Source organism: Prosopis cineraria, unplaced genomic scaffold (assembly GCF_029017545.1).
Source record: "Prosopis cineraria cultivar Desert tree isolate PC_DT_omini unplaced genomic scaffold, ASM2901754v1 PC14, whole genome shotgun sequence".
NCBI classification, from domain to species: Eukaryota; Viridiplantae; Streptophyta; class Magnoliopsida; order Fabales; family Fabaceae; genus Prosopis; species Prosopis cineraria.
Genome location: NW_026555345.1, coordinates 29748487 through 29820575, shown reverse-complemented (window position 1 = coordinate 29820575; position 72089 = coordinate 29748487). Strand labels below are relative to the sequence as shown.

General features: G+C 31.1%; 6 protein-coding genes across 7 annotated transcripts in view; 4 read left to right on the top strand and 2 right to left on the bottom strand.

Moving 5' to 3' along the window:
- Positions 1-1191, top strand: part of LOC129293011 (trihelix transcription factor DF1) — a 3424-nt gene extending 2233 nt beyond the window's left edge. The window contains exon 2 of the mRNA XM_054930795.1: positions 1-1191. This exon is cut by the window's left edge and continues 904 nt beyond it. Within this exon, the coding sequence (XP_054786770.1) occupies positions 1-705 (705 nt within the window). The 3' untranslated portion in view covers positions 706-1191.
- Positions 1192-18004: 16813 nt separating this feature from the next.
- LOC129293735 (trihelix transcription factor DF1-like) lies at positions 18005-20791 on the bottom strand. 2 transcript variants are annotated; one of them, XM_054931827.1, is made up of 3 exons: positions 20329-20791; positions 18880-19638; positions 18005-18735 (listed from the first exon to the last, which is right to left on the bottom strand). In XM_054931827.1, exons 1-3 carry the CDS (start codon positions 20649-20651, stop codon positions 18147-18149), a joined length of 1671 nt encoding a protein of 556 aa, XP_054787802.1. In that variant the 5' UTR covers positions 20652-20791; the 3' UTR covers positions 18005-18146. The 2 variants fall into 2 exon arrangements, with proteins under 2 accessions (XP_054787802.1, XP_054787801.1); XM_054931826.1 differs by having other exon boundaries at positions 18005-19638; positions 20329-20789.
- A 15970-nt stretch (positions 20792-36761) lies between these two features.
- On the top strand, positions 36762-40015 carry LOC129292473 (WAT1-related protein At1g43650-like). Its single transcript, XM_054930025.1, has 7 exons — positions 36762-36952; positions 37058-37120; positions 37412-37528; positions 37626-37878; positions 38073-38231; positions 39254-39405; positions 39871-40015. The coding sequence occupies exons 1-7, from the start codon at positions 36762-36764 to the stop codon at positions 40013-40015; spliced, it is 1080 nt and encodes a 359-aa protein (XP_054786000.1).
- Positions 40016-40769: 754 nt separating this feature from the next.
- Positions 40770-49291, top strand: LOC129292472 (WAT1-related protein At1g43650-like). The gene is made up of 10 exons (XM_054930024.1): positions 40770-41192; positions 44211-44458; positions 44584-44646; positions 44909-45025; positions 45108-45357; positions 45443-45601; positions 45728-45879; positions 46800-46984; positions 48906-48925; positions 49124-49291. The coding sequence occupies exons 1-10, from the start codon at positions 40770-40772 to the stop codon at positions 49289-49291; spliced, it is 1785 nt and encodes a 594-aa protein (XP_054785999.1).
- Positions 49292-52980: 3689 nt separating this feature from the next.
- On the top strand, positions 52981-55403 carry LOC129292134 (WAT1-related protein At1g43650-like). Its single transcript, XM_054929658.1, has 7 exons — positions 52981-53312; positions 53423-53485; positions 53575-53691; positions 53778-54033; positions 54164-54322; positions 54441-54592; positions 55079-55403. Exons 1-7 carry the CDS (start codon positions 53119-53121, stop codon positions 55230-55232), a joined length of 1095 nt encoding a protein of 364 aa, XP_054785633.1. The 5' UTR covers positions 52981-53118; the 3' UTR covers positions 55233-55403.
- A 9778-nt stretch (positions 55404-65181) lies between these two features.
- Positions 65182-67391, bottom strand: LOC129292471 (serine decarboxylase-like). Its single transcript, XM_054930023.1, has 4 exons — positions 67138-67391; positions 66380-66573; positions 65981-66117; positions 65182-65676 (listed from the first exon to the last, which is right to left on the bottom strand). The coding sequence occupies exons 1-4, from the start codon at positions 67389-67391 to the stop codon at positions 65182-65184; spliced, it is 1080 nt and encodes a 359-aa protein (XP_054785998.1).
- Positions 67392-72089: the final 4698 nt, after the last annotated feature.

Genomic DNA, 72089 nt, shown 5'->3' with positions numbered 1-72089 from the left:
GTGACGGTGCAACAATCAACCCCACTTCTTTCTACTCCACCGCCTCCGCCATCCACCCAACAGGGAATAATAAGCATGGAAATTGTAAAGAAAAATGACAATGGGGAGAACAGTAATTTGACGATGCCATCCTCGGCCTCATCATCGAGGTGGCCGAAGACGGAAGTGGATACTCTGATAAAACTACGGACAAACCTGGACGCGAAGTACCAGGAGAATGGGCCGAAGGGGCCGTTGTGGGAGGAAATCTCCGCTGCAATGAGGAGACTGGGATACAACCGTAGCTCGAAGAGGTGCAAAGAGAAGTGGGAGAACATCAACAAGTACTTCAAGAAGGTGAAGGAGAGCAACAAGAAAAGACCAGAAGATTCCAAGACGTGCCCGTACTTCCACCAGCTGGATGCTTTATACAGGGAGAAGAATTTCAAGATGCAGACAGCAATGCCGCCGCCGGAGAACATGATGTCTACGCCGCTCATGGTGCGCCCAGAGCAGCAGTGGCCGCCGCAGCCTCAGCAGCAAGATGCGCGGTCGTCGGGGCCCCAGGTGATGATAGGAAGCGCGGGAAATGATGCAATGGAAGTAGACGAAGAGGAGGATGACAAGGATAGGGAAGAGCAAGAAGACGAGGACGATGATGGAGGAAGTGGTACCTTCGAGATAGTGGCAAGCAAGCCAGCTACTTCAGTGGGTGCTTCTGAGTGAGGGGGGGAGAGAGAGAGAGAGAAAAGAAGAAAGGGCTAAAAAAATAGGTGAACCAATCAGGGGGTGAGGTGGGTCAGAGGGTTGTCCGACGTGAGAGGATTTGCGGCGGCGGATATGGCGGACGGGGCGGTGGTGGTGGGTTTGCAGCTGAAGTCGGATGCACGTAAGTACGGGAGAATGACACATGAGCATGGAGGTGGGGAAGAGTTATTGGTACTTTGGTGGTCGAAGCTCATAGTCAATGATGATCGACATGTTTTGTTTTTACAAATTTATTTATTTATTTTTGGGGCGAAATAAATAATTTGAGGGAAGAGCGAAAATTTTAAGATTTTCAGTTTTCACAATAACGAATAAAAGGGAAGGAGAATAGTTTTTTATTTTGTATTTTTTTTTCAACCTTACATGGTCATGTTGGTGTAAATGGGGTAAACGGTTATTTGGGGTCCTTTTTCTATTTTTTCCCTGAAACTTTTCTTATGCTTAGTGATCTTTTCTAAAAAAAAATTTTTCTAACTATTTAGATTATCAATGTTTATTTGAATACATTTTATTTTTTGAATGACATTTAAATATGCGGATGAAAAGAACCAACAATATGAGCCAATTTAACATCGCTTAACAAGGGAATGTATATTTACGACAGGTTTGATCTCATCAACATAATTTTGTGAAACTTATTCATTTTCAATTACTTTTAGAAATTGTCATATTATTTAATAAAATTAAAGTTGCTTAAAAAAAGGGGGAAAACACCTTAAAAATTGGTAGACACAAAGGCCTGTAAACTTTTTTAATTTAATTGTTTTCACTGTAAAAATATTTTTTTGGTGATGATATTGTGTATGGAAATGTACTTTAATTTTAATTTAATATGTGAAGGAAAATGCATAAAATTTATGATTTTGAAATTTTGTTGTGCAAACGAAACGACCCCAATGATCATGTGGTAGGCCAGGCTTACTCAAGTCCCTGTACACAAAAGGGATGCATTTTGTAACTGGCAGAAAAGGCTGGAAAAAAACATTATTACAATTATTAATGTGAAGATTTATTTCTTTAAAAAAACAATGATGTGTGACGGAAAATATAGTTAAGAAAGTAGTAAGAAATAATAATTTCAGTCGGTATTTTTAAAACAACGAAAAGAGAGGACAGGGAAGAGGAAAATGGCAACAGCCCACGTGGAGGGTGGGGCCCAGAGATAGGAATCTTGCGAGTTGGGCGTACCCTCAGTGAAAAGAACCTAACTAGCATGCACTTCTTGTCCCCCCCCCCCCTCTCTCTCGGTACTTACTGAACCTTCTTCCTCATCATCACTTGATTCTCTCTCTCAATCCACCATCTCATTTTCAACATTCCCAGCTTCTTTCCTTTTTTTTTAAATTTTTATTTTCATGTATTCATCTCACATTCTTATACTTTTTATGAATATATTCTAACAACAATCTCCATCAATCTCTCGCTATCAACATTTCACACCCTTGCTTGGATTTGGATTCTTTATCATGAGTCTCTTAAATCTTCTTACCAAGTGAGTGTTTACACTTCTGTAAGATTTCATTAACATTTGAAAATTCATATTTGATTAGAAATAAATAAAACAACAAGTTAAAAAACTGTTTTATGAGAATGCAGTTCAATAATTTCTCTACAGTCATATATATTATTCATATAATTAAATCGTAAGGTTAAAATATATTGTACGAAAATTAAAAGTAGACCAGCAATTCAGTGTTTTCTTTATACTAACATCTCCTGCGTGGAACACTTATTGGGTGAAAGAATTTGAAACATGTCAGTTGAGAGAATTTAAGATATTCACTGAATCCAAATCTTGTTACCTCCACAATAATTACATATATGCCATGCAAGCGCTTCAATGCCATCCTTTTTTATGGAATTAGTTGCTCATTTAACAGGCATGTTATTTGTTGTTAATTACTCTCTCTGCTAAAAAATGTTAGGTATTTTTTGAGAAGTTAAATGTTAAAAAATGTAAGGCATTTTTAATTTTTTGAGATGTAATCATTGTTTTTTTTTCAAAAATATCCCTATTGATAGTGATTTTATATTTATTATAAGGTGTTTAATAGGGGTAAATATGAAAAGATAAGGTTAATTTGAAAGTAGGTAATCACTTTATTAGGAGGTGAGATTCAATTAAAAATATCTTATATTTTTGAATGGAAGGAGTATTTTTTATTCCCTATAATCTTAAGGATGTTGACAAGTTTGGTTTTGAAGAAAAACTAAACCGGACCAAACCAACAAAACTAAACAAAACCAACTGATTCACTAAAATTTGGGATCAATTTATTTTTATTTTCTAATCAGCTTGGTTCAGCTTTTGAGCAATTTGGTTCAATTCAATTTAGATTTGGATTAGTTTTAAGATTTTTTATAAAATATTATTTATAATCATCAATATATATCCATATTTGTTGATTGTCTTTAACAATTAATTAGCATACTTAACAATTTAAAATTAATGTTATCTTTAAAACACTTGACAATAAAATTTGAAAATTTCATAAATAATTATAGATAACATTTAGCTAATTGTAATATATTTTTCCTAATACAAAAATTAGGAAAATTTATTAAAATATATATAGTAAATATAATAAGGTCTAGTTTAGTTTGGTTCAAGTTTCCATAAGTAAGAGTTTGAACCAAATCAAACCAATCATTTTTGCAAAAAAAAAAAAAAAAAAAACCAAATCTCATCTTATAATTAATTTTGATAGGTTTTTGTCACTTTGGTTCGTTATAATTGGTTTGGATTAGTTTTGGACACTCCTACCTTATATTTCAACTCTATGATTTTTAATATTGGATTTTACAGTTTGAAATTTCAGATTTTAAGATTAATGGTTTGACACTTAGGATTTACAAGTCACAATCAATTAACAATATATACGTGCTCGAATTTATGTGTGAAAATTAAAGAACACTTTTTTAAACTATGTAATTTTGAATTTATGGGTCATCGAGGCGCGTCAATATTCATGGATGGGTATTACATTCTCAACTTGGGGTTGGTAAAGATTCACCTCCACCACTTTACATGCCTCTTTTTAGCTTCCATTTTTAAAACTAAACAAATAAAAAATGTACTTTCAATAAATTAATAATGCAATCTGATCTGATCAGCGACGGAGGGTTTATTTTCTCATATTCATATTATGTCCAAATTAAAATTCTCTTAAAAGTCTTCGATGCTTAAATAATGAGAGTGTGATTCTTAATACCATTAATATTTTTGTAACCGATATTGACAAAATCAGGTTGGCTCCTATATGTATCACAGGGAGTTACAAAATATGATATTATTCACCATATATTTTATTATTATGTAAATAAATTTCCATCAGCATTAACACTGATTTTCTCCATCAGGCTGTCTGGACCAGAAGAAAAAGTAGTTTTATTCTTATTCTAGTCATAGTGTTGAATTTAGTTGAAAAAAAATAAATCCACGTGTTTGGTGGTCGATAATTTAAACATGTAGTGATTCCTTATTCCTTTTAATCTTCCAAAACTACCGATCTCCCACATGGTGTGGCTTCAATTTAAAAGAAATTGTCATATTATTTATTGGTCAGATCAATCAACTAATGTAACATTTTTTTTTAAATATTAATTTACATTCGTCATATTCATGTGATGTATATCGAGTGATCCTTATTCGTAGAGAAAAAATGTCAATTTCCAAAAGAAAAAGATATTTATTATTGTTATTAATTAGTAATTATCTCTGTATTGTTAAGTAGTATTGTCTTGCAATCACATTATCTTTCAATTTTTCATTCCTTTTTTCTGCCACTACGTAAAAATCATGGCAAACATTAATAGAACGTGAACATTAAAATACCAAACTTGAGAATAATGTGCTAAGAAACATAAATGTGAGAAATTAAAATAGGACCCATATTCAATGATTTTGAATGCCACAAAATATTAATTGCCTTTTAGTTAAATAACTAGTCTCATTTCAAGTCGTAGATACCCTAGTTGTCCTACTTCTTGCTTTCAACATTAATTGTTGATCTTTTCAGTTAGCTAATTTAGCTCTCCTTGTCACTTTTTTTTCTTATCTGTTTTTTTTTAATTATCACAAGTGTCTTTCTATCAAATACAATCCTGTTTGATACATAGTCAGATATTAAAGGTGAACAATTCTCTTTTAGCAGGGTTATTCAAACCTTAATTTACTGTGTTATGAGAAACTAATCATTTTTTATAGACTCAAATCTTGTTAGTTGTTTTCTTATTTTTTATTAAAGATTTTAGTGAACGGATTAAAAAAAAGGGATCAAAGTCATTAAATTTTCTTTTGAATTTTTTAACGGGCTCTTAATTCATTTATTAATTTTCTCTATAGCCATCTCGCATGCTCCATAAAAGTATAATTGAAAAAAATATAATAATTACTGCTGTCTTGAACTCTTAAAATAATAAATAAAAACAATTTTTTTCAATCAAAAGTGATAATAGAAAAACAAATTGAGCACTAGTGGGAATGCTCTTATTCTTTATCGCATTTTTGCTCTTGGTTTTTGTGGTAACTTCCCCCTCCTTCTCTCTCTCATGATGAGAAATTGTATATATTTTCATGACGATGACCCTAACCTAAGGTCAAACTCAATCTATTATCTATGTATAATTTTTTTCAAATAATTAACACCTACATTTAGGTATTGGCACAGACATTTTCTTTCCTCAAGAACTTTGTCAAAAGGAAAATTTGAATGGTTCCTAGAAAATGGGTTAAAATCACTTTAGAAGAAAGTCAAAGTTAACACGTGGCATTTTGCCCACTCCAGATTCTTGAGAGATTTTTGTGGTCGTTTTGGGAAAGGGATATTTGCTATTTGATTTCGAACCAATTTAGATTAACTTATTTTTTGTAATTACTATAATTATTCTCTCATTCATTTAAAGTTTAACTATCAATTTTTTGAATGAGTGTTGATCATCTGATATATGCTAGCATATGAAGCTGTTGACGAAATTTAATAAATATGCACATGTTCGTGTCTGCTTTGAGTTTGACAAAAATACATTTAATAAAAACAAATTGAACAAGATTAAGGATAGCAGCATCATTACCAAAACAGATGCTCTTTTTAAGCCATATAATGCTTAAAGATCTCTTTCAAGTATCGTTATTATAAATATCACAACAGTAAGGTTGATGATGAATTTTCCTCAATTTTTAAATTTGTATCAATAACCCTTTTTTGTTAATGATTAATGCATATTATTTCATGAGTGACGTGTCACAATAAAATTTATTTTTCGCTATACAATTCTCTTTAATTTATGAATTATAAAAAATAATATAATTATTATCTCCTCGAACTTTAAATTACATGCAAATAATTATTAGAAGCATACGAATATGTTATCTGCAATATAAGTTAACTTGTTGATTTCACCGAATCAGATCGTAAATATAAATTTGTTATATTTTAATCAAAAAGTCTTTTGAAGTGGTCCAATTGAGCTATGGTGAACAGCTAGGGACCATATGCATATTTTGAAGGCTGCTGTTTAGCTTCTGCAGGGCAAAATGAATATGATATTCACACAACAATACTGAAGAAAAAGGCAGTGACGTCCTTGTCACCAGCTTTAGCAATTATGTTTAATTAGTCACTAAGTAATCTCTTAAAAGGTCACAGCAAGATCATGGTTTTGTCCACTAATGGCGTGTGTTTTTCAAAGCTTTGATCAAAGGAATGTGATGACTTCGAAGGAATAGGGCAACAAAATTGGTCAAGGCTCTGTGACCCCTGAAATGGGTTATTATAATTAGACGAAATAAATAAGGATTATGTTAATTAAAGTACGATGTCTTAGTTGAAAATGACGCGTGTGCTAATATTTTGTTTTAAGATTTTAAAATGATGAGATTCGATGGTAAAGCAATAGGTTAGTGACTCAATCCAACTTTGTGCAATCATTAATATAATTGGATTTAGTTGCAACATCTAGGTTGATTGGCGCGGGATTAATACTATTTGGCATATCTAACACGGAAACAGTCTCTCTGCGCTATGCAACTCCTTTTATACGCAGCAAAGGAAGAAGTATTGAAAGTAATTAAACAAGTAGGAAAATTTCCCATCTCAAAAAGAAGTTTAGAAAAAGGGAGAAGAAGGAGAAATAAAGAAGATTTCATCAAACACTGCCGGTCCTTTTTAAAAAGAAGGTTTACCATATTTATAAATGGGCCTTCAAAAGGGTTGTGTTGAGTCAGTCCATTTTTTCATTCATCAAATACTTAACCCATCTTCATTTGTCTGAGTGAACATTTGCAAATGAAATACTGATATTTTAAATTATTTGATGTACCCATGTTGATATCATATTTGATACTGATACATTTTGATATATCTGTGAAGTATTGAAATATAATCTTTTAATTAAAAAAATTGGTACCTTATGTTCTTAAAAATAAAAACTTTATATATTTTACTATTTACTTTTAAGTATTTCCATTTTAGGTTGCAAATTAATTTGTGTATGTTTTTTATTTTATTTCTAAGTCTTCTATGATATGAAAAATTAATATCTAAAACAACATGATTAGATTTAATACACACACAGTGTGTTTTATGATATTTTTATAAATATGTGACGGGTATCATAAATGTACCGTATCGTTTTTTTTCAAAAATAAAAGTATATAAATCCAAGGTCTCATTTAATACATTTTTTCTCATAATTAAAGCGAGTCCATACGTTTACATGAAATTTAAAATAAATGATACTGTTAATAACAGATGAAAATATAGCATGATTTTTTGCTAAGTATTGATGGTGGTTTTTTAGTGGATAAACTCACTCTAGTTTATACACATTCCTGATTTAAAAGTGATTCATATCATTACATAATTAATTGATTGATTATGTCGAGTGCTTTAGTCATATTTTTGGTTGAATTTCAAATGCTCTTTCCTACTATGAGATTGCTGAATATTACCATAGAATTGGCTAAAAAAGACAATCCATATTTAATGATTATTTAAAAAAAATGAAAAAAAAGCATTAAATACTTGTTAAATTTTTTTAAAACAACCGTCAAGCATTTAAATATATACTTAATGATTATTTGAAAAGAATCATCAAATATATATTTTATTTGAATTTTTGTTGGATATATATATATATATATATTTAATGCTTGTGTTGAAACAACTGTCAAATATATAAAGTCTATATTTGACAGTTATTAAGAAACAAGTAAATAAGTAATAATAATATAATTATTTTAAAATATAAGCATTTGACGTTTGTTTTGAAAGAATTGTCAACTATATATTTTATATATTTGAAGGTTATCATGAAACAGATGTTGAATATATAATACTTGATGGTTATTATGAAATAATCGTTAAGTATTATGTTTTAAATATGAAATCCAACAATCATTTCTATATGATTCAAAACATCTCTTGCATTTTTACTCTGCGATAGCCTTCAAAATCCCATTTTCACTTTTAAGTCATTATTTCACACAAAAAACAACAAAGATTTAGTGGGTTTTGCTCATGGCCATATGTGTAATCAAGCTCAAAGAGTTTGTTTTCTTCTTTATTGGTCTTTATTTGTAGGTTCTCATCCTCCTCCTCCCCATAGTGAGCATCTTTATGATGTGTACCATGGAGAAGGTGCCATCTGCCTTGGCGTACTACACAAAAATAACATCATTTTGCTGTCAAACATACAGCACTGAAACTAAACTTCCGACACACCTCAAGCTTCTAACGTTTTATGAGGATGATCTAAGTATTTATAGAAAGCTTCGATAGAAAGCTAGCTAATAGTACTGGTTTTATATCAAAATTATATCACTTGAAAAAGTTAGACAATCAAAACTAAACTCACTCCTTGTTCACACTTAAGCACCTTTAAAGTGTCCGAACCCTCAACCAAGTGCTAAAAGCTTAGAACAACTAGCTAAACAAATCCTTAAGACTAAAGACAACTTGTACAATGCATCTCATTATAGATATTCAAATTGCAACACCTTTTCACTCCTTAACCCCGATTTCAACAAAAAACCACGAGGAAGGTGAAAATAATACAACTCATAATTTAATTGTCCTATATCAATGAAAACAAACCATATGTAATTATAAACCTCCGTGCACTATTATTTAGGCCCTGATTAACATTAATAGCACACATAACCATGATTAAGTACTAAATACAACCAACAATCATAAATAACATGTGATTGTGTAAGTAATCAAAAATAATTATCTTAGTTGACAATGTATCATCATTAATTACATATATATAACAAAAGAAAGAGGCATACTACAAGAATCATAGATTCTTATGCCTTAGGTGCCTTCTCCTTAACCTTCCTAAAGATAGATCCTGTAATATAAAAGATAAGGGTAAGTATAACTTTTCAGTAACCAAGGCAAACTCTAATTCATGTCAAATCAATTAAGGAATGCAAGGTGGCATTTGGAAACCAAACAATATTACATAAAATATAAACATAATACACAACCCATGATATTTCAAAATGCATGCTTAACAATACCTTATTTCCTCTATACGCTATTGACTGAATTTATAGATTGACAAATTTAATAGGACTAAGCTCAAGTGATTGGACTAGTCCAAACTCACCATTTATGAGGAGTTATCCAGCTAAAGATGCCTCACTTAATCTCGAATTACGAATTCCCCTAATACTCTAGTTCATAGGGTGTCGCACCGTATACCCACTCCAGGGTAAGATTAAGGATGGGCTTTGCATTATCTCCCTTACTAAGCACAATTAAAATCATAATTCAAAGATAATCAAAGGATTAACTTATAAAGAGATTACCAAGTTTATAATTTCAATTAACGGGATCTTAAGTTTTCATAATTTAAAATAAGTCAAAAACCATACATTTGACCTTTAATCAGAGTAAAATAGTATTATAGAAGCATAGGATATCTTAAAAGAGTGAAAGGAGTTGAAAACAATTGAAAAATCTCAAAATGTTGAAAATAAAGTCGTGCACCGTGGCTTGTGAACCATGCGCTACTCTTTAAGTGACATGCTGCGATGCAGGTGCCATACGCCGAAGCGTGTTGCATGCCTATGCAATAATTCTGCTATTATTTGATAGCAAAATCTGGACAGCTTTTGACTCGTCCCATTTTTTTATTCAATGTTCAAATGAGATGATCTATATGTTTACAAAAAGCTATTTACGTAAATTAACTAATGGCATGAGTTTTACTTTCAAATCAAATCACACCAAAAAGTTGAACACCTAAACACATTTTCATAACTTTTCTTAACTTTCACAAAAAAAGGTGTCCAAAACACTACACAAGTGCTAAAAACCATTCGTAACACCCAAACCATATTTATTGGACCTAAAACTACTTGCACAACACACCACATATACAAATACACAGCTATATCAAAAATTCACTCCTTAACACTTTTAATACCAAAAATAAAAGGGGAAAGTTTTAGCATTGCATTCAAAATAATATTCATCATTGCAATCAAATGACCATTCTTGCACTTGTACTAATATTTTAGGCCTGTCAACTTTTATAGTTTATCGTAAATAATATCTCGAGGCCTAAAAAACAAATCAAATATTACAAACAACTATATAGTACAAATGTAGATGAAATGCATTTTAATTGGCAATATTAAGTCTATTATACTAAATAAATAAAACTTAGAGGTATTATACTAGGAATATCTAAATTCCTAAGCCTCCGGAGCTTTTTTCCTCTCTACACTAGAGCTAGAGCCTGTAAAATGTTAAAAAAGAGGGATAAATCTAACCATTCAGTAACTAAGATAAACCTACTTTATGAAGTTGTATATTAATTGTAGAAACAGATGAGTTTGAAATTGATTTTTCTTAAAACACGTATTAACACATGAATCACGTGTTACTATTTCTCAATTACTCATTTTTATTTTAATCACAAGGTGCATTACAATAAGACGCGTAGACATATGACAATGACCCAAAATATTAACACAACTTGTGATAAATTTAATCATGTAACATGTCATATAATTACATATGCATGATCATACTATTCTTATACTCTTCTTATTTCCTTTGACTAAAATCGTAGGTTATAACACATAATAAGACTTTAGTCGTGTGACTAGACTACTCAAGCTCACAAACTGTGAGGTGTGACTCAGTTAAAGATTACATGACTTACTCTTGAACCATGGTTTGCTTAGTTCTTGAATCTCTAGGGTGTCATGTACCCTAAACTAATCTCATCGATAAATTAATGGAAATAACTAGGTTCTAGTTCCTCAACACATTATGAGACAAGACTATACTCTTGTACACCAAAAAGCAACCAAAATACCATATGGGTTTTTAACTACTCCTCTCCCTAAGCAAACTTCAGCCAACTGATCATGCCATGCACGATGCCCACTCATTTCACATAATTCATTTCCAAAATGAACACATTGAGCTTACAACCATGTGCTATCCAAGTGAGCATCAAATCTCATTTTCACATATATCACAATTATCTATCATTTTTAATCTCAACACAATTAACTTCATCTCATTATACTAAGTCATAAGTCGATTTTATCACAACAATAATCAACTACTCATTTCCATACCATATTATAATTTGTAATTCATTTCAAAATTACTTTTACATCTTTATTTCAAATCAAGCAAATATACTATTACAAGTTTCATAACATGTGTACCCATACACAAATCACAATTATACATGCCAAAACACACGTTTCACATTACAATGGAATTAATAAACAACCATCTAAGATAGGGTTCTCTCAATTATCTCAAACTTTTGAGAGGTCAATGGTTTACCTCTTAATATTTAGCTTCCAAGCTTGATTTCCTAAGCTAAAATAGTGCCCACATGCTCAATCTACAATTAATCAATTCTAAATCATCAACAATGTTAAACACACATTTTCAACTCTCATTTTTCACTTTTAGAATATCTAACAGCCACATTTCTCACATTTAGGCTTACTCATTAGGTTTATTAACTATCTTTAGCTCCCAATATTATTAATGAGCTATTGAACTTCTATTAATGGCATTACAACTCTTCCAACAACCCTTATTAATGCCATTTTCAGATATCTATGGCATTTACCAACTAACAACCTTTAAAATCATTAATACTTAATTTAAATACTTTAAACAACTCTATTAATTCCATTTGAGTCAATGGGTTCAGATTGATAACCTATATAGATCAAAAATTATCATTCTAACTCAAATCTTAACTCTAATCCCTATTAAAATGAAAGAGAGAGAGGGAGGAAATGGAGTATAAGATACTTACCTTATGTGATTATTAGCTCCAAAATGCTCTATATACCTTCCAAATGTGAACCTTAACAAAGCTTCTTGCTTGCTCTTCATTTTCTCCCTTTTTTCTTATCTGATATTTAGCCTGTTCATGATCAGTTTATTAAAGATTTTAGCCGTGTATCACCAAACATGGCATAGAGAGGCCCTTCCTTCTTTGTTTCCATCTGTATGTTGCAGTGGACGTGCTACATGCTGCGGTATGTGGTACCAAGATGCTTCCTTCACGTTTTCTCTTCCTTTAGATGTCCAAGTGGGCTGACTTCACTTCTGACCTAAAATTAAGGCTGAAAACACAACTAAATACATTATTAGACCTCCCTAACTACATACCATATAAATAACACAATTACCACAATTAAACTTGATTAATTCCTTAGTAATCCAAAGATTAAAATTTAGGATGTTATAGGGTTTAGGCAACCTATGCTTACACCTATTCTTAGGTGAGATGTAGGAAGGCCCAACCTCCAGGGCGTCCCATGGTGATGGTTATAAAATTTCACATGGAAAGTGACACTACTCCTCATAAGGCATTCTCTTGCCTAATATATGATCATGCAACTATGTACAAGGCATTACCATGCATTCTTCACAGCACAAAGTATAATGACATTAACCAAGTACGCTGATAACCACTTAGCATCTCAGAATCAATCAAAACAATATATTTTCTTGCTTTTAATCATTATAAAAAATATATCAACAATAAATTTATTCCATTTAAAACAAAAGCTGTACTTGGACAAATCTTTCTAAAATTATGAAACATCAAATTTAAGCTTGAAAAGCATAATTCACAAATTCAAAATTAACCATAACTAATCTAACAAGCAATTGCACATGTTAGATATCCCCTGATTGCCTCAAACTTTTGAGAATTCAAAGGTCACCCCATACAACTTGCTTTTCAAGCTTACCATGAGCTCAACAACTATGTAACAAGGTCAAACTACAATCAAAAGCAATCTACAATCACTAAATATCTTCTTAAAAGCCACTTATAATTCCTAAACTCACACTTCCATTACTTCAACTTCTCAATCACTAATTTAAATTCATAACCAAGGAGTTATTTAACTCTCGTTAATTGCATGTAGCTCCCAATAACTCAAATTTCTTCTTAAAGTGGCTTCCAAAACCCTAGCCCCAATATCATAACTAATAAATAGCAATTTTATATATTTTTATCCTTTTAATTTAGACTTTTAAATATTTATTTGAGGCTAATTAAGTTTAATTAGATATTATTTGATTTTATTAGCCAACATTTAGTTTTGGGATTTTTACTAACTAAATCTTTGATTTTAAAATATAAATATTATCTTTAATATTTTTGCACAGGTGCTATTTAATTCTATTTGATTTTTGCAGATCTTTTAAATTTAATTTGGAAGATATTGATAGAGAATATATTAGATAAGAAGAATATGGGTAGGTTTGGAGATCAAATCAAGAATTAAATCTTTAAAATTTTGTTTTAATTTATTTTGGGTTATTTAGTGTAGTTTTTAATTAGGGTTATTTAGAATAGTTTTATTATTTTATTAAATTATTAGAAATTTTTCTTTAAAAGCATGCATAGGACGCCTCATCCCTTTTTATCTATAAAAGCATGCACGACTTTCACGAAAAAAAGGAGGAGACGTTGGTGGCGTGAGCAGAAGAGACACAGAAGCGATTGCTATTCTTTTTTTTTTTCAATACAAGCGATGGCCTCTTCTATTTTTATCTCATATTATTTGATTTTTAATTTTATGGAGAGTTAATTTTTTTGGTGTGATTAATCACAAACCATGATTCTAAATTTTAATCAGAGTCTTTGATATTCAGAGAATTTTATTCTAGCTTTATTTCAATTTTTTCTTCTTCTTCCTACCTCTAAATGTTATGCTTTAAATGTTATTGCTGATTAGAGTAGCTTTACTACATAATTTTTGGGTTATAAATTTTATCTGAGGTTTTACTTATTATAATCGATTGATATAGTAACTTAAGAGTAATTTGGCCTAACTTGGGTGATTATCCATGCTTTGTTTCTGATATAGCTAACATAGAACAGTTGTTAGGTTGTGGGTTAAGGGAGATTTTAATTAATCTATAACTTAATTTCTTGTTTAATTCTTGAATGATAATTTGAGAAATATATAAAAAACTAGAATAATAAAGTTGAATAAAATTAATTTATTTTGTGGATGAGGAAGATTAATTTAGGTGATTAAGTTGTGATTGATTGCGCTGCTTGTTCTTGATAATTTTCATAGTTGAATTTCTTCTATTTATTTATTTCTAATTTAGTTTTTAATTTCATCATAAAACCCTCCCATTTTTTTAGCTTTTCATAATCATAATTCAAACAGTTACTCTATTGACTCTTAGGGAGACAACCTAGGTTGCGCTTTACTGCAAAATCTAGTTTTTATTAATTTTGGTGCTATTTGACAGTAGTGTCAATAACCCTATAAAAATATCAAAACTAGATTTAGAAGTGTTAAATAACTCTTATCAATCCAATTAGATCAATGGATTTGGATCTATAGCCCTGAAGGTTCGAAGTCATATCCCCCAACCATAAAACTCATTTCTAGAATGTGTAAAGGGAAGGAATGGGAGTGGGGAAGACTTACCAAGAAGAACTCAAGCTTAAATATCCTTTAAAATGTCAAACGACTCGTGCCTTAACAGGCCTAAAGTGCCCTCCTATTGCCCCTTCTTTGCTTCACTCTCCCTTTATTTTCTTTCTTTAGTTTGAGAATCATAAACTGATGATTTAAAATTTTCAGGCATCCACCATGATGAATGGTGCCTTCCCTTGTGGCGGATGGCACGAAATGGGATTGTCCAATTTTCTTTTCAAATTTGAGCCCAAGTAGCCCAAATCATTTTCAAGCCCAATCTAAAGGCTGTATCCAAAACCAATAGATTCATTAGCCATCACTAATGGTAATTAAATTAATTAACACTTAATTTTACTTAATATCCTTGATTAATTAACTTAATCCTTGAATTAAAAATTCAAGATATTACACAAAGAACTTGGAGTCTTGGGTGATTCTTAAAATCCCAGCCGAGTCAAGCAAATAATCTACTAGATGGCCATGTTTGAGCTCCTCACCTATGTTTTCTTAGCTACTAAGTCTCCCTCTCCTTTTGTCTCTTCAATTCTCAACACTTCCATTCCTTCTTCGTCTTCATCCTTGAAGTTTCCTAGATTAAGAATTCAAAATCCAACCTTAAATCGAGCTTTCAAAATTGAACCCCAACATGAGGAATCGAGCAACGAGAGAATCAAACCCCAATCCCTACATCAACCTTCGCTTGAATTTTCATGCAATAACTGGGGCTTGTATTTTGGGGAAATTTTTGGGTAGAGAACGTAGGAGAAAGATGAAGAATTTCCATTCACTAGTGCTTTGCTTTGAATACAAAAACCAATTTCGAGTAAAAATAGAGAGAGAAAGCAAGAGAAAGATTGAGAAGGAAGATGAAGAATTTTTAAGGTAAACAAATATTTGACCTTGCAGAAAAAAAATGGTAGAGCCAAGCAAACTGTCATTTAACCAGAGTTGATCAACTAATGATCAAATGTTAGGGTATGTCAATGTAGGTAAAATTATATTGTTTTAAAAAGGTCATGCAATATGGCATCTTTAAATACTTTAAAATATCAATTATGTTTCTGGAAAAATTCAGGGGCAGATCTATATTTTAACTTTATGAAGAAATAGGAGTGAAATTGGAGAAGAGAGAGCTGAAGAAGATGGGCCAATGTTGGTGTACAAGACAAGAAGTACTTCCACTTCACCTCTGCTGCGCTGCCCCATGTGACTCTTTCCTTTCTCTTTCTCTCTTATTCCCCTTCCCGCCCGCCGCAGCATGACCCCCTTCCCCTCTTTTCCACTTCTTTTTTATTTTTAAGTTTTTAATTACCCAGCCTTTTCTTTTCCACGCCGTATAATTATTTTTAATTGTATAATGCTCTAATAAATTGAGTAATTGAGTATAAAGTAAAAATAAAAAAATTAAATATTTATTAACCAGCTCAAGTTAAGCTAAGTAGGAGTTCACGTCATTATGTAATAATTTAGTTAAAAAGAGCCTACTCTTTACTTTCAGAGATTACGTGCATGTTTAATATAAAAAAATATTTTTTAAAAAAATGAAAATGAGGATAGAGCTAGGAAGAAAATATGATATTTTTACCTACAAAATAAATATTGCATACATTTTGTCATCGGAGGAGTATACTTATGGTACTTCATCAAAAACAAGGAAAAGAAAAATTTAATACTCCTCTGAATTTATTTATAAGATATAAATAATATTTTTTTGGTATTATTTAAGCAGAATATTTTAATAATTATTGTATTTATTTTTATTTTTATCCCTATTAAATAATGAAAATGTTATAAAATGTTAACTTATTTTATTTTTAAAATATGTATATTTAAATATTGATAAAGCTAGAAATTTGTTTAACTTTTGGATAGAATTAATGAAAAAAATTTAAGGTTTTTTAATTTGAAGAAAATACTGATTTAAGATTTTTTTAATTCAATAAAATATTTACAATAGCTAATAAATAGGATTAAATGGGTACTTTTCTTCATCACATTGAAATTGTTTGAATTTTGATCATCATCATCAACCCTTCGTCTTACCTCTTAGCAAAGAAATTCAAACACGTACCCACTTTCAACCTTATGTCATTCTTTCTCCTCGCTAATTCCAAGAGATAAATTCAGCTGTAAAAGGGGCTAGAATGGATCTAAATTTCCCCCTCCCTCCTTCTCTCTCTCTCTCTCTCACTATATCATGGCTGTATATAATGTGCCGCCACCAGAGGCCCTCGCTTTTCAGATGGGTCATCTTCGTAATAATTACAGTGTTTTTCCTGGTTTTTTTTTTCTTTTGGTTTCGCCTTTAACTAGATGCAGGTGTGTGTTTGATAAATACTTTATTTTTTGTATATTGATAAATACTTTGTGTCTGTCCGTGTGCTGTGACCATGCTTGAGGATGACACTTCCCGATCCCCAAAAACGGGGGGAAACACAAGAAGAAGAAGCACAAAGGATTAGAGGAAATCAAACTTTCATTTATTGTACTGTTCTGAGATTTGAAAGAAATATTACTGAAAAAATAACAATAAAATTTTTCCATAACATATAAATAATAATTTAATTTTTTAAAATATCATAATTTTAATGTCAATAACTTTTTAATAAAAAGATTATTTTATTCTTATTAAAAATAGTAAGCTCCAATCACAATTTTTATTTAAAAAATCATAACTTTTTATATAAATTGTAAAAGCTGAATAAAAAATTACAACTTGTTAAATGTAATTTCTGTTATTCAAAAACAAGTATCAATCAATAATTTTACTTAAAAAATAATAATTTTATTTTAAAGTATAATTTCTATTATTAAAAAATAAATTCTTAAAATAACAAGCCCCATGTACAACTTTTATTTAAAGAATCATAATTTTTTTAAATAAATCACAATAATTCAATAGAAAATCATAACTTATCAATAAAGGTAAAATAATTTTTCAATTTAAAATTATTAAGAAAAAAATCTTTAAATACTTCAGAATAATTATGACATTTTAAAGAATTAGATTATCATTGATATTATTTGGAAGGATTTATTATCATTTTTTCAATATTATATTATTTTATTACGGAGAATAATTTTTTCACGAAATAATCCAATAGATAAAGACCTCAGAACTTATCCAGACCCGAGTCTCATCAAACCAAGCCAATAAGAACAATTATTTTCTTGAACGATTTGTTGGAAATGTTTAGTTTTAATCTTTCTGTATTTACAAATGACTTCTTGAAATCCTGCTCGCAGTTTGCACGCTACTACCAATCTATGATGATATTTATTTTCTACCTTTTAAACATCAAGTGGTGCTTAATTTCACTCATTTTGAAAGATGAAAAATTAAATAAATCTCACAATTAAATTGAAGACTAGATTGTTAGTTTAATAAAAATAATTAAAATCAAAAGGCTTTTCCTCCAATCAGAATCTGCCCTATCATGTCCGCTCATTCAACAGTATCCACGGAAAGAACTTTATTGCTTGTCGCTGCAACCTCATAACGTCGTTCTTGATCATCCTCCATCCTATCTTCATCTTCCAAAACTTCATCATCTTCATCCATCTCATCCTCCTCTTCCTCCTCTTCCTCTCTCTCTCTCGCTTCGTACTGAACCACATTCTTTGCATTTTCCCTCCCGGCACCGCCCTCTTCCTCCGCGTGCTGCGGAGGCGGCCTCCATTGCTGCTCCGGCTGCACCATCAACGGCTCCATCATCATATTGGGATTTCCGGCGCCAAATAAGATACTGTTGTTGGTTTTGCTCTTCTCTCTGTAAAGAGCATCGAGCTCACGAAAGTAAGGACATGTCTTGCTGTCCTCGCGCCTTTGCTTGTTACTCTCCTTCACTTTCTTGAAGTACTTGTTGATGTTCTCCCACTTCTCCTTGCATCTCTTGGAGCTCCTATTGTAACCTAGCCTCTGCATTCCAGCTGATATGTCCTCCCATAGTGGTCCTTTTGGTCCATTCTCTTGATACTTTGGGTCCATGCTCGTCCTCAGCCTTATCAATGCATGAACTTCTGCCTTTGGCCACCTTGAAGAAGAAAAAGAAGGAGGACAATTAGAAACACAAACTGCATTATCATGTCCGTTGTCTACATTATTCACTTTCTTTTGCATTTCAAACGTGTTCTCAACAGGCAGCAATTGCAGTTGTTCACGAGGTTCTGCTACTTGCATTACAGGTTGCGGCGGGGCCGGTGGATGCGGTGGTGCCGGATTTTGCTGGCCACCGGATAACTTCTGGAGGAAAGTGATGGTGGCGGCATCCTTGGCGGCCGCTGTAGATCTTTCTTGGATTAGAAGGTCATGCTCTCTATTGATCCTCGCCATTTCCTGAGCCATCCAAGCTTCTAACTGTGTTTCTCTTTCGCGCTCTCTTTTCTCTATGGCTTCTAGAAACCTCTTCTGCATCTCCTCCTGCTTGGCCAGCACCTGCCTCGTCAGCCTCCGGAAGTAGTCCTTCATCTTTCTCTTCTTCCTGTACTTATCTTCCATGTCCTCGTCGGAGGCGGTGGACGACGAGGTCGAGGTGGTCGTGATAGATGAGAAGAGGCTCTTGTTGGACAAATTCCTAGGGTTGGTGCTGGTGGTAGAGCCAATATTCGCCAGTGGCGGCGGCGGCGGGGAAATGAGAGTAGGGTTTATAGTGGATGGAATAGTAGTGACGTCGTAAGAGATGGTTGCGGTAGAATCATTATTAATATTGCTGGGCCATGTTTGGAAAGAAGGTTGTGGTGGAGGAGGAGGTGGTTTTGGAGTGTGAGAGACAGTGAATCTATTTTCAAGGGCTTGTAATTGATCGAAGAATTTGTAGGTCTTGCCTTCTGGCTTACCACTTCTGCTTTCTTTGGTCCTCTTGTGGTACTTGTACACGTTCTCGAACTTCTCTTTGCACTTCTTCGCGCTTCGACTATATCCAAGTTCCGCCATTTTCCTATATGCAAACAAAATTATATATAAAAAAAATAAAGAAAACGCTTTCCATTGTTAGAAAAAATTACTGGTTTCGCGTAAATGAGGAAAAACTAAATCAAAAGCGAGCATTTATATGCTGGTTTATTTCTCTCGGGATGTTGTTGACAATTATATATTAACAATAGGGCAGTTCATACCTAAAAGAGTACTCATTTGTGAATAAGAGGTTAGAATCCAAGAAGGGAGAGAGCAAATAAGCTCTGACGAACTTCTCAGATACATAATGATTCATTAATTTCTATGCGTATACTTGTCTTTTGTATCCTGAAATCGATATTCTTCCGAGCTTAATAAAAAGGCAGATGATATGAGCCTGTTTGATTCCTACTAATCTCAAGCTGGAATGACGTATGAAGCAATATAAATCAGAAAGCCACACGGTGAAGGTTGAGAAACAAGATCCAGTAGTACTGAGCACCGACGGAGATTATATATAGTTTTTCAGATAGCACGATTGGAAATGAGTTAGAAACAGTTAGATTGGGAAATCCTAATCAGGAGAGAGACAGATCACGCAAGAACTTAAATGAGTAGTAACAGTTTCATTTCCGAAACTACTTCCATGTTCAAAAATAAAAGAGAGGAGAAGAAGAAATAAATCAGCGATAGAATAAATATTAAAAATGAATTCAATTATTTATATATATACCTTGAAACTTGTTCCCAAAGTGGACCTTTAAGACTGGAATCCCGAAACGAAGCGTCCATATCTGACCTTATCTTCAACAGAGCAAAAGTTTCTTGGCGAGGCCACCGGTTGCCTCCTTGTCCTCCACCACCAACACTTCTCTTCTGATGATCAATATCATCTCCACAATTTGTTGCGTCTGTACAAACAATATTATTCATCATCTCGATTTCTGCACGACCGTCCGACGCCGCAGCTCCTGGCGGTGCAGTAGCTGTCACGGGGGCCGCCATCGTGGCCTCGCCGGAGGGAGTCTCTAACACACTCGGATCTCCCAGCTGCATAAGGGGGGGGGGGAGAGAAGATGTGTGTAAGCAATTACATCTGCTGAGAAAAGAATAATCAGAAAACAAAGGTGAATACTGCTCAGAGGGATTTCATTTATTCCAATGGATGGTGCGTGCAGAGAGAGAGAGAGAGAGAGAGAGAGAGATATGAAGGGAGGGAGAGGGGAGGTGAATTAAAATATTTGCTCATTTTTAGGTGGGATCTCTCTGTCAATTTCATCATATAAAATTTGGAAAAATTATGCTTCAATTTAGCCGAAGCAACTTTTCTTTCTCTGTGTATTATGTGTTCCTTAATTTAATTTATTAGGCTGCGGAATCTTCTCTTATTTTTTAATCTTTTTTTTTTTTTGTTTCTGTTGAATTTTGAAAAGGAATGACAAGGGAAGAGTCGCTTTGTTATTATTCTTATGTGTGTCATACGTAAGTGCTCAAAAAAGGGAATAAAAGAAAATGAAGGGATGAATTATAATATAATACATTTAAAAGTAAAAACTAATTATAAGGGAAAAACAACGATGCAATTAGAAAGATGATGTCTTTTTTATAATATATTTTTGACATTTTAACTGTTGTAGTGGGAACAGCCTGCTAGACAGCGACGATGGAGATAACAAATTGTGGCCCATCCAACTGTAGGTCAGCTTTGGTAATTGCTGAATGTTGGGGGAGTTGCGAATTACCGGATTAACCCTGAGATAGTGAGTTATAATCGAGGTTTTAAAATCCAGATCGGTTATTGAATCAGACTAGACACTAGTTCAAAATTTATTGATCTAATTATGGTTGAATCATTGATATTAAATTAATACGTTTTTAATTTATGTATCATAATTAAATAAGAAATACATGCAAATATTAATAAATGCTTGGTAAAATGATTTATTGTTGATGAAATACATTATTAATATTAATTATGAATAGTTGTTCTTTGTTTTAATTAATTTTTAATTTTAATATTAATTTTTTTACATTTTTAATTAATTCAATCCAGTTTTTTTAAGGAAATCGGTCTGGTTTTCAACCAATTTTTTCAGTTTTTGGTTGATTTTTAGGTCTTGATTGATTCCTTTGTACTCGATTTTGAGAAGTCAACTGACTGGATCAAGAGCTGGTTTCTAGTTGAACTGACCAATTTGATTGATTTTTAAAACACTAGTTGTAATAATATGCAATGAAATTAAAATGGAACATCACTAACCCTAAAACGAAAAGGAATATATATGAACTCAGATATTATCTAACAAACTTTGGATGCTAATGGAGCCACGTGGCTTGGCTTCAATGTGGATCTTCAATGGTCTGATAAACTCGTTGAGTTTTGTAGTTGGTTAAGAAACATTTTTTTGATTAATTAAAATATAATATTAACTTAATAATATGGAGATAATGATGAAGTATACAAGGGCCATGGAGGAGTATTTGGTTAGATGAAGGTCGCAAAGACCATTTATGAATGGAAAATAACTTGGTGACACTTTCAGTTAGGCTCAACCTAACATAATAAATAGAATGCATTTTTTGATGGCTAAAATTGTTGTGAGGCTCTCCATGATTTGCCAATTATTTGAAGTTTTTTAGGGACCATTTGCATCTGTACTCTATGTGTGTTTTGAGGTGACTGTTGCCGATGATTTACTAGTTTGAGTTATTGTGTTAATTAATTCTTCCCTCTTTTTTTCATTGTGAATTTAATTGTTGTCCAGATAAATATATGTGGAAGAGAAGGGGATAAAGTGGGCATATTTTAATATTTTCGCTAATTGAATATACATATGCTTCCATTAACTAGTAATGGCCCCACAACGTGCTTCAACGTGGTGGACTTTATGACCCAATTATTTTTTATGTACTTATTTACCAAAAATATATATATAATATTCATGAACACCGTTGCAGTCATCTATTTTGAGGACGTAGAGAAGAAAGGAAAATAAATCGATAAAGCTTAGAATGTAAACTCGTGAGCACTAATGAATTCATTTTATCTTTAAAAAATGGACATTATTGTCTAACCATGAATTTCCAACCTAATTGATAAAAATTGATCTTTCAAGTATGAACCTGTCAAGATAATATATGTTTTAATCCAAAAAATAATAATGATTTATCCTCAAAAGAGCTCAATTATTGAAGGGCATGACAAATGGAACAAGCAAGACATAATGCAAGAGAGTGGGCGAGGGAGTGGGACCCGAATAATTATTCATGAGATAAGTGCATATTTATCAGCATTAGGATGTGTTAGTTCTGGTTTCTTGAGTTTGAAAATGGCTCTTTTAAAAGAAAATGATCCCACCATATAGTTGAATAGCATTATATAATCAAATGAAAAAAGAGAGACTAATTTTAAAGAGATAAGTTATGAAAGGGCAAAATAGTAATTTAAATAAATATCCAAGAGAGGGAGGTCTGATGGGAGAAGTAAGGTAGGTAAACATCTATCAAAAATGATGCAAAGGTGACATAGTGTTAAAATTATTGCTCCATATAATCATAAAATATACCTATGCATAATTATATTATATATATATAGAGAGAGAGAGAGAGAGATCACATAATATTTGTGTAAGTATTTTGCTTCTCTTACGGATATCATTTTGCTGTTTTGTTTCACGCTATCGGCCACTTCATGTGCTTTGTTGGCCTTAACCTCGGAGTTTTAACGCCAAATGGAATAGAACCCTCCCCCCTTTTCTCTCTCTCTATCTATAAAAAGGTGAAGACGATTTGCTTTTGAGTTTAAAAAGCTTTTAATTTCTTTTGCTGGAATCATATTTGATTCAAAGATATTTATATATACTGGCCTTTGTTATGATTAGAGAATGTGCATGCATATGCACAGAAAGGAAATTAAAGTCCAGATCAAAGCTGATGGTCAGGAATCTGCTAAAGTTTTGTTCCAGCCAAAAACAAGAAGCTAATCATGGGAATGGAATTCGCTTCTGTGTAGGAAATTCAATTATAATCCATGGTAGTTTTATTTGTTGGTAATGGTCTTTTCAATGAATTTTTGAAAAATTAGTGTGTAAGTTTAAGGGTTTTTTTTTTTCTTGGGTCCATGAGTTCAGGGTTAAATACTTGAGCATGTGATGCTTCACTGTATCCCTATCATAGGGTCAACTTAGGTACTCTCATAATATAAAACTTATTCGGTGAATTTCTGTTTTCCCGTATAAATTGTCTTTAGATAAAAATAAATGTTAAGTTGATTGATCGTTGAGTGTTGAAACGTTGATCGCTACTTCATTCGTTGAATTAATGTTTTGATGATATATCTCATGACAAGTTACGTACAATTAGTGAACCCGTGAGTTTAGGTATTGATGAGAGTATAAAAGAAGAGTAGAGTGGGCACGAAATTGAATTAATGTAACGAAACCTAGGAATTAAAATGCTTCTACATATGTCAAACCAGTTACATCATATTGTAATTTAATCAACCTCAGATACAACTAAAATCACTAGACATTGACACAAAAGCATGCAAATTATCCAGGAGCTTAAATTCGTACACATAGATTGGTGTAAGATCAGCGAATGACTGTAGATACATACTTCATAAAACAACATTGATCATATAGGAGAAATCTGAGGTATATATACAGATATTACAAAACTGTGCTCCCCGCAGGGTCCCATTTGCCCAGTACAGCTCAGGATTCTCAATAATGTAAATCTATGTCTGTCTCCATTTGTCAATTTAGAAAGAATTATATTCCCCTTCCACCCTCCCTCTCTTATTCATATCATAATTCTTCAGAACAGTAGTGAGGTAATTCCTTTCTGGCAATACATTCACAAACCTATCCTCAGTATTAACCCCTCCAATCTCTCTCTCTCTCTCTCTCTCTCTCTCTCTCTCTCGATGTGCCAGATAGGTGCCTTGTTGGCAGTAACAGGTTGAGATGTAATACAAAGGGACAAAAAGGAAGGCTAGCATTGAGGGCATGTGAATAGTGGAAGTTCAGCAAATCATATGTCGTCCATGTGGTTTAACCCTAACATATTTTATCTCCTCTTATTCAACAATACCGGATGCTTTTCTTTCCTAACTTTTCATTCCCTCCACTATTTACATATTATTCTGGATCTTGTACTGGTGGATATGATTCAGATTTATTGTTATCTTCCATTCACTGGATTTGATGTTTAATTAAAACAGTAGAAAAGTAATTAATTAGCAAAACCCTAGTATTTATTTGTCAATCTTCCATGCTGGCACATGCCAAAATAAAGGGCATTAGTATATATATGGAAAATATCATTCAAGGACCATTGATGGTATTTAATATCAATCAAGGATTAAAAGACTCTGAAATATCACTGTAGGTGATTGATATGAAAATAATTTTATATGAAAAAAGAATATAATACCTCCACCTTTCTTTTTTAAATTGATAAATAGTAATTTATGAATTAACAAGTACCCATTTACATTTAACGAGAAGCCATTCACTAATTGATAAATTCAAGAATCTGAAAGAACTTGGTTGTAGAAAGGATAATTGTAGAACATGTTTCAACAAGTAATTATTTATTAATTAATAAGTATTCATTCACATTTAATAAGAAGCCATTTGCTAATTGACAAGCATATGAAAAAATTTGGTTGTGAGAAAAACAAATATCATATTTCAACAAGTAGTTATTCATTGACAAGTACTCATTTTATTTAATAAGAAACCATTATCTAATTGAAAAATTTAAAAAAAGAAAAAGAAAAGTAGGGTTGTTATAGTCTTTCTTATCTAAAATTATTTTCAAATCAATCTTCTAGTTTTGTAGTGATGTTTCATAATCTTTGGGTTATTATTTGATAGTAAATTGCTTCCATGGTCCTTGAACCATATTCTTCCTTTTATATACTTGACTACCGACCACTAATGAAGATTATATATAAGAATATGCACAGGCATGATTATTCTTCTGCCACATGTTATGTTTTTTCACCACAAAGCAGTCCTATATTTCACGAACATATCATGCTTCTTATAGTCTCTATCAATTCAAAAGGCACACCTTCAAGTTAAGCATATAACTAGGGACTAGTTTCCTATTTTTCATTGATTTTGACTCCACCAAATACGCCCTTCAATTAAGATAATCAATCAATACTTGGCTACTGGATATATCGTTATATCATATAATGCCGCGGCCACATCGTAATTAGTCAATACCCAGTTGAAGAGATAGCGTATGTATGCGATTTATAACCATCTGATCCAATTGTTTTTTTCTGTCTATGTTGCCTTTTGATGCTTTTTGTGGTTAATTATACAGGGGGGAAATTCAATTTTAATTTGGATGAAATAATATTCAATCAAAAAGCACGTAGTTCAAGGGATACTGGAAATTTTGGCTGCGGATTAATTAAGCTACCAGCAACATTGACATAATTTGAACTTATATTGAAGATTGAACTTGTATTATCACATTCTTCTTAAATATTTGGAGTGATATTACAACGTATGAACCTAAAGCATCGAAGTCAAATGTTACACCTCTTACTTTAATCATGATTAATTAATCGGTAGGGTCGCTGCTTGAATGAATGGTGGAGGTGACTGTCATGAAATTAAGTTAGAAAAGCAAACCTCGAGTGCCTGTTTTTCCTCACTGTTTTGTTATCTTCTAAAAGAATGAGTCTTGGGACTAGGGCTATATCATCACTAATTATATATACCTGTGATTCTTGGTACTCCTTAACAAGCTTTGTTCCCCCTTCACCACGCCCACGTGATATGACTTAGCTTGTTCTAGGGATATATATATCGACTTTGAAGTTGTTCTTCTTCCTCCATTTAATTACTCTTACTTGGTTTCCATCATAGCACCATTCATGCATGTGGACTTGAATTTGATGTGCTAAATCCTCTCACTCAATGAGTGTCCCACACAGTACTATAGGGACTGTCCATTCAATCGAACGTTACTTTCGTGAGATGTTGGTATAAGATACAAATTAAAAAGAACATCAAATCATAGCTTAATCCAACAATTGATATGGCCGCAGAGAAATGGTTGAAATGCATTATCATAAAACCACGATTTAACTCACCGTTTCATTTACTTCTAATCAAGTATAAATTTTCAAATATTGAAAAAATCATATGGCTATATATATATATATCCTTCGTGCGAACACTCACTGAGAGAATTTAGGACACCCATAGATTCCAGATCCGCGTTCATGTTGCACTTTTGTTCTTCAAAACATTCTTTTTACAGCCCATATACGCTGCTGTCCGTCACTAAAATCTCAGAGAACACAATCATCGACTAGGATCAGGCAACCAGCCTTCCTCTAATTGGTGCAGAACCAGTCTTCTCTTCTGCCAACAGTAACCAGAAGACATCCCCTCTTCAAAGGATCTGTAGGTTACTTTGTTTGTATTCACTTGGATCTCGCTAAGTTGCAAATCTGATCACTCCAAAAGTAATCGTATTATTTAGTCGTCTAGAAAAAGTCTAGTTCTTAAGGTCCTTCAATTAATTTTGGCAATTTACTGTTCTACTAGCATGTCATTATAATTCCTTTTTCAAGTTTGTTCTAAATAGCCACTATACCACACTTACCATCAATTAGAAACTACTAATGGAATAGCCGAATAGGGTGGTTGATGGGTAGATTAAGGGCTGTTTGAAAAAACTAGAAGCATTAATTAAATTGAAGGGGTAGGACCCAGCCGATCCCCATGATTAAGGTGTTGCTGATCAACTAGCATACCACCTGCGCCCCTTGGCCAGTCCCTCGGGTTACATACAATAATCATGCATGGAAAATTGTGAGTGTCAATTATGAATAGAAACAAAATCAAAAATTTCTCAATTTACTCTTTCTATTTCTATATATAAAAAAAAAATTTATAACACAATTTTTAAAAAAAAATTAGTTAACCATAATAATTATATTTAAAAATAAAAAATTAAATTAAAATGCCCTGTGTTAATCAACAGAAACATACGTTAATTATTTTTTATTAATATAAATTATAAGGAGTAATTTAAAAAATGAATAATAAATATTTATTGAAGTAGGTGATTTTACTTATTTAAAAAATAATAGTTTCTCCTATAAATAAAAATGGAGAGAGTATATTGAGAATTTATGAATTTATGCACTGGGCATTTTAGATTGTTGTTGACATAGATATATTAATTGCATTTGCAAGTTGCATTTCTGCCTCCTTGGGTTGTTGGATTGACAAGTCAAATGAGATGACATTCGTTTTTAAAATAATATATGCCATAGTGCTCATACCAAAAAGAAAATTTTAATAAAAATCCAAAAATCATAAAATTTTATTGTAGTTTAAGGGTATTGAAGTGAAATTAAAATACTGATAAAAATGGAAAATTAACCCTCTCCACAAAATATACCCAGATGATACACATATGAGTTCATTTTCCTATTATCTATTGTTCATTACCCTATATTAAGTTGTCCATTGCCTTACGATATGTTGTTTGTCCATTGCCTTTTAGTTGATTTCATTTCAATAGTTATTTGCTTCTTTATATACTATTATTAATTACCCTACATTAAGTTATCTATTGCCTACTATCTATTATTTATCTATTACTTTTAATTAATTTCATTCAATTGTTGTCATCATGCTAAAATTAGCTGTTTGTTTCTCTATATACTGTTATTATTACCCTACATTAAATTATACATTGACATACTATCTATTGTTTGTCCATTATTTTCAATTAATTTTTTTCTAAATGTTGTCATCATGTTAACATAAGTTGTTCATTTTCCTACATATTGTTATTCATTACTCTCCATTAAGTTGTTTTATTGCCCTGCTATTCGTTATTTATCTATTAGTTTTAGTTGATTTTATTTCAAGTGTTGTTATCATGCTACTATTAGTTGTTCATTTTTTACATGTTATTTATTATCCTACATTAAGTTATACATTATTTTACTATCTATTATTTATCCATTACAAATGTTTGAATGTAAGGGAAAAAGTTGATTATTAATTGAAAATAACAACAAATAATAAATAGTAGGAAAACAAACAATTTATATTTGCATCATTCAAATATGTTTTTTGAAGAGGGTTAATTTGTCATTTTTCTTAGCATTTTAACTTTATTACAATACGTTTGAGTTGCACTGAAATTTTAAACTTTCAAGGTTCTCCTTTTTATTAACTATGATATAGGAGTTTTTAATCGAAATTTCTCCATACAAAATCTTTTATAATATTTTTTTTTATTTTTTTCCCTGCTCATATTGTCTTTTTACGGCGATGAGACTTAAGCAGTAGGTAGGCCCTGCAGGCCTATAGCGGGGGAAAAAGAACAAGCAGCACGCACTATCAAGCTCTTCTTTCCCCACCCAAAAAAAGATAGGATGTATATATATAGTTGGGCTGGGCTCAGCCTGGTTTGAAGCCCGGCCAATCAGAATTTGGACTTAGTGAGTTAAACGGGCTACGTCGGAGTGAATATGGTTAATTCGCCGTCAAACTCAATCAAATTTGGGCCCAATTAAGCTTGTTGCCGATATCCACTGGGCTAGCTTCTTGGACTGCATTAACTCATAAACGATTCAACATTTAAGGCCTGCCTAAGTGTTTTTGAGCAAGGCTACAGTTAAACACTGCCAAAAAAAGAACAAAGGAAAAAAAGAAATCAGTTAACGTGACTTGAAACTTAGCGCCAATCTTCCAGCGGCAAAGTTCTGCAGCCTGTTGGAGGGGCGTGGAGAATCAGCCTGCCCAATGTTCATTCTCTATCAAGTCTAACAAACTTGGTTCATAAAAACGATTCTCTATATGTTCTTTCAAAATTTACTTATCTAACATGTAATTTTTGCCAACCCTCTCACCAACAAGTAGGTCTGTATATATACCTGATCAACTGCACAAGTAACCAAACTTGGTCAAAAAAGAAACTTGCATTTACGCTCTCAAAATTTACATATCTAACATAGTAATTTTGCCAACCCTCTCACCACCAGGTAGGTCTCTATTTATACCTGATCAACTGCACAAGTAACCAAACTTGGATTAAAAAGAAACTTGTATTGAAGATTCAAATCATCCAAAACAAATAATAGTCCTCGTTTTGATTGAATGAGCTGAATCCCTTGATATTTTCATGTGTTTTAATTTAAGTGCTGCGTGGACCCATAAATTATATATAGATGGCAACATGAGCATCATATTCATACAGCACAAATATTCCACTAGTGGTATTCATGAATGTTGTTTTTCCGCTTTTAACATTAACAGTCTCTATATAAATCATATAACTCCATTCACTTCGGTGGGTCAAGTTGCTCACATGTTGACGTTCATGAGCTGATCATATACATTTATGTTTATGTCACGAGTCTGATTTGATTTCTGAAACTTTCTTTAATCTAGCTGCTACCTGGTAAGTTACTTGTTGATGGTTTGAATATGTGCAGATTTTGAAATGAAAACTACAACACTTATGCGTGGGTTTTTTCAAGCACGTAGTTTCTTATAGCAAACGAGGCTACTGTGTATGTGCAAAGTCCAAGTCATCAGAGAGATGGGCAGAAGCCTCAGTGGGCGTCCCTAGCTTTCGATCATCATCAGAAGATAAACCTTCTTCCTCTTCTCAGTAGATCTTTTAAAATTAAAGATGAGAAATATATTTGTCCATTTCCTTCTCACTGAAATTTTTGATCTATGCGCACAAAATAACCTTTCGGTGGGCCAGTATTTTAGAGACTTGAATCACACACTCACAAACAGGATCGGACCGTGAAGATCAAGGATATTTTTGGAAAGCGTGTTTTCTGCAGATCAGGGTACAACACGGCCAACAAGTGCGTCAACTTGTTTGCAATGATTACTATATCACAATTATAACTCGTAATGTGAAAGTACTAATACTTCATAATCGTAAGAGAATGGAATAAAGGAAAAGGGACAGATGAATAATGCCAAGCCTCAGAATACAGTGGCCGGCTCTCATTGATCCTTTATATAATAATAACAGATGGTCACAAGGAATGCAATAGCATATTGACACGTATACTATACAGCTGTAACAATACAGAATATTTTACTTAGAAGAATAACGAATCAGACAGCTAAATATAATTAGCACAGTTTTATGTTCGTACAGTAAGTATGATCTCAACACAAATACTGAAAGAATTCATAGCACCGCCTCTCTTTTCTTTTCTAGAAGCATCAAATATAAGGGTTAGGAGTTTTTAATGTGCCCTTTTCTAATACCTCTTGTAATGTCTCAACTTTTCAATTTCATTTTTTATTTTTTTTTTGATCATTGGCTTTTACATAAAATAAGAGACATTTAGATATCTTGATGTCCCAAAATGATGAAGATTTATATTTTTTATGATTTTTAAAAAATAAAAGGGTGTATTTGTGATATTTTTCTTTAAAAAATTAAAAAAATATATAAATGTTTACCATTTTGGAACATCAAGATATCCAAATGTCTCTTGTTTTATGTAGAAGCCAATGATTCAAAGAAAAATAAAAAATAAAATTGAAAAGTTAGGACATTACAAGAGTCATTAGAGAAGGACACATTAGAGATCCCTAACCCCAAATATAATTGATGGGGATTTCTCAACTCAGTCCCAGCATATGTGTGTGTATTAACGTCCAAAAAATCAAATTAAGAGAGATCATTAACTGGAGATGTGTGTGCGTGAACCACTCCGCAAGATAGTCCATTGAAAAAGTGATAAAGTTATACGGAACTATCCTATAGTGGTCTAGCTATTCATGGTCGTGCTGAATTTGGTGGGAAATATCACTCCTATTGTCCTCGCCCTTTCTAAATTGTACTCCTTTTTTACATGCATGCGCACAAAGTATATATGCTTCTGCAAAAATAACTTTTATACTCTTCAATAATGGGGATATTTATAATTCACTGAAACCATTGCATATTCGCGATCCCTAAAACATAATTTCTGTTAACAGGTTTTATCCACTTTGATAAATTGCCTATTATTTTGTTATTTTGGTTAAGAAATAATGTTATAAATAATAAAATCAGAAATATGGATCAAGCTTATTAGGCTATACCTATTTAAACTCATTTTTTAAGGACTTGAGTTTTGAAAATTGAGATATTTTTATATAAAAAGATTTTTAAACCCAACTTATTTAAGCCTTGAAAAAAAGGAGCTTAGGCTTGCCGTTTGAGTCCGCTTTGTTTATGACCCTAGGCAATGAAATATTTTAAATTTATAGATTAAATTTAGACTTTAGAATATGTGTTAGTATTTTAAAATTAAGATTTACATTATTTATTTTTATTTTTTAAAATATTATAATTCGTATTTTAAAGAACAAATATGTAATAATATTATAATGTAAAAATTAAATTTTGAAAATTTTAAAAAATTAAAAAAAATAAAAACAAATAAAAAAAGGTTTTTAGGCTAACTTAAACTGGCTTAAAAAATTGATGAATTTTAAAGTAATTAGCTTTTAGACTTGAGTCTGAAAGGGTCAAGTCCATGAGTCAAGCCTGTCCATTTATTGGCTCTAGTGCGGTGAGGATGATTATACATGTAGCATGTTGCTTCATATGCAATGATTGTGTGGGCTTTGTTTTAAGAGATATTTTCACCCTTGATCATAGTCGCAAAAGGGTGAAGGTCTAGATGAGTGAGGTTTAAAGATTTACTATGGCAAAGGCTGCTTGTTTTTATAAAATCCTTACACCGATCATCAATATGAAGTTATTTTTTATGTTAATAGTAGAATTTGAATTCACATTCTAATGAGACATGGGTCATATCACCTGAATCGACCTTTCGAGATGTCATTTTATTCATTGTACGACATGAGAGATGCTTTCGGTAATAAGAAGTGCATTTATACCTTATTGAACCAACCACTTGAATATATATATCTTATATGTTGATGAGTTTTATTAGATGAAGCAAGAAACCATACATAAATACATCAACCCACCCATATACCAAGTTTTCTTACATGAATATCCTTCGATCTCACTATTAATACAGCGATATAGAAAAAAAGTTTATTGTATAAACCACGTAAGTTTTAGATGTAGTGTAAAATGTCTTGTCTCTTGTGTATCTTTCATCTGGACAAGATTAAAATTTCAAAAGTTTATATTGCATTATTTTATTTTTATACTCCTACCTGTTGGGATTTGGTGATGGAAGAAGAGAGGGACTCAACTGAAAATGATTTTTATTTCAAATACACACTAGAATTGGCACCAAACTCCTCTTTTCTCCTTACTCTCACTCTCTTTCCCTACGTCACCCTCTCTATTCGGACAGAGCTGGATTCTACACGCACACATACCTCTCTCACGTTACACACTCACTCTTTCTCTCATCACACTTGCTCTCTTCCGCGAACACCGATCATCCCAATCCGCCCATTTTTATGTGTGCTAAGTCGTTCATGCCATCCATTCTTCATGCTTCTTGATTCTTCTTTCACCGCCAAAGGTAATTAAATATTAAATCTATAATTTTCTGGATTTATCTTATTTCTCTTCACCTCCTCCGCTTCCTTCTTCATTGTCCAGGTTAGTGGAGAAAATTCTGGAAGGGGAGGGAGAGTTTGTCGGTGATATGACACTTTTAAAAAAAATTTCATCTCAAAATATAAAATATTTTAAATAAATTAATATTTTATTAAATACATCAATTTTAATATTATTATTTATTTCTTTATAATTAATTTTCATTTCTTATCTTTTCAATACATTAAAATTATAGGTACTTTTAAAAGTTTACATATTTATTTTAGAAATATAAGATTGTAAAGTGTATTTAATGAGATTTATTGATATGTAAAATTTTATTTAAAAATATCTTAAAATTTGACATGAAAATAGTATTTTATATTATAATTCATTTAAGATAAAAAATAAAATGTTATAATTAAGCAATACTCATCTGTATGGTTCACATGAGACATGCATAGTAAATTGTGGCAAGAGATTTAAAGCAAATCGGAATGAAACTAGGTAAAGTGGCAATCAAGGACTACTAAATAATATTTATGGCTACGCAGGATCAAATATTTTTAATTTAAATGTAATTAAAATTTATTGTAAAAATTAAATCAAACCACCCCTCACACACACTCTCTCTATCTCTCTTTTAACAAATCTCTGAGAAAAAAAAATCTCATTTTTATTTGGCTAAAATATACTTTTAACTCTCTAACTTTATATAAAGTTTTAATTTGATCCTTTAATTTTGTAAAGTATCTTTTTAATTCTTTAACTCTCATATCATTAGCTTCAAATGATCATTTTTTGTGTCAATCATTGTTATCTAAAAAAATTAAATTTAATATATCAATATTTAAGAATGTTTTGTTAATATTTATAAGTTCAATGTAAAAATTTGTTAGAATAAAATTAATAATATTAGGATTAAATAAAAAAAAGACACTTTATAAATAAGTTAAGAAACTAAAATGAAATGTTATGTAAAGTTGAAGGATTAAATGTATATTTTAACATTTTCATTTTAATGACAATTAATTTTTCCATTAACAACTTCATAAAATTAACTTAAAGTGAAGAAAAATAAATATTATGATTTGGTGAATAAATTTATTTTTATATTAATAACAACAAATTTATTCATTAACAACTCCAAAATATTATCTTAATGATATAGAAAAAGTATTGTGATCTAGTAAATAAGTTCATATTTAAAAAATAATAATCTCATTTTTATATTAACAATAATGCATCATAGCAAATACATATGTATATGAGAGATAGTTTTATCTTTTCATAATAAAATTTATTTACATTTATATTTTTTGATCATTCAAAACAAGATCAAAATTATTTAATTTTGCAGAGCAATAAAAGTTATTAAATGTGATTTTCTCATCAAACTATCGTGGCCTCTAGAATGAATTATTTATTTATAGATACGAAGATGATTCAGACTTCATTTTCTAGACTGCCCTTTTGGCCCCACAAAAAGTTAAAAACTAAAAATAAAAAGGCTTCATACCGCTCTAGGAACAGTGGAACACAATAATGTTTTCAGAGGCACCTACGAATTATCTCGAGAGGCATCATTCTACAATTCAATACCCCTAGAGACACCTGATTGGAATAATTCATCACTTTTGTACTGTCTTATATATACGTATATATATGTATGTATTTGTATATATATTCAAGATTCAAGATAATATATAATACAGTACAAAATATAAAATATTTTTATTAAATAATATAAGATATTTTTAACTAAATTTTATCTCTCAATAAAATAATTAATTATTTTTAATTAACATCATATTTCTATATTTACTTTTATTTATTAGAGTGTTTCACTTTAAAATAAATATAAAGTAATTTATTTATTATAGGTCACCTTTGAAAAAAAAATACATTAGTTATATCTTAAAATATCAAAAATATCTTATATTTTTAAATATCCAACCCCTTAAAAGTACTTTTTTTTTTATGGAGGAAGTAATACTATTAGAAGATGTTGTGTTTTGTGGAACTTGGCAAAAACCCAAAAATTACTACTATAAAAAAAGCTTTTCACGTTACTTTTTTTGGACATTTTACGTCTCTATTGCGAGAGACATAGATTCGAGCAACAAAAAAAGTTGACTTATCCATGTCATTTTTATGAGGGACGTGGTTTCTCCTAAAACAAATATTAAAATATTTTTTTTATTTTTATTTCATTATTCCAGCTAGCTATAAATTTCACAAATCTAAAATCAAAATAAAAAAAAATAAAACCATACCAAAGTTGATGAAACAACCAAAGATAATAGAGAAGGTTCAAGTAAGAGTTAGAAATATCTATAAAGAAAAAGAGTTTGTGGGTGAAAGTGGCACTAACCAAATATTGCTTGCTCAAGGGAGAGAGGAGGAGAAGCCGTGGATCTCGACCGTGAGTCTCGAAGCTATCCATTGAATAGGAGAAAGAGGAGACCAGGACAAGAAAGAGTTGTTTGTCAAATGTGTACTGTTGAATGCTAGTCTTAATCTCTATTCAATATGTTGGTCATAGATCTTGATGCTGTGGGTCTCGATGTAATGGGAAGGAGAGGAGAGAGTTGTTGTGTGGCCAAGAGAGAGATCTGCAATAGAGAAAGAAGAGAGACGTGCTGCCTTTGAAGGGAAAAAAGGAGAGAAGTTAGGTTTCATAATACAAAATGATGGAGTGAGGGAGGAGCTCTATCTAATTTTAAAAAGCTAACTAAAATCCACTTTACTTTTTAAAAAAAGTGACATTAAAAATGTTCAAAAATTAATAATTAAAATAATTTATTTTTTACAATCTACGTTCCTTTTCTTTTAAAAGCGACGTGGATAACTCACCATGTCACTTTTTAAAAAAATATGACATGAAAAATAGTCAAAAATTAATAATTTAAAATAATTTATTTTTTATAGTCCATGGTCCTTTTTTTAAAAAAAGTGATGTGGATAACTTATCCACGTCACCTTTTTAAAAAAACGATATTGATAGTTTTATATATTCAATACTTATTTATAAAATTATTACCGTCTTTATTTTTTATATTATTTTTATTAAAAGTAATATAAATTGGAGATATAAAATGTATATTTTATAGTAGTGAATATTGAATGCTAGATTAAAGATAGATACTTCATAACAGTTTTCTCTGCTGGTCCGATCAATAGCTAATCAGTGATCTTTCCTAATTAATTTTCGGGGCCTACATACAAAAGTTGCCTATCGATTCCTCTAGTTGTGGGAACAAATAAATCAACATCAAATTTTGTCCTCTTCTACTTTTCCTAATTTGCTGCATCTGTTCCATACAAAGGTACAAATATAAGCTTGCACCAATTGATCCTGCTATGTCCTTCTATTGAAATGACACTAATGCCTCATGATATATCTTTTTGTATCGTGCGGGCCTATACATTTTCTGCCACTTTTGATGCTCGAGGCATAAAAAGAATTATCACACAAAATTAGGCTAGGAAAAGGGCAAAGAGTTAGAGCCAATAATAAGATGATAAGTCTCAATATTAAAATATCTATATAAAACCACGTTTTTCTTGTGTAGAGCTCATAGAGAGTTACCTAAGGCAGCAAGGCAAAAACAAAAAGAAATGAAGAGTTCAGTCAACTGTGTGGCCAAGAATAGGGCTTATGCTGCAATGATCTTCACTCAATTCGTGTATGCAGGCATGGCTGTGTTGTCCAAAGCTGCAATTGCCAAGGGAATGAACCCTTACGTGTTTGTTGTTTACCGGCAAGCTTTCGCCTCGTTTGCGCTGTCTCCATTCGCATTCTTCGACCGGTTCTTCACTGTAGCTTTTTGTATTTTTGGTATCTCCATTGACAAATCATGCATCTTACCTATCCTGAACTAACAAGCTTGTTTATCTCTTATATCTGCCTGCAGTAAACAAGGTGCTCTGTTGTCTTACAACTTGCTAAGCAAAATCTTTCTTGTTTCCCTAGTTGGGTATGAAAATACTTTTTTCTGAATTATCAATTCTGTTTGGTCTTAATCATTGAAAATTAATCAAAAAAGTCTTAATCCTTGAAAATTATTTTTTCCCTTTGTTAATTAAAGGCAAATGATATGAAAACAATATATCGCTTGTTGAAAGATCTAATGAGTAGAGGAGTCTCTTTTCTCACTGCAAGTGAAAATAGAGAAATATGCAGATTAAAATTTTTTTCTTGCACCCTAAAATAATGACATGAATATATACTCTAATTGTCCTATGTCTGTGCTTGCTTAAATAATCAGGTTAACATTAAGTTCAAATCTTTACTGTGTTGCAATCAACTATACGTCTGCAACATTTGCTGCAGCAACCACAAACACCATCCCTGCCATTACTTTCATCATGGCTGTTACAATCGGGTAAATGACCGGAGATTTATTCAGTAATATGTGCGGAGTGTGTGTATTTCTACTTTTTTCCTTAAGTATAGAAGTGTTTTATGGTTTAAAATGTTAGGGTGGAAAGCATTTCCGTGAAGAATATGCATGGGATAGCCAAGATTTTGGGCTCTATTTTGAGCCTTTCAGGGGCAATAACATTTGCTTTGGTCAAAGGACCTTCAATAGGTTTCATGAAGTGGCATCCATCAAATCAGCAGAATAATTCGAATTCAATAATAACAGCAGTTCACTCTAAAGGAGATCAAATTAAAGGAGTTATCATGATGCTCTCAGCAAACAGTGCTTGGTCTCTATGGCTTATTTTGCAGGTATGTTAGTCTCGTTAAATCCATATATAAAGTGCTCAAGTAAAATTTAATTTGACATTTTGTCTCATATTAAAGTTACATGCATATGTATTACATAAAAATAGTGTTCCTTTACAGTCTATTCTCAATATCTTAAGAACATATGATGGATAATATAATCCTTCCAAGTGAACTTGTGCACAAACTTGTTTCAGGGATTTATTGTAAAGGAATACCCTGCAAAATTTCGCCTCACTACACTACAATGCTTCTTTAGCTGCATACAGACAGTTGTTTTGGCTGTCGCAGTGGAAAGGAATCCTTCAGCGTGGAAGCTTGGATGGGACATTCATCTTCTTTCTGTGGCTTATTGTGTATGTTTTTATGCCATGACCCTGCTAAGACTTTCTATATGTTGAGGGTGATGCATATGAATGTTAACCAGAGGTCCAAGAATAGCTCAGCATGAACAGTTTTAATATTTCATTTCATATCTTTAGCTAACATAGCGAGTAAGATTGATAAAAAAATAATAATAACTCAATAATTCTTGAGGATTGGAGTATATTGGAATTTATTTAGACTACTCCATCTATAAGATTTTATATATAACATTTTCTCTTCTATCTACAGAAATGTGTTTCTCGGCTAATGTACAGTTGCCTAGATCATTGTGGACCTACTTGGTCATTTATAGCATATTCCTCTAGTTCTGTATATTAATTACCTTCTAAAAGCATAATCTAATCCCTTTTATAAGTCACTGGTTAGTAGGATAATTTTGTTTCAAATTAAAATCTCTAAATTACCCCAGAAAAGTGAGAGAAAGATAGAAAAATAATATCATATTATTTGTTTAATTTTTATTTTTTACTTGAGAGCTATATTTAAAATTTCACTTATTTTTATTTCATGTACTTTTATTGTATTAATATTATGAGATTAATAGAATTAATTTATAAATAGTATTGAAGGAAATAGCTGTTCACACTAGTTACTTTTGTGCTGTCTGATCAGCTGTGTACTGCAAAACGTGAAAAACGTTAAATGCATGCATGCGTTTAATTTCTGTACAAATAATTAATAGATTTTGCTTCAATTTATGCTATTTAATAGCATTCTTATTATGAGGGACCTAGTAATAAATTGATATCAACTTGAGATATATCAACTCATTATTAGAAACTGGATTTGCTCTGTTTAGGATTAGCGTTAATCCGAACTGAGTTTTTTATGATTTGCTGAGTATGTACAGTGGAGTAAGATGTAACAAATTAAAATCCACAGGCTTCTCCAACACTCCTCTAATGCCAAGATTATTGATGAATGTAGAACATCAACATTTCAATTATTAATTATCACATATTTAAAAATTAATCCACTGTCATTATTGCAGGGTGTGATTGTGACGGGAATTACGTATTGGCTCCAAGTGTGCACTGTAGAGGAGAAAGGTGCAGTGTTCACTGCAATGTTCACTCCTCTTTCTCTGATCGTCACTGCCATCTTCTCTGCACTTTTCTGGAGAGAAGCACTTCACTGGGGAAGGTCCATATATATTCTATATAATTATTTTATTTTATTTTATTATATATTCATTATTAAATCTAATATAATTTATTCGGGAGTTAGCTTTTGTCATGAATCCCATATCAAAAAATCTCACAAAATGAAATGTGGTTTATAAGCATGAGAAACTTTCCCACCTAAGATGCAAAATTTTTTAGGATGGGCTCTTTAGTCTTGTGCTGATAACATCTTCTCATATTGACTTCATTCCAGTTATACCTTGGATAATTTAACATTATTTAGCATTTTTTTTTGTTTATTACCAAGTTCTCTTCAATAAAATTATGATACATGAAGATTTAAAAAAAAATAAAGCAAGTTCTCTTCAATTTTGATGTGAATGCGATGTTGAGTTGGATGAAATTTCAAGTACTTGATAAGAAAAACAATGTCAAGTCCGTTGCTTCAAGGTTGATGGTTAATTTGTCGAGTGTATGATGGCAGTGTGGGTGGATCTATTTTGGTGGTGATTGGACTTTACGGCGTGCTGTGGGGAAAGAAAAGAGAAACAGAAAAAGGCCAAAACCATGAAAACACACAAACACCAAAAGATCAGGACACCACATCGGAGTGCTCTTCGCAGACCTGAACCGGTTTGATATCTTACAAAAAGAATCCACATCAATTTGTCTTTTTGTCGTACCTGGATTGATCATGTCTCTTGTCCTAAGAATATAATGAACATGTTAACGTTAACATGATGATTAGAACTCTACCTATTTTATTATTTATCAAAATGTGTGTATGTATTCTGTACCCACAAAAATTTGTGCATGTATTCTTAAATATTTGGGTTTAATGACAATTTGAATCAAAAATTAATAAATTATAAGTCTATTAAATTCTAAATGATGCATTTTAACTTAATAATTGCACTTGTGGCAATCCCATCTACTGTGAATTTGGAATCAACGCTGTTGCTTTAAGTGTGGGCCCCGCATGGACTTTCTCTCTCGTTGCGTCAGCTTGGACTCTCCCTCCCTCCTCCCCTGTCTCTACCCAATAACCCGAACAAGCACCGATAATGTCGCGGCCATCGCAAACTGAAGCAAGGTTGGCCAAGGATCCAAGTACGTTCATCACTACCATTTACCTCTTCATCCTCTGCTTCCACTTCTGCTCATCCAGTTCTCAAGCCTCGGAACAAAGGTGGGTGGTTAAAATCCACTGATCAAAGCACGAACAGTGGTGATGAACTCGAATCTCCAAAGTCTTCTCTAACTCTCTTTGAGAAAAACCCACCTATCATGCCTATGATTGAATTTGTGGGTACTTCTGGTTCTTGTGAGGCAGCAGGAATGGTGAAAGACAGGTGATCAGCAAGATCGAGTGGAATCATAGTAATGGTCCGGAGAATCCAACTTCTTATACGTACAAATCCCACAACACGACGGTTACCTCCCCTCCTCACCGTCGCCAAGACCTTCGCCTTCGACCCCAGCCTCCTCCAGCCCAAGCCCTTTGACACCTCCTTTCTTCTCGCCGAGCTTGGCCTCAGTCACTTGGCTCACACCAGACTCGCCGATAGGTATTCTGGTGGCGAGCGAAGACGGGTCTCCTTCGGCCTCAGCCTCTTCCACGACCCTACCGTGCTGCTTTTGTATGAGCCCACCTCCGGCCACGTCAGTGCCGGTGCTTTCAACGTCATGCAGATTCTAAAAATCAAGCTTTGTTTCTCATCGTCGAACCATTGTGGCTTCACGCTGTTGCTGCCTTGTTCGGGTTATTGGAGAGGGAGAGAGGGAGGAGGGAGGAAAAGGATGAGGGTGAGACCCGCAGAGACAGAGAGAGAGAGTCCACGCCGGGCTCACGCTTGAAATAACGGTGCTAATTTTAAATTGACGATAAGAGTCACATTGTTATAAATAAAAACAAATTTAGAAATTAAATTATTATAGGGCTTAGAGTTTATGGTTCAAATTATCATTTAATCTAGATACTTTTATGTTGTGTAGCTACTGATAAGACGGATGTTAACTTGTAAATTTATTGTAAGCTGCATTAATTAATTACAAAAAAAATTATTTATGCTTCAAAATCTTTTATGCACTCTAATTTGAACTATTGCTGATTTTCCAAATGATTAAACCGTGATTATTACATATCAAAGTTAAATTATTCAACAGTTATTTAAAAAATATTCTAAAATAAAAGGAATGTATAAAATTAAAAAAATATATATAACTACGTCAAATAATTTTGAAAATAGAGTCTTCTCGATTTGTAACAAACTAACAATATAATGAGACATGTTTCTCGGTATATATATTATTACATGAAATCTAAATTTTGAGTTTTTGAAAACTAAAATAAGAGGCATATATATGCTTTGAATCGAGTTTCAGTTGAACCATACAATTTACAACTTAATTATGAATAATAGGTTTTTGTATAAATTTTACATATATATATATATATATATATATTGATTGATTATTCATTTCGAAACAAAATGAAAGAATCGTGAATTCCACATATGTAGTGTAACTTTACACAACCAGCTTCATTTGCTTTACCATTCCAATGAGTGTTTTCCAAGCTTCTTAAAATCATAATAATTTAATCACCCTCAGGCAATGATTCAGTGAACTTTAAATTTTTTAAATTAGTTACATCATTAATTTTTTATCATAATTTTTCTTTTTACTCTCAATTAAATATTGTTAGTGAGAAAGAGTATATTATTAAAAGATAATATATATTTAATAAAAGTAAATTTAAAAAAATTATTATCAAAATTTTAAATAAAGTTAATGAATTTTAAAATTTTTCTTCATTTTAATAAAAAAATTGAAAATAGCTTATAAATAATATAAAAAGAGTATAGAATTGAGGTATTTTTTTGGTTGGATTGTGTATTCTTCTGACACGTACGTTATTTTATTTTCAAAGAGTCATCATCAATCATCACTATAATAATTTATTGAAAAACTTTCCTTTTTTACATCATCTAAAAGTCTTGTATGATAGTTGATACAAAATATTATAAGATATTGAGTAATTTTTATAACTATTTTTTCAACTTAAAGTTTCAACTAATTAATATTTTTTCAGAATCATGAATTAGTTATTAATATCTGACATTATGGTCCACATGGAGTACATATTTTAAATTCTTTTTCAAAAGAAAAAACAAGATAACACCCTTATAATTAAAACACTTTTAAGCATGTAAGATATTACTCCCTCTAATTTTATTTATAAATTATTTTTCCTATTTCATTAAAATTAATAATGAGATCTACTTAAATTATTGATGATGTCTAAAAAAGAAATAAATTTTCTATTTTATCCTTATCTTTAAAAACATTTTCTTTTTCATATAGTAACTTCTTACTCCCTTCGATCTAATCTACATATATATATATATATATATATATATAAGTATTTTCTCCCTTTTACCCCTTGTATGTATTAACTTGGATTTTTGTGTCTATAAATTTATAAATTAAGGGTAAAAAAGAAAAAAACGTGCATATATATATATATATATATGAGAATCAACATTTATTGTTATTCATATTATTATTAAAGGATTCTTATTTTTTGGACCAGAAAGAATACTCTTCATGACTCTATTTATTGAAAATTATGATGGGGTCAAATTGGAAGAAAACAATAAATGATCCTTTTTGTATAAATGACTTATGAAAAGCACCATAAATTCTTTCTAATAAGTTACATGCAAATAGAACCAGAAAGAATATTCTTAATGAAATTTCACAAAGTTATATATAAAAGTTTATATATATTCTTTTAGGTTTATTTATAAATTACTTTTAATATATTTTTTAATATTTAATAAGTTTTCATCTTTACCATCTAATAAGAATAGAAAGAATTATTTTTAATAATTTTTTTAATATTTAATAAGAATAAAAAGATAAAAATAAATATAAAAATATTAAAGTATCATATAAATATGGTTAAAATTAATTTTTTATTTTATAAATAGGATTAGAGGTGTACAAAGGGTCCATGTTTTCTTATATCCTCTGTTCATTGTACGTACAACGAATTGGCGCTGAAATCATTTGTTCATTATATTATATTGAACATAAGAAAGGTGCATTCACCTTTTCCTAGGTTAGATGGACCCTATATCCTTAAGCACTACAGAAGTAATTAATTCTCAAGAGGCATCATTTGGAGACACGATCGATGTCGCCAGAAAAACGTTGTCTCAAGATTAGAAAAAGAAAGAAGACACTAAGGATAATCTTGGGAGGATATCATGCAATGTAGCCTTGCCAAGGAAAAAAAAAGAATTGAAAACGAACATAAAAATAAAAGTAAAAGGATGCATGTTACTAGATTAGAAACAAGATAAGCCTTTGTACATATAAAGTTTAGAAAAATGGAACTATTCAAATTAAGCTTATAAATAAGGAAAATTTATTATAGATTTTATATTTTATATAAATACATTGATATTCATATCAATTATATTAATATATATTTTGATTAACATCTAAAAACAATTTTCGTAATAGATAGCAATAAATGATCATTTTTAATTGATATTTGGCTGCAAATTAAAATTATCCTGTTAACCCCATTCACTGTTTTAACATAAATAGCTCAAAATCATTTTTTTTCCTGTGCAACTTCAAACGTGGTTGTTTCCAACACAAAACCAAATACATTATTTGTTATTTATTAATTTGCTAGATCTGTTCTGGATGATGCAAAAGGTACAAGCAAGCAAGCATGCACCGTTTAATTACTCCTACGTACGTACATACGAGGCCCACCTTCTCCTTCTACATATTTTTCTTGTGCAGATCTCATGGAGAGCGAGCAAAGGCAGCGAGGAAATTAAAATAAAAGAAATGAAAATGGTGAGGAGCTCGCTGAGGTTCTTGGCAAGAAATAGGGCTTATGTTGCAATGATCAGCAATCAGGTCATTTACTCGGGCATGGCTTTGCTATCCAAAGCTGCCATTGCCAAGGGATTGAACCCTTTTGTCTTTGTTATTTACCGCCAAGCTCTTGCCTCCCTCGTCTTGGCTCCCTTCGCATTTTTCGACCGGTTCTTTAATTTCTTCACTCGTCCTTTTTGTGCTCTTTAATTTTCAGTATCTCTATTAACATAGCCTTTTACCACCACCATCTAACCAAGCTTATTATATATCTATTCGTCTTTTCAATCTGCAGTAAACAGGATTCTCCCTTGTCATTCAACTTACTGTGCCAAATCTTCCTTGTTTCCTTAGTTGGGTATGACACTCTTAACAATCAATTGTCGATCGTAAATTAATCCGTCTTCTGGTCTTAACCATTGACAATTTTCATCTTAGTCCATGAAAATTGTTGAAAGATCTAGCTGAAAAGATAACAGAGGACAAAATTGTTACGATACCATTTTAGTTTTATCGCTGCAAGGAAAAAGAGCCAAGATCTAGCCCAAAAATAATGACATAAATAAATAAATATTTCTAATCGTCGTGTGTGTTGTGCTCGTGCTTAATTCTACATTCAGGATAACCCTATCTGCAAACTTTTACTGTGCTGCACTCAACTATATCTCTGCAACATTTGCCACAGCCTTCTCAAATATCGTCCCGTGCGTTACTTTCATCTTGGCTGTTGCACTGAGGTACGAATGTAGTGCGCGTGCGTGAGTTCTCTCATCTGATCTGAGTTAAAAAAAAAAAGTGTGGTTTTTACAAAATGGACAGAGTGGAAAGCGTCTCCTTGAAGCATATGGATGGGAAAGCCAAGATTCTGGGCACTATTTTGAGCCTTTCAGGGGCAATAATATATGCTTTCGTCAAAGGACCTCCAATAGGTTCCATGAATGGCCATCCATCCAACGAGCAGAACAATTCTGAGTCATTAACAGCATCTCACTCTAAAGAAGCTCAAATTAAAGGGTTTATTTTTACGTTCTCATCAAACTTCACTTTGGCTTTGTGGCTTATTTTGCAGGTACACTAATAATGATCAGTCTCATGCTTGTTGCTTAATGAATTAGATATCCTACGTATATATTAATTAAATATGTCTGTTTCAGGGATTTGTTGTGAAGAAATATACAGTAAAACTTCGCCTCACAGCTCTACAGTGCTTGTTTTGCTGTATGCAGACAGCTGTTTTGGGTGTAATATTGGAAAGGGATCCTTCAGCATGGAAGCTTGGATGGGACATTAACCTTCTTACTGTGGTTTACTGTGTAGGTTTATAATAACAACTCATCTTGATTTCATGTTCACACAGTTAATGATTCATGAATGAATGAAGTTAGTATTATTATATCACTGAATCATCAATCACAAGCATTAACGTATTGTGGTTGCAGGGTGTGGTTGTGACAGGGATTTCATATTGGCTGCAACTGTGCACTATAGAGGAGAAAGGCGCAGTATTCTCAGCATTGTTCACTCCTCTCTCTCTCATCATCACTGCCATTTTCTCTACGCTTGTCTGGCGAGAAACACTTCTCTGGGGAAGGTACGTCATAACAAACACTTGTTCTTTCTTATTACTTTCTTTCTTTCTTTTTTTTTTTTTTTCATTTCCTTTCAAAATAAAATATATTAAAGTTTACTTAAATAATATAAGATCTGATTTTATTTATACACTTCTGCTAAAAAGTGTGATGACAAAGAGAGGACGGACAGTCAGACACAATGATGTCTGCTCCCCCCATCCCACATTAAGTGTTGTGAGGTTTTGGTATAAGGATTAAGAAACACAATAAATAATTTGATGAGTAATCCAATTTTATTTCATTATCCTTATTGTATTTAACAAATAGCAACATGCATGATTATATTAAATCACACATTAATTGTACTTCTTGATAAGGATGAGGATGAAAATATATATATACTATTAACATGTTGCTAAGTCGTGAGCTTAAGTCGATATGAAAAATCTAATCATCATGTCAGATAAAATTGGATCTAGCTAATAAGTAATATATAATCCATCCATTTAATTTTATAAGTAGTCATTTTTAACCAAATCATAACCCTAATGCATTAGTTAATAATCTTTAAAATTATACACTCATTTCATATTTATTCTTATTTAACAGAGTGTCTTAATTAGAAAATGTTATTAATTGCAATTAAGTGTATTTTTGAAAAAAAAATTCATTAATTGCATGTTAAAAAACTTAAGATGCCTTATATTTTTGGCATGTTACTTTAAAAAAATACCTTATATACTTTAGCATATTACCTTAAAAAAATACTTTATATTTTTCAATGAAGAGAATAATAAATTGAAAAGATATATATAAATTTAAGTTTTGAGATTTTGAGTTAAAATATGCTATATTTTATTTCTTTTTGCCTAGTTGTTCTCCCCTTGTTTCCAGGTTTTGGGGTTTCATATTCCTAACAAGTGGACGGTTTCTGTTGCAGTATTGGTGGGATGATTTTGCTAGTGATTGGTCTTTACGCTGTGCTGTGGGGGAAACACAGAGAGAATAAAAGGACCAAAGCCATAATGAAATTGAAACCACTGAACAATCAAGAGGACACAATCACACTGCATTGGAGATTCCCACACAGAACGCGCAGATGTCCATTGAAGCACCCTCAACAAAGTAGTTTTTTTTGTTATATGTATGAAAACTAAGATGGAGTGTGTATGTTGTTGTTGTTGTAGTTCTTTTTTAAAAAAATAAAAATAAAAAATGTTGTTTCGTTTCTGATAAGATGGATGTTAACATGTAAATTTATTATACGCTGCGATCGATATACGAAAAGTTTAGCTCATTTCCAATCAAATTTATTCAAAATATAGATACATAATACTCTCTCCATTTTAAATTATAAGACACATTTAGATAAAATTTCACATATCAATAAACCTTATTAAATATACTTAATAATAACCTTATCTTTTCAAAATAGAAATATAAACTTTTAAAAATATTTATAATTTAATATATCGAAAAAAGAATGAAGATAAATTAATTATAAAGAGAGAAAGAGTAAATTTAAAATTGGTATATTTAATAAAACCTTAATATACTCAAAGTGTCTTATATTTTGAGACGGAAAAACTTATTTAAAAACACCCTATAATTTGGGACGGAGGGAGTACTACACTATGAAGATTCTTTGGCAGTATACAAATAGCTGTTTTAGCTGTCATATATGCATGGAAACTTGAATGGGACTTTAACCGTAGCTTATTCTGTATGTTTTTATACACACATACATATCATCTACATGTTTCATTCAGTTATTACTATAAACATAATTTGAAAGACCAGAGTGAAATTCTTAGGTGAAATGTCTGATTGTCTTGTATATATTTATTCTCCACGTCCCCATATAACAAGTTTTTTTTTTTTTTTTGAATTGGTCAACCTCCAACCATCAAGTTTATATAAAAGATTTGGAATTTGTTGGAAATTAAATTAGACCAGATCATTTATATGATTTAAACTACTTCTTTTCTTTTCCTTGTTTTTTCCAACTAATTAAACCAGTTCCTTTATAGATGATTTTAATACAAACCCCCCATGAAGAGCATCTGCCAAACGGCATTGAAAAAGGCCTATCTTATTCTTTACAGAAATATGTTTTGTCTTCAGCGTTTGGTGATCTTGACTCGTAAAGAGGGATAATTTGTTGATTGAATCACCGCTATAGTGCAAAATCTGAGACAGAACATAATATGAGAAAAATAACAAAAAACCCCCCCTCTTTCTATTTATAAATCATTTTATAAAATCTATGAAGAAATATAATTACTATTTTTTTCTAATATGATTCCTTAATTATGGAAATATGGAATAATTTTGGGACCTTTAACAAGTTTTAGCTACTTTAGTGTGCCTGAGCTGAGTTACTTAAAAATAATTTATAAATATATTGGAACAGGGATTAGGACTACGTACTTGGCCAACTGTGGGCAATAGTGGAGAAATGCACAGTATTGACAGCAATGTTCAGTCACTCCTCTGTCTTGTAGTCACTCAGATGTTATCTGCACTTTTCTGGGGAAGGTCATAATATACAGGGAAAATATCAATTAAAGATTGTTAAAGAAAATTTATATTAATTAAAATTATTTATTATTAAAATTTAAATAAATATTTAATTTTTTATTAATAAGTATTCATTTAAATTTTAACAATAATTTATTTTAAATTAATAACAATTCATTTAAGTTTTTTTATTTAAACTTTAACAATGACGGATTCTTAATCAATATAAATTTTTTTCAACAGTGCTTCATCACTGTTTTCTTAATATATACTACATCATCACTTTGCCTTTAAAGCAATGACAGGAACTTTCACTACAGCATTTTTGCCATGCAACAGGCGTCAAAAACCATTGTCACAAGGTGAAAAACCATTGCTTATGGGCATAAGTAATGGGTTTTAGACATGGAGCCTGCTCTCATTATCTATAATCTAAGGCAATAATTTTTTCGTATTTTAAACTGCGGATCATAAAATCATTGCATATAGTGAGACTATACGCAATGAGTTTAAGTTGTTGTTATAGGTAATGGTTTTCACCTGTTGGTATAAATAGGGAACGATCCTTGTTTGTAGCTCAGGGTACTAAAATATGCAATAGCAATAACCTATTGGTGTGATTAATGGGCAATAGTTTCTGTCTATTGGTGTAGCGTATTACACTTGAAAAAAAAAAATACATTAATAATGAAAAATTCTGTCACAAATCAATACAAATTCTGTTAATAGATGAGTTAGTAACAGAATAAGTCCGTCGGTAAAAACATCATCACTAATTCATTAATGATAGAATTTCAAATTTCGTTACTCATTAGCAATGAAAATAGTGACAAAATTGAAATTTCATCACTAATTAACATCAAAATTAGTGATGATAATTTGCTGACACTAAATAAAAATAAGTTATTCTAATTCTACAATGAATGCATTCCATTACTAATTTATTGCAAATAAAAATTCTATAAAAAAGCATCATTGCCACATTGCTAAATGGGCAACAGTGCCACCTCATTGCCATGTCACTGCCACCTCATGATCACCTCTTGCCATGTCACCTCCACATTCCTGCCACATTATCTCCATATCATATATTAACTTTAAATGCGTCTTAACCAAATTCGAACCCACAACCTCGCACATTCATAAGCCTTTACTTCTAATCTTATTGGTGGTTGAGTGAAAGGAGACCTTTAGTTTTTAATTAATAAATTAAATATATAATATTTAACTGTCCTTATATATATCAATAAATATATAATTTAAATATATTTATTTATTTAACATTCTTTTTATTTATCAATAAAAAAATTTATATTTTATATAATACTTATTTATATTATAATTTTAAAAAATTATTTTTGATAGAAACTTTAACATTAAAATAAAAAAAATATTTTATTATCACTATGCATTATATTATAATTTTTATAATATAAGTATTTTATATATCAAAATTATTTTTTAAATTTTTTTATTTTTAAATAACAATAATTAGGCATGTAATATGTTATAAAAAATAATTAAATATATAATTTAAATTATTATAGTTATTATTAATATCTAAATAATTAAAATAATATATTATAATTATTAAAGTATTTATTTATAGCATAATAATAAGTTATTAAATAAATTATATTTAAATATATATGATAAATCATGTAACAAAATTTAAACCCATTAGGGCCTAAGCACTTAGGCCTAATTTTTTATTTTTTATCACTTTTTTTAGGTCCGATCCTTATTTAGAAGGGCTTAGGATTGAACCCGTAATTCTTGTTTTGAAAAAATTAAAAAAATTAAAGTAAAATTAAGTACTACAAATTAGTTAAAATATTCTAAAATTTTAAAAAAATCAAAACTCTCATAATATTTTAAAAATTAAACAAAATACATTTAGAAGTCTAATAATAATTCATTTTTATAAATATACAAACATAATAATTATAAAAAATAAAAAATATCAAAAAATTTAAATTATATACTGATATTTAATAAATTATATTAAATTAATTTTAGAATAAATTAAAATTAATAATAATATAATGCACATAGGATCATAAATTTAGGCAAATAGGTCTTTACTGACTTCAAATGCGTGTTCCATTAAGAAAAAAATTAAAAATAATATAACTAAATTTGAAAGGCTACCTGGACTTAAGCTTTTCTTTTATAGGGCTCATCAAGATCATGCCCTTAAATCCAATTATTTTAAAAAAATTAATTTTTAAAACTTGAATCCTTATTTAAATACGGTCTTTAGGACCAACTCTTATCCTCGGTCTACTATTGAATCAGGTCCAACCAATGCAATAAATAAATAAATAAGTGTAAATTGTTTCAAAATAGTATTTAGTCTTTTTCTTTTTAATTTTAAAGAGATATTTACCATTAAATATGATATAGTTAAGTTAAATAGTTGTTTGGACTGAAAATGGATCCATGGGCCAGAACAATTAAAGTACAGACCCAAAACGGGGAACCTTCCCCTAAAAGAAAAGTTGATTAGAGGCCACATGATCTAGAATGAGTTCCTCTAATTATCCCGCCTTTGTTTCTTTCCATCCTGCGTGCCGAGGGCCACTTAATTAGTAAGGAATCCTCTTTATATCCTCAATTTTGTTCACCGTGCATATCGAAATAGCAATCAGCAATCATTTCTTCATTGGACATTGAGAGGTGCATTCACATTTTCTGTGCTAGATGAATCATTATATATCATTTATCCATATATAAGCACCAAGGAAGTAACTAAATCTCATCATGCCCGAGGATCATTCCCAGAGACACTTGAATAGAATTCATTTTATTGTATATTCATGTATAATCTGCCCAAATAAGTAACATAAATGAAACAAATCTTTGGAAGATACTATGTTTTGCAGCGATTGGAAAAATTATGATGATACGATCATATCAGCAGATTAGTGGATTCACTAGATAGGTGTAAAGTGTGAGCACTGTATTTTGTTTGATCATTTTAGTACAGAAGCTAAAAATGATATCTTCTTTACCTTTTAAATTCATCAATTTATTTGAATAAATAAAGTAGAAGACATCACTTTGTACTCTCAAAGAATCTTTGATTAATAATTTTCTTGAAATCCTAAAACAAACAAAAAAAATGTAGTCATTTTTATCATTTTGGGAATGGAAATCAATAGGATCTTTAACAGATATGACTAGAGACTTCAATCCCTTTCCCATCTCTCATGGTGGAGATTTTCCTAAATGTTATATTTCATTCTCGTGAGATCTGTTTTTATTAAAATAGGAGGAAATCAATAGCTTTTGTTGACCTTGGAGACGGTGATGCACTCTCTCCTCTCTCTCTCTACATATATATATGTATATATATATATATATATATATTGAGGAAGAAGGAACTAGGGAGGTCAAAAAAACAACTGAGTGGAGAGAGACAAAGAGGCCACGTTGGAAATAGAAAGAAAAAGAGAGACATTGAAGGAGAAACAACGTGTGAGAGGAAGTTTATGCCGTGTAGGTGAATTATTAATCTCTATAATATATATGTCGCATGGTTACATTGGTGGGTCCCTGTCTTCTTGCTCCACATTTAACTTTGTCAGTTATATATTCTACTCTACGTATGGTATCCACCTGTACATATATAACTCTATTGTTTGCTGCAAATTCATTTTCGATTTGATAATTGTTCACTAATTCCGGACTCCTCAAGTTAGAAGGGCATCTTGATCATCCCAAGTCGTGTAGGACCATGATGCTATGAATTTGACGTTGAATGTCTCATACACTTTTCTTTCTTTTCCCTCACATTGCTCTGAACCTCAATTATCGGAAATTATTCGTGGAGTTCTTTGCTCATATTAGTGGGTGGATTAGAGTTTTAATGATAAGTTTAATTTACCCCACATGATTCTGTTCTAAACTTTACTATGATGATGCTGCGTCGTCCTTTTCTTGGCGTGCGAGTTGTGCTTCTAACTATTGATTTGGTGATGTCAAGTGGATTTGAAAGGAGTGTAGTGTTAAGAAATCACAGCATACCTTTTGACTCCGTTAATCACAAATCGATGGAAGGTTGTAAATGCTATATTTTTGTTAATTGATGAATTTCTTTACACCACATCAAAGTAATTTAAGGAAATGTAACCTTTAACCCAACTTTTATTTAGGTCAGCTATTATTAAATAGATATTGTGTTGTGTCCAACTGATACCTTCTCCACATATAATTGATTATCAAACTCTTTTCTCTTTTGTAAACCATGTTTTTTTTTTAAATTTTCCAAAAATTCTTTTAAATTTTTTTATGGAAAACCCTCTTATATTTTTCATTCTGGGAATCTAAGTTTGGGTGCAAGAATGAATTTTATTGATTATGATTTTAAACAGCACAATTCAATATTTTATATAGATATATTAATCAAGAGGGACATTGATGACTGATATTAATCTGAACACTGATTGGCATGTAATAGTAACAACAATTTTAGTGCTGACAATATTCATGATATTTGGTGCCCACAAAAGGTGTCGAGTTGCTGTGTCGGCTTTTCCAATCAACTCATGTTTAAATCTTGTCGTCGCTGATGTATTCGTTATTACCTGTTAATCTTCTTGGTGTGTTCAATAAATACAAAAGGTACAAACAAGCAAGAGCCAAGTACTGTATCTAGCCAGGATTTTCATGTCTGAAGCTTATATGGGGATCAAGCAACGGCAGAGCCAGAAAGAGAGGGAAAAACTAAAGGGAATATGAAGAGTTCAGTTAGTTCGCTGGTATTAAGATATAGGGCTTATGCTGCAATGTTGGTCGGTCAGTTTATTACTGCAGGCATAACTCTATTAGCCAAAGCTGCAATTTCCAAGGGATTGAACCCTTATGTCTTTGTTTTTTATCGCCAAGCTTTCGCCACCATTGCCTTGTTCCCCTTCGCCCTCTTCGAACGGTTCGCCTGCTCTTCCTTTCATTTTTGTATCATGTTCTTAGCGCCTCCATTGAAACGCCCTCCTTTTACCTAGCTAATTCAATAACCTTGTTTGTCTCTTCACATTGCAGCAATCAGGCTGTTCCTTTGTCATACACCTTACTGGGCAAAATCTTTCTTCTTACCTTAGTTGGGTATGAAGCTATATATATCTTTCTTTTCCAAGGTCGTTTAATTAGATTTCATCACTGAAAATCAATCAAACAAAATCTTAAACTTTCAGGTTAACACTGGGTTCAAACCTTTTCATTCTTGGACTTAACTATTCCTCTGCAACATTTACTCAAGCCTCCACAAACACCGTCCCGGTCATTACTTTCATCTTGGCTGTCACATTCAGGTAAATGAGACTTATTTCTAACACAGCCACATATCTTCTTATCAAAGCAAAAAGAAGAGTGATCTTATTTTAATTATATATGTCAGGGTGGAAAGCATTTCCGTGAAGCAGATACATGGCATAGCCAAGATTTTGGGTTCTGTATTGTGCCTTTCAGGGACAATAATATTTGGTTTAGTAAAAGGACCTCCAATAAGTTTCACGAAGTCGCATCCATCAAATCCGCAGAATAGTAATTCAGATTCAATAATGGCAGCAGCTCACTCTAAAGGAGATGAAATCAAAGGACTTGTTTTTCTGCTCTCAGGAACCACCGCCTTGTCTTTATGGCTTGTTTTGCAGGTATGGTATCAGTCCCATTGCTTTAATACTTACCATCATGTCTCAAGGAGTCCACAATATATAGTTGTTTCTATGTGTACACTATAGAATGTTGTGTTGATAAATATGTGTGAAAAATTACATGTTTCAGGGACTTGTAGTAAAACAATACAGTGCAAAAGTTCGCATGACAACTCTACAGTGCTTGTTTAGCAGTATACAGACAGCTGTTTTGGCTGTGATACTGGAAAGGGATCCTTCAGCATGGAAGCTTGGATGGGACATTCACCTTCTTTCTGTGCTTTACTGCGTGCGTTTATATTAAATAAAATTATCCATTTTTTTAAGAAAAAGAACGAAAAACGGCCTGTTACCTTGATATTTATCAATGGATGGCTAAGAATATATATATTGCTTTGGTTTTGAAGGGTGTGATTGGAACAGGGGTTTTGTTTTGGCTTCAACTGTGTGCTATAGAGGAGAAAGGCCCAGTATTCTCAGCAATGTTCATTCCTCTGGCTCTCGTAATCACTGCCTTCTTCTCAACACTGCTCTGGAAAGAGCAACTTCACTGGGGAAGGTTCGTACTTTCATTAATGTTCAGTGGATGGACTGAGTCAATATGTCTCACGTAAAAAAAAAAAAAATACTTAATTACTAATAGAAAATAAAGAATAATGTCTTGTAAATTTGAGTTTTTAAATTTCAAGTTAAAATATGGTGTTGTTTTTTTCTTTTTTAGAGACTTCATAATTTTATTTTGTCTTGTTGCGCCCACTTCTCTGATCCCCTTCTTACACAATACGTATGCTTGTATATTTGGACTTCCACTCTTTTTTTTTATTTATATTAATTATCAAAGTTAATTTTAATCAATGTAAAACTTCTCATGATAACTCAAGTTTACTTATACATGCACAAATTAACAATATATTTTGAACAAGTAAATATTATTAATTAATTAGTGAAGTTCAAGGTCCATTATTGATATTCTTCCTATTTTTTAATGATGATGTTGTTTTTGGGTCGGATTTGTATGTCATTCAAGTTGCCTCTGTGATGGCAGTATTGGTGGAACTATTTTGTTGGTGGTCGGACTTTACAGTGTGCTGTGGGGAAAGAACAGAGAAGGTGGAAATGGGCAGAGTCATGAAAACAGAGGGCAAGATCCAAAAGAGGACACGGCGGTGGAGTGCCCCACCCAGATCCGAATCGAATGATTTCACAAAACGAATAAGGCTGGATTTGTCTTTTTCTGAGGACATGCTATTTATATTATTAGCTTGTCAACTTTTTGAATTTCCTTTCTTTTTCCACAATCATGTCTAAATCGCTGATCGATGAAATTCCTTGTGTTGAGAATGAATGTATGTAAGGTGAATTTACGTACGAGGCAGACTTATATATTTATTTTTATATATTTAATATACTTTCATTTAATTAAATTAAAATATATAAATTTTAATATATTAATAATAATCATAATTTATTATAAAATAAAAAATTTATAATAGATACATATGTCTTGATTTAATTAAAAATAAGTATTTTAAGTATATAAGATTAAGTATATATATATTTTTTATAAATCTATTTATTTTTGTTGTTGTTACTCAAGATGTGTGTGTGTGTGTTTTGTCATTACAAATAAGGGCGTGTTTGCATTTCTAACGTTTAGCATTTTAGATATACTTTTTAATATTTCAGATGTTACACGTTGTTTGGGTGTTTTTTATGTAAAAAAAATAACTTTTTAAAAGTGGGTTAAATGTAGTTAAAATGTGAATTTGGCATCTCAACTTTTTTATGAATTTGAAATTATAAGTAGGACTTAGGTTATATCTACTTTTATAAATGGCTGATACCCTTATTATGTTTTAATTTTTTTCTAATAGTAAACTATATATTTTTATTCTTATTATTTAAAAAAATTAAATTTTATGTTATTTTAAATTTTTTCATATTTTTTAAACACTTCTAATACATTATATTTATATAATAAAAATTATCAATTATCATAAATCAATATTATTTTTTATTATTATATATTTAAAAATACATTTTAAAATTATAAATTTTTATTAATCCAATCAAATTTTAATTTATCAAACTAATTTTTAAAAAATATATCTAAATATAAATTTAATTATGTCAATTAATTTTTATTAAATTGTTTTTTGCGGATAAAGTGGAAACCAAACACACGGACAAGTTACACATGAGAAAAGTAACAACAAGCTTCATGGGGTCCCACACCCCAGTCTGAAATCTGAATCTCAATCCCAACTTCCAAGGTAGCTAAGCAAGAGGCTCTGACAAACATGGTAGGAAGCGAAGGCATGATGCAATGCCATGTCACCGGCTGGTCTCCCGAACACATATTAATCGCCTTACCCTAATGATTGATTATACAATGTCCCAGTGATCGGCTGTTGCGGCTCCATCCTAAAATAAAGTAGGAAGGCCATTCCGTGACTTTACACTGTGATGGGCTCATCTCTTCAACATTGTAAGCCTTCGGACCAATGTCCCAACATCAAAACACTTGAGGCTGTCGGGCCTCTGCAACTTTAAATTTGTCCATTGCTGTCGGGCCTCTTATCTGGGCCTTTTGCATTATACTTTCTCCATTTATATATATATATAACTGCATTACACAGTTTTTAAAAAAATAATTAATTATAATAATTATATTTAAAAATAAACAATAAATTAAAATATTCTGTATTAATTAACATAAATATATATTAATTATTTTTTAATTAATGTAAATTATGAGGAGTAATTTAAAAAATGTGTAATAAATGTTTTATTGAAATAAATTATTTTATTTATAAAAATATGAATTAAAAATAATATTTTTTTAATAATAAAAAATAGAGGGAGTTCGTTGTCGTTGATATCAGGTCCTCTTCATTTATGACCATGGTCACCCTTTCAAACTATTTTTCTTTGCCTATTTTTTCCTTTTCAATCATGAATCTACCTCCACTTGTATGATCTATTCCAATGAACGCCTTCTTCACTCCAGCGATTGTTTTAGTAGCAACTATATTTTTTCATGTAATAAACTATTGGTCCACTAACCTAAAAAAAAAAATTATATCCAAAAAATATGGACCAAATTTTTAAAAATTTAAAAGTATAGTCAGTTCACATTGATATACAAATTGTTTATTATTGATATATAATAATATATCATTGATAAATATAACAAACAGGCTACAATGCAAAATATAATAAATATTGAGCTATTTACTTTATTTAGTCTTATAATATGAGTTATATCAACAAAAGCTCCAATAAACTAATTTGATCAAATTTTTAATTAAAAGTGTATTATTTATTTGAGAAAAATTTAAAATTTGAACCCAACTTGATGTGAGAAATTTAAAATTTAAATTCACATAGTAATTTAAATAGAGAGAAAATGTAGAAATAATAATAGAATAATGAAAAGAATGGAGCCTAATGCAAGATTACATTGTTCATGATTCATATATACTCATTGCTATGTCATATTTTAAGTTCGTGATGACAAAAAAATTATTCAACTAGTTGACGTCAACTTCATTTTCTTCAATTAAGCATAAATAATATAACATTGTCCATAATATAATGACTAGTTACATTAAACAACTAACATTGAAGAAATAAGTTGTAAAAAATAGAATAAATTGGGTTTTAAAAAATTGACAATTTTTTATATATAAACAAGTGATATTTGAATATGTACAAGTGAATGTTCATATAAATACGACAAGATATTCAAGGTATGCAACAATAGGTAGAAATACTTGGAAACAAAAGTCATAATTATATATATATATGTATGTATGTATGTATGTATGTATGTATGTATGTATGTACGTATGTATGTATGTACAAGTAAATGTTCATATATACGCAACAAGATATCCATGATATGCAACAATAGGTAAAAATGCTTGAAAACAAAAGTCATAATTATATATATAATTTTGCAATATACTTATTAAAATGCTTGTTAGCTCGATGGTTTCTTTCATTTTGGAGAATCAAGGGATCAAAAGTTTAAATTTACCCTTGGACCTATGGCACATTTGATCGTGCATTGACTACCGCTTTGGCGTGGTGACTTTGGCAACTGATGGCATGATAATTTTTTTTAAATAAAAGGTGAGTGTGTTTTAGTAATTGGACTAACAAAATTAATTGTAATTTGGGCGCCTGAGCTTGTAGAAGCATTTTAAAATAATTTAAATCCTGCATGCTATTAAATTTATTTTTAGGGCCCCATTGAGATTCTCCCAAAGGACAATGTTACAGCCATGCCCTTCTATAATAATGATTCTATTTTATACTTCTTCCAAACAAGATTACTCAATTATATTGCTACAGCCATTCTTACTTGCTTGCTTTTATATTACAAAAATAATATTACTCCTTGGTAATGTTTGTGCCATATAAATATTCTTAGTTATACAGTATAATTGAAAATGGAAAGATTTTTAAAGAAAAAATTGTCATTAACTCAGCAGAGCTATCCCCAATCAAAACCTTGTGTGATTCAGATATTTGACAATAAAAAATTGTCATTAATTTCAAAGATTTGACAGCAAAAAATGTCATTAATTTGAAAGATTTGTCATGAACTAAAATTTTAGTATCTCGCCCAAACATTTAAAAAAAATTAACATATTTAACAAAAATTGAAAAGCTTATCGGGCTATTCAACATAACTCTTCTCCAAAAGGAAAAATTATGAATTCTATAAGTTTTTCTTCCTCTTGGTTTCAAGAATTTGGCAATTGGTAACATAGAAAAAGATGTAGCATTTTACTCATGTTATTACATTTTTAGGCCTGATCTTGAAAAACAATTCAACGATGATTCATTTGTAAGGGAAGATTTACAAATTGAAATAAGAAAGAAAGACTCTTATCTTTCATGTTGGAGATTCTAATAATATACATAATATTAATTGGAAGAAGTGTCAAGATTTAATGTATCAAAACTAACATATTCAAGTTGCAATAATTGTCAAAGCACTCTGAACAAATTCATGACTTATATTAAAAAAATATGTTTGGTTGCGTCAAATTATTGTATTCACCTTCTAACATAGATTAGCTTTTCATGGCCATGAAGAATCTTTCAAAAGATATAGCGTTTTTTTTTTTGCCATGAAATTTTTGAGAAATTGGCTACATAACTGAATGTGAAATTTATGGATACACTAGTATAAAATTTATCTTTTACAATGGACTTTTTATATCAATTTAAAGGCAAATGATGTAGAAAGTAGAATTGGTAACATTTTTGCAATATTTCCTGCCTATGTAGGACTTTCAACAGCAAATGCCACTTTATCCTCTGTAGAAAATGCTTTCAGCATTGTGTGCCCATTCACCCAATGTTGAAAGTGTTATAAAATAAAAAAAAATAATACAACTTTCAACACTGGGTGCCAGCTCACTTGATTCTCTTTCAACATCAAGCGTATAGGCAACAAATGTTGAAAGAGTTTAAAATTAAAAAAATAAAAATAAAATAAACTACTTTTAACCTCAGGTGCTAGCTCACCCAATGTTGAAAGCTTTCAAAATTTTTTTAAAAAAAGTACCTTTTCACTTCGTCTTCGTCTTCCCTCCTCTCTTCAGTTTAGTGCCTCCTCACCAACCTCCCTCTCAATGTCCTGCCTCTCCTCCCCTACTTCCTCAGTATCCCCTCTCCTCTCCATCTCAACCTTGCCCCCTTCCCCAATCTTCCCCCTCCTCCTCTTCCCCTTTTCCCTCCTCCTCCTCCTCCTCCTCTTCTGTTCTTTTATTTTTAAATTTTTAAATTATATATTAATTATTGTTTAATTTTAGCTTTATTTTTAATTTTTGTTAATTAGTAGTATATATATTAATTTTATTTTACTTTATTTTTAACTTATATATATTAGTTTTATTTTAATTTATTTTTAATTAGCAATACATGTAGCTCATGACCTGTTCTTTTAGTGATTTATAACCTATCATCTTAGCTGCGCATGAAATAGAAGTATATGATGCTATCTATGTTGATTTTGGGACCAAGACAATTGGAAAAAAAATTGATATTTACTTAAGACATTTGATTGAAGACTTGAAAGAGCTATAGGAGTAAGTGTGGATATGTTTGACGTAAATCAAAAGAAAATTTTAAATTATGTACTATGATCTTTTACACTATAAACAACTTTCTTGCATATGAAAATTTATCTGAGTACAGTGTCAAGGGTCACAAAGTATGTTCAATTTGTAAAAAAGGTACATGGTACCATCAACTTTCAACATGAAAGAAAGATAGTTTACCTTGACCATCAGAGATTTTTTATGAGATCACCCTTACCATAAATTTAAAAAAGTTTTTCATGGCTACTAAGAGCACCTTCATGCTCCGGATGCTTTGACCGAGGAGTAAGTGTATGAATTAGTGAAAGACATCAATGTTATCTTTGATAAGACTCGGAAGAATACAAGTGCCAAAAATATATGGAAAAATGGTCTATCTTCTTTGATCTTTTATATTGACACTATCTTGAAGTAAATCATTGTATTGATATTATCCATATGAAAAAAATGTGTAATAGTATTATTGGAATGCTTATGAACATGTCAGGCAAGACCAAGAATGGTGTGAATGTAAGATTAAATTTAAAAAAAGTGGGAATATGAAAGGACTTATATTTGAGATTAGAAGGTAAGGGGACTTACTGTCCCCCAACCTTTCATAAATTGTCCAAGGTGGATAAAACAACTTTTTGTGAGTGTTTCCATAAGATAAAAGTTCTATCAAGGAATTATTCAAATATTAATAAGCTTGTGTTGATAAAAGAGTTGAAACTGATAGGCTTAAAGTCTCATGATTGTTATGTCTTAATGCAACAATTATTACCAGTAGCCATTTGAGATATATTAGAAGAAGATTTAAAGCACACAATAACTAAACTTTGCTTCTTTTTCAATATAACATGCAATAAAGTTATTATACCCTTAACTTAGATGAGTTGGAATAGGAAGTTTTTATTATCTTATATCAACTTGAGATACACCTCCTCTTTCATTATTTGACATTATGATACACTTAATAGTTTATATGGTGAGGAAGGTAAAAATGTGTGGTCATGTCTACTTACAATGGATATACCCGGTTGAGAGATACATAAAAATATTGAAAAGGTATATGAAGAATCGTTACTGCCCTGAAGCATCTATCATTCAAAAATATGTTGTCAAAAAAGCTATGAAATTTTATTTTAATTACTTGTCAAAAACATAACCAATTAGGTTTCTTAAATTTTATTAGGAGAGGAGGCAATTAAATTAAGGTATATGTGAGGTATCAATAAAGAGCATGAATCATGATGAAGTGTAAGAAGTACATTTATATATCTTGAGTAACATTAACAAAGTTCAAAGTTACATGGATACACATAAAGAACTTCTAAGGGTAAAATACAATCAGTTGAGAATGACTAAACAAAGGTTATTAAAAGAGCACAATAGAATTTTCGTAGATTGTTTTGAACAAAAAGTCTTAAATGAAGATAATATTTTTGATACAATTAAATGGCTAGCAGAGGATTAGAACTTGGATGTCATATACTGAAGTGCATACGATATTAATAAGTATTCCTTTTATACAAAGTCTTTTGATGAGAAGAATACTGTGTAAAATAATGGAGTTACTATAGTAATTGAAGTTTAACACTTCTCAAGTAAGAAAGATAAAAATACAAAATTGGCATCCATGCCTTATTTTGATATTATTGAAAAGATTTAAAAGGTTGATTATACAAAATTTAGAGTGCCTGTTTTCAAATGCAAGTGGATTGACATCAATGGTATTCAAAAGGATAAGTTAAAATTTACATTGGTTAATCTTGAAAGACTAACTTATGAGGAGGAGCCATTTATTATAAAGACCAAGCAAAATAGTTTTCTATGTCATTGATCCAGCAAATAAAAGTTAGTCAGTAGCTCTCAAAGAAAAAAAATTGATAGTGATGACAAGAATAAAATAGACTTTAACATTTCTAAAACTCCTACCTTCTCGTTAGGACTATCTAATTTGAATATAGATTAGATAGATGACGAACATGTCACAAGAAGTAATCACCATGAAGGGATATAGGAGAATATCCTTATATGAATTTAATTGTGAAATTAATGTTACTTTTCTAATTTTGAATTATGTTTTATTTACAATTGCTTGTAGTTTATTTATTTTTGTATTGTTTGGGTTTTGTTTTATTTATAATTCTTTGTATTTTATTTATTTTTGTATTGTTTGAATTATGTTTTATATATTTATAATTCTTTACGTTTATTTTTAGGAACATGGAGAAGAATCAAAGTAGACTTACTAATGGTATTCAAAGCCAGCCCAATTAGAGTCAGCCAACTATAGAGGTTACTTTTCGCCAGCCTATTGTAGAGGTTACTCAGAGCTAGCTGACTGTAGAGGTTGCTCAAAGCCATGATTGTGATTCTAATTAGAGCCAGTCAGTAAGGAGGGGTAGATGGAGTATCCAAGTGAGAGAATTGGCCTTGAATAGGACTACTGGAAAAGCATTCAAGTATATTATTGTAAAGTTATAAATATTTATAATTATTACATGTAAAATACTGACTATTATTAATTGCAGCTCACCTATGAAGTTTTAAGACTGGCCTTTAAGGAAATTTTTCCATGTTGAGTTGAAAAAGGGTTAGCCTTGTCCTAATTCTTATAAGACATATTAGTTTTTGGATGAACAAACTTGGTAGGAATTCTACAGGATTTGAACTTTTGAAAAAGCTATGGTTAGTCAATTTTTAATTTATTGAAATTTAATTCAATTAATTGTATTAATTTGTTAATTCCTTATTAATTAATCGGAGAAAAAAGCAAAAGGCAAGAAATTGCTTGAAGAAATGAATGCCTCCACATAATGTCTCGAGGGGTTATGATTGGGTTGATGATATCTTGATAGATGAGAAGTTAAAGAAGAGAGAAGAAGAAGTTAAATCTGATCCTTCTATTCCCTTATCCACACCATTGCCCATCTCTTATGAGGATAAATAGAGATATGATCATAAATATAATAAAGGAGGTTATACAAGCGAGAAGGCACAAAGTTGTCGATAGAATTATAAGTAACATTTAATTCTTTAATTTTTTTATTCAAATATATAGATTTCATGGTATTTTAAATTCAAATGCTACCTAAAAAAATTTTAATTCGATGAAAAGCCAATAAATATAGTTTATCTATTGATATATTTTAAATGGAGAATAGCAATTAGGTCGCAAGACCTTCAATTAATGATAATTAGTTTTTGATGAAATTTTTAGAAAATATGAGTTATAAATATTAATTCAAACAATTACAAATTGAAATTTTTATTGCAATTTAAAAGTTATATTTGATACTTAAATATTGCAATTATTTAAATCAATAATTTTAACTCATCTTTTTTAAATTTTTTTGAGGACTTAGCTATTATTAATTGAAAGTTTTGGGACTTAACTGTTATTTTTTTTATTTTATATTTGGAGGATTGTGTATATATATTCTTATATAATAAAAAGAAGGGAGCGTAACACAAAACACATTATTCAACGCTGCATAAATAATGTAGAATATTCAATTTATCATATTTTAAGTTCATAATGGCAATATATATATATATATATATATATCTATAGTTGTCACTTGTTCTTCAATTAAACATAAAAAAGATAATGTAGTCAATCATATGATGACAAGCTACATAAAGCAACTAGATCTTAGAAGACAATTTTCATTTGAAAAACATTTAAAAACTATAATAACAACAACAAAATTATTACCTAAAAGTAAGGTATTAAAAATTGGACTAGTTATTAAACCGACTAATGTCAAGAGTCAGAAATTAAGGTTCAATTGGGGTCAACCTGAGATTAAATTAAAGTTAGACCAGTCATAATAAAATAATATAATTTAAATAAAAACATATTATCTAATATTTAATATCTCATACAAGTACAACATTCATCAAAATTGTTTTAACTTCTTCTTCCTCTTAATTATTTAATCATGTCTATTTACCTAATTAACTTCTTCCTCCTATATTGTCATTATCATTATTAATATAAAAAATTAGAATAGTATAAAAATTAAAAATGACATAATAAACAATATGGAAAAAAAACAATAAATCGACAGTGTGCTTATGTATTATAAGTACTTTGATTATTATAAAGTAATAAGAGAATATGCAAGATAAATATTTTCTTTTGAGAATATGTAGAATATTTTATTGGTTGCCATGTTAAAAACTAAGCAAAAGGAGATAAATCACGAGCAAGCATAGAGAACAATGCACATTTATTTTTTAATTGAAAAAGTGTGTAAAAAGTAAAGAAATACTCCTCTTGAACACGTTATGTCAGAGCCACCAATTCATCATCAATTTTTTTTTTTTTTATCGTTTTGTATTTTCAATCTCAAACTCTGACTCTCGTTTCTTCCTATTCTCCTTGCAAAATTCTCTATTTCCCCTCTTTCTCTCGACCAGCTTTGTCCAGCTGCTCCCAAATCTTCACTTTTCTCTTTCGTGCTTTTTGCTCTAAACTTCTTCATCTCTTATCATAAATTTTTCAAAGCGGTCTTTCACGGTAAGTATTTTTTTTTTCATTTTTTATATTCCTTCTCTTCTTCCTCTTCTTTTTGCTCTTCCTTCAACTTTTTTCTCAAAATTTTAATGTATTCTAACATAAAAACATGTAACCCACTTAACCCTTGGGGTTGTGCAAGTTAATTCTGAGTCAGTCTGGTTGACCTGAGTTAACTTAAATAAAATAAAATAATAAAATTAGACCAAACACATGATCAGTTCAGTTCGCTGGTTCATTAGTTCAACTGACCAGTTCGATTTGATTTTACATAAAATACCTAAAAAGTTAAGAGTAAAAAAAACAGTAAATACTGTAATTTACATTCAACCGCAACATATTATCCAAGGCAATAGTTTTCTCATCTCACAAACTGTTTTTTCATTCAAGAACGACGCATTACCCAAGGTTATTATAGTTGTCACAGCTTTCAAAAGCTGTGCAATTTACCGGCAGAGTTGCCACCACCGACTTCATCTGCAATGCCTAGAGATAGTAGACGATCCTCTTGTCCATTATATTTTAGAGCTTAAAGGATCGCTTTTGGACAAACTCACTCACAAAGGAGTCCAACATTTCAAGCGTCACGTGCTGCATCGCCACAACATGTGCCATGCTTCCTTTGCAAGCCAGACTCCATCTGCGAGCAAATTCTTCATCTTGAGGCTTCTCAAACACCACGATATTGCTAAACTCATTCTTCATTGCACTGATTCCTGCCTTTTGTAGCTTGTCTAGCAAGTAATCTGCATTTCTCATGCACTTGTCGACTTCCTCCTTGAGGCCCAACAAGCCTTTCTTCTTGAGAGCGTACCAGAGGAAGATCGCAGCGTGGCCGCTCCGGCTTCCTGTGATTGTGGCGTCCCTTGAGGCTGTGATCTCAACATCACTAGACATGTTGCCTTTGATGTATTCCAAACGAGTTATTATAACCCCACAAGGCACTGGACATCCTAGAAACTTGTGCCCCGAAATTGCTATGCTTCCTATGGGTTTCTCGAAACTCAACCTCGGTGCCTGTAGACCCATCATCATCTCTAGTTAGGAAATATTTCGCAAACACAAAAAGGATTTTAGATAGATTTGATCACTAGTTAGGCTTCGTTTTGTCTTTAAATACATTAGTATCACTTCCAAATTTGAAAATTAATGTTTATGATAGGAATTGACAAAAAGTGAGAAAGCTTACGGGGTCTATTTCCTTTTTTTAAACTTTGATCCAGCCGTTTTTGGATCCCAAAACCGGACTAGGAATTTAATTACTTGGAATCTCAAGACAGTAACTAATTAGAGTTAATGCTGTGATTGAAATGTGACTCACTTGTTTAATGAAAGGAAGCATTAGTCCAAATAGAGCTCCATCGCAATGGATATAGAACCGATCACGAGTAAATCCACATTCTTCAAGTGTTTGCACCACAAGATCAATATCATCAATAGCTCCCTTCATAGTTGTTCCTTAAAAGAGAAAATCATCCTTTGAATCAGTTCGTAAGTCATTCCAAAATATGTGTGTATGTGCGGATGCGCGCCCCGCCCGTGAAAAACTCTTCTTGAGGCTATGACTGCAGAAGAAGCTATCAAATAACATTTAAGAGATTGACCAAATTGCTATAATAAATAAAACATACTGTAACAGATCAACTGATAACATGTCTCTTTAATAATTAATTATTAGGTGTGTGCATGAGAAAGAAAGAGAAGAGCAAATTAAAGGGACCTATATTTAGGTTGATGATGGCAGGCCTGTCCTTGTGAGCAAGAAGTGAAGCCTTGAGATCTGAACAATCAATCTCACCGGATCTCAGAGTTGCAACCTTCACACATTGCATTCTGCACATTCTTGCTATTTTGAACAGTGAATAATGACATTCTTCTGAGGCATATAGAATCCCATCTGGCAATTGTTCCCTCCTATATATACATATGATGTTAAATAATCAAATGATGACTAAAAACATGCATCAGAGCTAACTCATTAGTCATTACCCTATTAAACTTGCACAGACTCTCTCTCCCCCCCAGAATTTTCGTCCTTTCTCTCTCTAGATCCTTCTATTATTTTCTAAACAAATCTTTTCTTAAGCATATTGAAGGCGGTAAAGAAAGAAAAACCCAGAAGACTAATATTTTAATAGTGAAAAGCGGTGAAATAAATCTAGATCCCATTTCACCGCCGTTCCTCACCTACAAATACATGTGTGCGAGCAGAAAGTGAGCAAGTGAAGAGAAGAAGAAGCCAGAAGTGCAAGTGAAGAAAAGTGAGAGAGTTGAGTGAAGTTTGTGCTTACGTGAGAGAGAAAAGGAGTGTGTGATAGTGTATGAGTGTGTCGCCTGTCACCTGAATGAGTGAAAGAGTGTGAGAGTTGAAAAAGTCAAAAGAGTGTGTGTAAATTGTTGAGAGAGTTTGCAATAAAAAGCCTTGTCCAAGACCACACCAATTATTTGGAGGTTCCATCGCTCCAAATTTCAACATACCCTACTAAAATCCCATGAAGATTGCCTTCAGTTCCACCGGTAGTGACGTATCCCCAGTACTGGTTCTTGTCAATCTCCCACAAGCTAGCGAACCAGTTGACAACAGAAACTTCAAAAGCTGCTGAATTCAGAGTGAAGCAGCTTCCCAGAAATGGATCACCAACATTGTTTATATGAAAATGAAGCAAAGGTGCCAATGCTTCGTAGTCAAACTCAAGATTTGTGGGGTAGCCTGCTCGATCAGTAATTAACATCACACAATTAGGATTTGTTGAAATGCAGTACGTTCGAGGTGTTGTGAAGTAGTATGTTCTGCGTGATACAACATAATTTAATAAGCGATCGAAAAGATGATGAAAAAGGTCATTACCCAGCAAGCGCATTTTTCTCAGCGACAGTGTCTGGGCAAAGCTAGTGATGATTTGAAGCAAGTGTTGTTCAGAGTCTCCAGCGAGCTGTGAGATGGGGAAGCTCATCATATTTTGATAATCTGGGCTTTCTGTTTTAGAGAGTTCTCCGAGAGGCACCAGCTGGAGAGGCATCATCTTTGTGTTAGCTCCTGAGCTTTCTGTTCCTGCCAAACAAGGATCATTCATTGTGTCAGTGTTTGACTGAGAGATGAGACTGTGTGTGTTGGAACTTGAGATATCTGTGAAGGGTTTGTGTGGATTTGGAGACGCAGCAAATATATAATAGTCAGGCTGAGCTTGGTGCGCATTTATGTCGTGAGATTGATCATTCACCACTGATTTTAACAATTTTAATTTAAAATTTTTAACCTCTAATTTTTGCACAAAAATATTTTTATCCAGAATTCAATTGTAAGATTATCTTTTCTTTTATAATTCTATATCAATTGAAATAGGGCTTTGGCAAATTTAGCCCATATCATAAGACAAAATAATAATAATAATAATAATAACCCAAGCTTTCTTAAGTCTGAATAATGGCCTTTTAATATTTATCTGAAATTTAATTGATCAAATAGCCATTTTAAAATTATAATGCTCTAATTTTTGCAAATGCTTGAAGACCCTAAATGCAAGGGAACAAACCAGATGAAAGAAGACTTAAATTGCTCATATTTTTTATTTTATTAGTTTAGGTATTTGATTCTTTATGATAAGTTAAGAGTCTAGAATTTTTGTGAATTGTATTTGATCCGTTTTGGACAAATCATTATGTGTTTTTTGTGTTACTAATACGCGATATTATATCATTGATATATGATTGTATATCAATGATAAATAAGTTTATATGATTGTCTAGTTATATTGATCTATGATAGTATAATAGTATATGGCTGATATACACATCATATTAGTGAAAACTTACCAACACCTTTTATTTTGTACATATGAGGATGCTTAATCTTGTCATTTTTTATGATAAAAAATAGGATCCGAACAACTGTTATGTGGATGGTTCCCATACTTTCAACTGCTTGTGGAAGATACAACTTTATATCTTAATGTAATAAAAATTGTTTATGAGAAATTACAGTTGAATGCAAGTTATGAAGTCAAATTGATGATTTCTTTTGATATTGAAGTTTCAACATATAACATTTTAAAGTCAAGAATGACAATAATTTGATATAATATTTTACTTCATTCAAAAATTTTAATCTCTTTAACATTCTATCGATTGTCTCTATTGCCCATGGATCTTTGTCCATGTAAGAAGTGTTTGAACCTTATCATGAAGGAGCTAGTTCCTTAACTTCATTTTCTTCTACATTTACTAATAATAAGCATTGTAATGGAGTTGGTGAGCTTTTGCAAATGGATGATATTAAGGAGGGAGATATATTCTTAAACAAATTGGATGTTCAAAAAGTTTTGCAACTCTTAGCTATGAAGAGGAATTTTGAATTAAAAAACTCTCAAATCAAATGGTCATAGGGGCTTGTTGTTACTTGCAATGTTAATGGCTGTAAATGGTATGTGTCATGCGTGGTCCTTAACGGTTTCTTCTATTCAGGTTTAGGTCATTAGACAATACGTTAGGGACCATACTTGTGCCATTGATGTCATATGTAGTGATCATAGGCAAGCGACAAGCCTTATCATTAGTGAATGTATGAAATAAAAATCTTCCACAAACACTTCTAGGTATGAACCATCCACATAACGTTTATTCAAATCTCAGTTTCTATCATAAGAAATGAAGAGGTTAAACACCCTCATATCTATAAAATAAAATGTGTTGGTAAGTTTTCACTGATATAGCCTATATACCAGTGATATACTATTAAAATATCATAGATCAACATAATCAAATAATCAGACATAAACTTATTGATCATTGATATATAGTCATATACCAATAATGTAATATCACAGATCAATACATAAAAAACACATAATTATTTTTTCAAAATAGATTAAACACAATCCACAAAAAAATTTAGACTCTTAATTTATCACGAAGAATCAAATACATAAACTAACAAAATAAAAAATCATGAACAATGAGAAAATAACCTATATTTTATAGTAATAATTCAAACAAAGTTTTATAATTAGTGGTAACAAATCATAGATTATGAACCAATGAACAACTATTTAGTGAAGATATTATTAAGAAATATGAAGATAATGAATGATAGATAATACATTTAGACCTATTGTTCAACTTTCAGAACTCAAAATCTGATGATCAGTCATGCAAGTATTGGATAATGTTATTGAGAAATATTTAATAGTGATCCTTATAGGGCAAGCAAGGAAATGAATGATTGTCAAATGGGGAGAAATAAGATGGTTGTGTATGTAAGGAATCGATTTATTTAGCTGAATTTTAAAGAATTTAGTTAAACATTAAAATTATTCAGTTACACAAAATATATTCCAGGCCTAGTTCATATGCAGAAGTTATTGTTGTGTATTTTATATATTTGTTCCGTGGATAAAAAGAGAAAATCACATCTAACTGATTTTGTAAATGGGCCATATTCTAAAATATTTGAAAATCTTATCCATCATTTTGGGGGACTCTATTTTTCATGACTATTATGCCGATATAAAATAATAATTTATTAAAAACATAAAAATAAATTATATTAAATGTGGATGGTCTAGATCATCCGTGCTTATCACTTGTAAGCACTGAAACTAGATCCCTTTATCGACAGTTCAATTATTTAAACTACTAATATATATATATCTATGTATATATGAAGAGTCAAACAGAAGCCCTAATATAATTAACGTGCCATTTATATCTGAATTGGTAGATTTTTATAGGATTTAAATTCTTTGAAGTTAGGATTGGTGAATGTAGATAAATTTTTCTTTTAATATTTTCACTTTTTTATTATTTTTATAAAATATAAAACATTCTATCTCTTTCTTATAAAAAATTGCACAAAAACTTACCAATAATAATTTCAGATGATTTAAATTTGATTTTTATTTGTATGAAAACGATACTTTATCCACCACGTGCACATTGAAGTGCTGTATAGAGCGACCAAGTTACTCTTCACTTTGAATATAAAAGACATTATCATGTTTTTTTGTTTTTATTTATAAATAAAATTATATATTTTAAACAACATTTATTACATTTTTCTAAAATTATCCGTTACAAATTTGATGTTTATTTTCACTAAACACATTTGTTTCATTAATTATAGAAATAATTTAATTCAATTTTTAAATTTTTATATATAATTATTATACTTAACCAATTTTATTGAATTGTACGCATAAGTTAGTCATATTTTTTTTTTATATTTAGAAGGAAAGGAAGTACTTGTTATCAATAATGAATGTAAGAATTTAGAGGATGTTTAGTTGGACGAGAGGGGAGAGATTTTGCCTCCTCCCCTAGTTTGATTTAAAAAATTAGAGAGAAGGGGAGGGGTAACATTTATAATACCCTGATCAATATGTCCTTTTAATAAAATTAAAAAATGTAGATACATTTTTCTAGTATCTCAATAGTAAAAACATGAGAATAAAATTATCTATATATAATTATTTTTCTTTCCCTTATCTCCTGAATCAAACAAGATGACATCAAACTTCTTCCTTTCCCTCCTCTCGAACCAAAGACTAACAATTTTGGGATCAAACGTCTCCTGGTGCATACCATTCATTTTATGTTATGTGATCCAACAGTTGAAATTTTTACTTAATGAAAGAACATAGTTTTGGTAAATTTAATATTGAATTTTTATAAATTTACTATTCAGTTGGACAATGTAAATTTAATATTTAAATTTTTTATAAATTTTTAATATTAAATTTGAATCATCTATATTAAATATAAATTGTTCAAACTTGTAAGGAAATTTATTAATTTTTTAATAAATAATCCATATTAAACTTGAACTGCCTAGACTAATGATTAAATTTATTAAATTTTTTACAAATTCAGATCATCTATATCGAACTTGTACTATTCATATTGGTGATTAGATTTATTAAATTCTTATTTTAATAAATATAAAAAAAATTAAAAGAATAAATCTGGACCCAGATTCCCCCCCCCCAAAAAAAAAAATAAATGCAGTGGAGGTACAAAGGAGCAAAGTCCAGCTTTTGGTGGCTTCAACTGCAACGGTAAGTGAGAAAAAGAAAACCTGGGCTTTGTATGGATAGAGAAAATAACGTCCAGAGGGGACGAAAAATCTGTTCTTATTGTTTACTGAGATGATTCCAGAGCCTCGCTTCTGTTATGATATAATGGGGAAATGTGTTTTTGTTGTTATCCACGATCAAGATTTCTTGACGAAACAAAAGGCTTAGATTGACTTCTTCAGAACTTCGCCGTTTCATTAAGTAAAAATTTCAGCTATTAAATCACATGAGATAAAATGGGCGGTGGAGATCTGCTCCACGTTCCGATCCCAACAATTTCATTGCTCCTTGAATTTCTTTGTTTAATTTGTTTGTAAAAAAAATGAAAAAGTTAGCTTTTGCCTCTTATATTTTAGATGATTT

Coding starts and splice junctions, on each gene's coding strand:
- LOC129292472 (XM_054930024.1), top strand. CDS start 40,770: ATGGTCCGGAGAATCCAACTTCTTATACGTACAAATCCCACAACACGA. Junction 41,193..44,210: donor GAGGGAGGAAAAGGATGAGG/GTGAGACCCGCA, acceptor TTTCTTGTGCAG/ATCTCATGGAGAGCGAGCAA. Junction 44,459..44,583: donor CCCTTCGCATTTTTCGACCG/GTTCTTTAATTT, acceptor TTCAATCTGCAG/TAAACAGGATTCTCCCTTGT.
- LOC129292473 (XM_054930025.1), top strand. CDS start 36,762: ATGAAGAGTTCAGTCAACTGTGTGGCCAAGAATAGGGCTTATGCTGCA. Junction 38,232..39,253: donor TTCTTTCTGTGGCTTATTGT/GTATGTTTTTAT, acceptor TCATTATTGCAG/GGTGTGATTGTGACGGGAAT. Junction 39,406..39,870: donor GAAGCACTTCACTGGGGAAG/GTCCATATATAT, acceptor GTATGATGGCAG/TGTGGGTGGATCTATTTTGG.
- LOC129292471 (XM_054930023.1), bottom strand. CDS start 67,391: ATGTTAATTACTGATCGAGCAGGCTACCCCACAAATCTTGAGTTTGAC. Junction 66,118..66,379: donor CATCATCAACCTAAATATAG/GTCCCTTTAATT, acceptor TTCTCTTTTAAG/GAACAACTATGAAGGGAGCT. Junction 65,677..65,980: donor TGCTTCCTTTCATTAAACAA/GTGAGTCACATT, acceptor ATGGGTCTACAG/GCACCGAGGTTGAGTTTCGA.
- LOC129292134 (XM_054929658.1), top strand. CDS start 53,119: ATGAAGAGTTCAGTTAGTTCGCTGGTATTAAGATATAGGGCTTATGCT. Junction 53,692..53,777: donor ATCTTGGCTGTCACATTCAG/GTAAATGAGACT, acceptor TATATATGTCAG/GGTGGAAAGCATTTCCGTGA. Junction 54,593..55,078: donor GAGCAACTTCACTGGGGAAG/GTTCGTACTTTC, acceptor CTGTGATGGCAG/TATTGGTGGAACTATTTTGT.
- LOC129293735 (XM_054931826.1), bottom strand. CDS start 20,651: ATGCAGCTGGGAGATCCGAGTGTGTTAGAGACTCCCTCCGGCGAGGCC. Junction 19,639..20,328: donor CTTTGGGAACAAGTTTCAAG/GTATATATATAA, acceptor GTTTGCATATAG/GAAAATGGCGGAACTTGGAT.